The sequence below is a fragment of the Mangifera indica genome, chromosome 16 (genome assembly GCF_011075055.1).
Source record: "Mangifera indica cultivar Alphonso chromosome 16, CATAS_Mindica_2.1, whole genome shotgun sequence".
In the NCBI taxonomy this organism is placed as follows: Eukaryota; Viridiplantae; Streptophyta; class Magnoliopsida; order Sapindales; family Anacardiaceae; genus Mangifera; species Mangifera indica.
This window is the reverse complement of record NC_058152.1, coordinates 8672018-8744106: the sequence shown is the minus strand read 5'-3', so window position 1 is coordinate 8744106 and position 72089 is coordinate 8672018. Positions and strand designations below refer to the sequence as shown.

General features: G+C 32.4%; 1 pseudogene; it reads left to right on the top strand.

The window, feature by feature from the left end:
- The first annotated feature begins 34154 nt into the window (after positions 1 to 34154).
- Positions 34155 to 35795, top strand: LOC123199692 (annotated as a pseudogene).
- Positions 35796 to 72089: the final 36294 nt, after the last annotated feature.

Below are 72089 nucleotides of genomic sequence, written 5' to 3'. Positions count from 1 at the left end.
AACCCATTGACCGGTTTGGGTATTGACTAACCTGTTGACCTCCGATTTGAGTAATCAGGTTTTTCCAACCCGATTTTGACCTGAAATAGCGCGATGAACCCTAATCTTGCTGTCCATCTAATTGGCCATTTTTCAACGATTTTTCGACGACAAGACCATAGGGCTTTTGTAGCCCAGTCAACACAGAGTCTAATCGTTCCAAGTTCCGGTGTCGATGGCGCCAGAATCCATTGAAACGGCGAGCAAGAAAAAATATGCCTTGGGTCTCAGATTTGGGTCTATTTTGATCGATTCCAGCGTTAATTCGAGTTGATTTTCAATTTAAAACATGTAATATTATTCCTAGCATACATCAAACATTTTTCCCAACACCAATTTCATGCAATTTTGGCCGAATTAAATTCATCCCCAAAAACAAATTTTAAACAAATTTCTATATACAGATTCTAATTCGTATAATATACGCAATATCATTCACAGAAAACATAACAAATATGTATCCTAGGCTCTGATACCAATGTTAGAAACAATTAAACATGCCAGGATCCGAATTCTGTGAAATCTGTAAATAGAATTTGCGTACCCGTTTATGTGTTCGATGAAGCGTTTTCGAATTCTACGCGAGGTGTTGACGTTAGTCTATTTCCACGACGCCATTTGCCAACGTACTAATTTCCATTTGGGAGACTAATTTACTATGCATATTAGTCTTGGCAGGAGAGAAGAGTTCTCTGTAAAATGGTGTTCTCTCCTCACATCACCACTTCATCACATTTTTTGGGAGGCAGTTAGGACTTTATATAAAAGTCCAACTGCCAATAATAACTGCTAATAACTGCCCTTTGGCAGTTAATCAAATCGGGTTAGGTCGACCCGTCATGGGTGGACCCAGATCCAATAGAAATAAAATCACAAAACTTGAACTTAATAATAAAATAATGTTTGTAAATAGTATTTTTGGTTATGTTATTTATGTTGATTATATATTTCATTGTAGGATTAATCTAAATAGCGGGATGTGTTTCAATTAGATAGAGGATAGAGGGGAGGGGGGGGGGGGGGAATGGATAGAATGAGGTGATAACATAATAAGATATGTTAGAGGTAACAGGAAATTGATTAAAATTCCAAAACACACGACATTCGAAGGATTAATCCAAATAGTGAGTGAAAAGTGTAACATAGATTGAACAGTATTTAACATTCAAATAAGTATGAAACCAAGACATCTTGACGATGATATCCTTGTTAAAATTTCAAATGATGAAGATATTGAAGTTCTTAATGGTCTGTTTGACCTCTTTAAAGAATGTGTTTTAGTTTTTATAACAATTACACTTAATGATGATAGTTAAGATATTCAACAAGCAGATGAGAGTTTACAAGATGGTAAACTGAGTAGTTATCCACAAGATCATGAGATTGGTTTAGAAAGATTCAAAATATAGGGATCAATCCAAAATAAGAATTTTCTGAGGAAGACTTTGCATACTTAAATGATATTCATGTTTATGTATTATATAGTGCAGAAGAATTTATTTGTGACAATGAAGAAAATTTTCCAAATTAGAGTGAATTTGAAGGGAAGATTATGCATGATATTCCTATCGAAGAACTAGAGTTTGAAGAAAAGATACATGTTAATGAAGATATTGAAGATACAAGTAGTTTCCCGCAAACAAATCCTGATGGTGGGAATGTTTGTATTGATGCATTTCATCGGTTACCCAATTTTCTTAATCAGCCATCTACATTTAGAAACTGAGGAGTGCAAAGAGATGGTGATTCTCCAAAAATTGATACATTATGTTCAAGTAAATAACATGCCATTGATGCAGTAACTCGAGATGCTCTTAAGAAGGGATATCAATTTAAAGTGCACAAGCCAAACACACTCAAATGAGAGATTAAATGTTGTAATCAATAATGTAAATGACATACATAGGCAAAGAGGGTGGGAGAAAATGACAGTTTTGAACTACTTTATATGGATAACTAGCACAGATGTCTTAGAGATCAGATATTACTTCATCATAGGCAAGTGGGGGCTCGAGCTTTAAGGTAAATTTTGAGGACTCGATTTATATTGGTTGATCATTGTGGACATCATTGACCGATATAAAATTAATATATTATATACATAAGCATGACACATTAGAAGAGTTGTTTATGTTGCTGTCAGAGTATTGTTACAATTTAGTTCGTTGTAATCCGAGAACTATGACACATACACCAACAGATGAGTATAAACGATTTAAATATTTTTACATGGCATTGGGTTATAGTATTTGTGCATTCTAACAACATATTCGTCCAGTCATTTGTATTGATGCTACATTTTTAAAAGGTAGATATTTAGGTCAATTATTTACTGTTGTTGTATTGGATGGTAATAATCAAATATACCCATTGGATTGCAAAATGGTTTGGTTTGAGTTGATAAATTTTTTAAAAATAGTTTTCAGTTTGTGTTATAGTTAGGAGATTTTTAAATCAAACCAAACTATAAACTGTATTTTTTAAAAATAAATATATAATTATTTTGATAAAATTTTTTAATAAACAATTAGATGTATAACTTGTTTTTTTTTTTTCAAATTTATTTTGCTATTTTCTTTACATGTATACTATATATATATATATATATATATATATATATATATATATATATATATATATTATATTTATTTTATATGTTAATACTATGTTCTAGAAAAATATAATTCAATTAATTTTATAAAATAATATATATATTTATAAATGAATAATTTTAATAAGTTCAAATCATAATCTAGACCAAACAAAATTGTATTTTTTTAGTTTAGTTTGAAACCTAATATGGTTTGGTTTAGTTTGAAAAATTTTTAAATTGGTTTTTCAAACTGTGCACACCTCTAATTCTACAATTGATCTTATAAAAGATAATAAGCAAACTATTACTATTAATTTGAAATAAAATAATTTTGTTTCGACAAAATGTTGTTTTGTGCCAAAATATTTTTTGTGTATTTTAATTTGGTAAGTATGTCTTTTTGCGTATTATTTTGTAACAAATTGTGTTATTTTGTGACATTTGACAAAGTGTATTATTTTTTTATAAATCACGTCATGACCTATTGTGTGTTAACACGACTTTAATTGTTACATAATTTGGTTTATTTTGGGTCTAATCAGGTTAATAGAAAAATATTTCAGTTTGATTTAGGATTGGAAATTTTTGACACAATTTTATTTCAATCAAGTTAGGGTTTAAGGTCTTCAACCCAAAATCTGAATTAATACGATACAAACACAAACTAATGACACGAATTGTCAAGTCTACACAAAATCAATTAATACTACACCTAATATATGGAGAACCAATTTGTTAGGCCAAATTAATGCAACCTTTTGAATCTGAAACTTAAAATTCATCTAATCTCTTTAAACTTTATGACATTCGTTTCATGGTTATAACATGTTATGTAGTAGTCTGCAACTGCAATAATTCTACTTGATGACATAAAAACACTGGACAAGTAATTAGCGATTGCAATAATTCTACTTGAAAGCATAAAAACACTAAACAAGTAATTAGCGATTGGATAATTCTTATTTAATATTCTACAAGAAAAAGAAGTCTTTTATATTGATGCAACAATTACACTCTAATAAAAAGATAAACCAGTTTAGAATTTTATACAAAATATTCTCATAATGATCACCGAACAAGAAAAATTAACAATCTTTTAAATCGATATACCTTTTACAATTACTTATTTTTCATGGAAATTTGAATTAGAAAAGTAATTGCCTAATTTGAATGCCCTTACACCTCTACAAAGAAATCTTACATATGCTAGAAGAGGAACAAAAGGGGAACATAATTGCCTAATAGCTTTTCAAAAAAATACTATTATCTTTTTCATGGTGTTTTCTCTTTCCTTTCTCTAGAAATAGGTTGCTTTGTCATCTTTCTTGGTCATCTTGTTTCATTCTTCTCATCCTTGGTTGATGGCCTTTTAGGTGCCAATTACTTCAAATAGGGGCTCTCTGGTCTCCGATATGTTGTGTCTTATTTTGTTTAGTGGTATGATCTTGTTTGTGTTCTCGATTTGTTGTTGTTATCCCCTAGGTGGTGGTGCGAGCTATTCCTTCTAGGTTGTTGGTTGTGCTAGGCTCTTTTTGGTGTTGTTGTTGTGTGCTCTACTAGTGAGGGGTCTTGGTGGTTGCTTTTGGTATTTGAGTTTTGTGTGGTTCTGGTGTTATGGCTGGTCTCTTAGAGTGTTTTTGTGTTTTGGGTGTGCATGTTATCAGCCTTTGATTCAAGTGATGGAGTTGTGTGGTCTTAGGGTTGTTTATCCCATCTTTGGTTGGAGACTCAAGGTTTGCAGAGGTTTGGAGTTTTCCTGCATTAGTGGCATGTGTGTTGGGTTTGATTGTGGTGTGTTAGGGATTTATGTTTGGTTTTTTACTACTAGTGTGAAGGCTTGTTGCTTGTTAGGTGGCTCTTACACGGATTAGTTATTGGTTGGGCTTTAAAGGATTATGTTTGGTGTTTTATTTTATAGTTGGGCTTGCATTATTTCTCTACTTGTAAGGTGCGTGGTGGACTCTTGTAGTTATTTAGTCTATTTGTTTTCTTCATGCAAAGTTGACTAGGAGTTGTGCCATGTTTTTTGCTTTGTTTTCCTTTGCTTTGTATGGCTTCTACTTTTTCTTTCTTATTGGTAGGTGTTACAGTTTTTAGCTTGATGATGGGTAAATTGGTGTTTTCTATTTCCTTTTTGGGTTATGTTACTGCTCTAGTGTTGGAAAGTGTTGTGGAAATAAGTGTGCAAAATAACTTCCCTGACTTAATTGATTTAACATTATTGAGTGGAGAATGTAGGAAGCTTTGGGTGGAACATTGGAATTTCCTTCCTATTGTGGAAAGGGTTTGGAAAAAGAGGGTTAATGGGAGCCTATGTTTCAGCTTTATACTAAGCTTAAGTAGGTAAAAATCAAGCTGAAGAAGCTCAACAAAAAAATGTATCGGTACCTTCTGAGTAAAGTTAGAAGTGCTAAAAACTTGCTTGAAAGTGTTCAAAATAAGTTGATTATTACCCTCATGATGAAACCTTAGTGAATAAAAAGAAAGCTAGAGTTGAAGAATTAAGAATTCTTAGTTGGAAAGAAGAATCCTTCTCCAAGCAAAAGATTATAATCTGTTGGCTTAAAGAGGGTGACTAAAACATTAGTTACTTCTACAAATGCATGAAAAGTAGATGTAATAAAAATGTCATTAATAGCATTTGCTACAAAGATTAAAGCATTGAAGTAGAGAAGAGTAAGGTGAGAGATGAATTTGTAGATTATTTTCAAAATCTTTTAAATGGATCTTATTGGATCTGATCCATCCATGATGGGTTGACTCGATTCATTATGCTTGAAATATCACAATAACCTATGTAGTTAAACTTATACATCTACCTTTGGCAGTTATGGGATAAGAATTAGCAACAATTAGTAGTGCGTTTCCATCAAGACAATGCAACAACACACAAACTAAATTATGGAAATCACTATTTATTTGGCACAATAGCAATTTGTCTTTCAATTTTAACCAACCAAATGACCTTCAAATCATGCAAATTATATATCATTGGAAAAAACATTCAAAGAGCTTTCTAACGGTATATAATGTCAACCACAACTCAATCATCAAGGCATTCAAAACTAGCTTCAAAGTTTGCTGGCAAAAATTGGAAATTGTAAAATCACACACTGTGAACAATAACCTGAGGCATACAACACACATTCAAGTCTTCACACTTTGGATTTCAAGGGTAACAAGAAAAATAACCAAGGCATAAAGGAAAGTTCCACTAACCTTGGGGTCTTCCACCACCAATCTTCCACCAAGAATGATTGAATAAAGGAAATGAGATAAAAGCCAACAAACCTTCAAATTTTCATTCAAAAGCAAAAAACCAACCAATTACAAATGAAGACTTTCCCTTTATATAAGAGGCATAGATGACAATGATACACTTTGGTCAACAAAATTAATATAAAAACAACTAAAATCCCTAATGTATGCTAAGCCATCCATCATAAACTAAACCCATACCCAATTTAATGAATACAAGACAAAATAGTACACATTTTCCTTAAATGTAGGAAACTTGTTTCCTAACTAAGGTAACCATCTTCTTTTCTAGTTCAAAACCAACTAAAGGCATACTTTGACCTCTTTGGCCTTCAAAAGGGAGTCTTGGACGTTTGGGCCAATAGTGGACTTCAAAAGTTGCACTTTTGGGTCAATTGGAGCAATTATATAAGTAGGTCTTAAGTACACTTAAGGAGGCTATACCAAAAGGTGGATTTAGACAAAATTGAGGAGGTATTGCATCCTTAGGCTTGTATGTTGCTGGAAATTTATTTATCTTAGCTTCTTGGGTGGCATGGTGACTTGAGGAAGATATAGAGCTAAAAAATGGAGAAAAACCTATGTACGCATCAATTAGGATGTAAAGTTTAAGATCCTAACTGCCGTTTTAATATATAAAAGAAGTTATATAAAAGAAAGAGCGTTGCTTCTTCTCTTCTTCCCTGTAGAAAACAATATAGAATACATAAACCTAAATCTACAAAATCCAAAAAGGTAAGAAGGCAAATTGTGTTATAGATTATTATTTGGAATGCTTGGATCATCAAACATCACCAAAGAACACACGAATTGCAATCTGGGTATGTACTTTCTTTGACCTTGAAATTATTAATTTTTGCTTGCATTGGTATTAGAGCCATGTTATATGGTTTATTATGATGTTTATGATGCAAAAATATTTCTAGAAAATGAATTGGGTTTAGAATGTTATGAACAGTGATTTTTTTGGGAAAAAAATGCATGAACTCCTTAACATTTTCTTGATTAATTTGATGTTATTATGTATAGTTATTGCCTAGAATCATGTTAGGGTGATTTCTAGTTATGATATGTATGCTTTGAGATAACAAATTACATTGGAAATGCATCAAATTGATGAATTTCAATAGCTTATTTTCACCCAAAAATCGTTACTTTCATGTACCAAATTTGTTGGATTTTAGCAACATTGGTACCAAAAAATGCATTGAATAAAATCATTGTGATATGGGCTTCAAAAGCCCCATCATGTCACTATTGATCATCAATCGAAAGATAACTACTTTTGTTAGCAAATTTCTAGGTTCATATGCATCACGGGTTGTAATCAGGTTGAAAAAACTTGATTACTTGACCTGTTAGTCAACGGGTTAGTTAAAACCCATTAGTCAATAGGTCAACCCATCTAGTCAACTGGACGACCTGACTTGGGTCTTAACTTATTGGTTGGTTGGCTATCATGGTCAATGTTTGATTGGTCATGATTAATATTTGATCGATCAACGGTTAATGTTTGATCAACCAATGGTCAACAATTAACCAATCAATAGTCAACATTTGATCAGCACTAGAAAAAGTTTGGCACCAGCTCATAAAAGCGTGTCTTGACACGTGAAAACCTTTCTCCAACGCATGGCAACATGTAAAGCTTTTTTTCAATGTGTGAGAGCATGTACAAGTTTTTGTCGATGGGTGGCACCTTTTACAAGCTCAGATTGATGCATTGACTAGGATCTCATAGGTCCCATGTTGTATAAGAGCTTATGCAATCTACTTCTGTATGAGTCGATCACTTATCAATGTTTTGTAAATGTGTTTTGAATTATATATTGCTATGTAACATGTGAACGTATATTGTTTGTATTGTTAAGCTTGTATAATTTATTATTGTCCATTTGTTGTTCATATATAAGGTGAACATGTTAACTAAGAACTACTATCTGAACTATAAAATTAATCTGGAGTATAACTTCTTCATTCATATTTGGACTATGACTAGGAGAATAATGGAATTGAGAAATAAGACATATCTTTATCCCATAATGAGAGGAATTATAAACTTTTGATGTCGATGCCCAACCATTGGGCTCCCATAATCACTAATCTTATCTAGGACAATAACAAAGTAATGACCTTTTGGGATTGTTTGTATGAGTTACAACTTGTAGAAGAGAAAAACATTGTCATGAACATAAGAAAATCCACAGCTCTCTCCATTTTCCCAAATCAATGGAGTGCAAGGCATGTTGGCCATCACAAACAATGTAAGAACTTTATAATGGATAAAGTCACTTCGAGGATCATTGAAAAAATAGAAGATGATGTATAGGCGACTTCATTGTCATTTTTGGGTTCCAAGCCATCCTCAAGTCTCCATACAGCTTTTGAAGCCAAGAAGAATAAAGTTCTAGCAAATTCCAAGCCAAAGGAAGGATTGCACATTCAATTTTGGCCCAAAACCACTTTTGGGTATAGTCTCATTGCATGCACCCAAGGTCCAAGTGAATAGCTTGCTCCAATTGATCCAAAAGTATGATTTTAGAAGTCTATCAATGGCCCAAACGTGTAAGCATTATTTTGAGAAGCCTAAAGAACCCAAAATTGGTTTTTAGTTACATTAGAACTAAATTAGAATTTAGTTGTTTTAGTTAGGAAATATCATTCCTAAAGTTAAGGAAAAAACAACTAACTTTTGTCTTTAGTTAATTACTATGTATGGGCTTGGTTTAGAATAAATGACTTAGCTTATTTCATGTCATTTTAGTTTACTTTTGTAGGAAATATTGTATCATTGCCATCCATGCTTCCTATAAAGGGGTGTATCTTTATTTGTAATAGGTTGGCTTTTGCTTTTTGAATGAAAACTTGAAGAAAACTTTGTTGGCTTTTTTTTCTCATTTCTTTTATCCAATCATTCTTGGTGGAAGATTGGTGGTGGAAGACCCCAAGATTGGTGGAACTTTCCTTTATGCCTTGATTATTTTTCTTGTTACCCTTGAAATCTAAATTATGAAGACTTGAATATGTGTTGTATGCCTCCGATACTATTCATAATGAGTGATTTTATCATTTTCAGTTTTTACCAGCAAACTTTGAAGCTAGTTTTTAATGCCTTGTTAATTGAGTTGTGGTTGATATTATATACCGTTAGAAAGCTCTTTGAATGTTTTTTCCAATGATATATAATTTGCATGATTTGGAGGTCAGTTGATTGGACAAAATTAAAGACAAATTGTTGTTGTGCCAAATAAATAGTAACTTTTAGAATTGAGTTTATGCGTTGTTGCATTGTCTTGATGGAGATGCACCAAGGTCTTTTGTCCCCATCACTAGTATAGAGTGGAAGAGCAGTTATTAGTTAAAATGCCATGTTTTAACAGTTATAAGGCTTGGATCAAGGATGGTTCAGATAGTAATTCTAGTCACGAATGATCGTAGTCATTGAAATGTTTTGAATTTCATGTACTATATATATTTTATATTAGAATGATTTTGTATGAAACTTCATTTTGAATTATGAATATTGTGAACCATTTGTTGATTCAATAAATTGTCTTGACTATTGATGAGAATTATGAGATTGGTAGAATTTAAAATTCTCATCTAGAATTAAATTGGCACGACTAGATTAATTTTTAAAATATTGAACATTTATGTCATAGAAGATAATTCGAAATATAGTGAACTTTCGATTTTATGTGTTATGTAAAGTATTTTAATTTTAATGCATAATTGCGATAATAAAATGTGTATATATCTTATTTTATTGGTGTTGTGTTGGCATGTCTTTGTAGTTACATAAATAATGACTTTGAAAAATATTATTGTTGACTTGAATAAAGGTGAAAGATTGAATAGGGACGACTATATGATATTAAGAATGAGAATGCATTATATTCTAGATGAATAAGAGGCCTTAGAGGTTGTTAATTAGGTCATAAAAGAGTCTTAGCTAGCTAAGGGGTAGAATCCTAACAATGCCCAACATAAGTGTGGCATGGACTCTTATAACTTCTAGAAAAAGAAATATTCAACTACTAAAGGAATTCTTATCAACTTAATGAATGATGACATTGCTTATCAATATAAGTAATTTAACTACACATGTCATATGGGTGGCATTAATAGAGAAGTTTAGAGGAATCACCATTTCTAAACTTAGATAATTGACTATCAAGTTTTATACATACAAGAAAGTTCCTAACAAGTCGATAAGCAACATTTAAGGGAAATTTCAAGAATGATAACTGGTCTAAAGAAGGCTGTGCATGACCTGATTGATGAACAATAAGTTCAAGTTGTTATACGATCTCTACCTTATAGTTGAAAACACATGAAAGTCAATGTGACTCACTTTGATAACATCAAGACTTTCAATGACATTGCTTGCCACCTTAAATTGGAAGCTGAATGCCTAGAGGTTGTTAGACCAAGTGCTCACACATAAGTTGCTAAGTCTAATTCTAAGAAGTTTTTTGGCTACAAGTAAAAATGGCATAAATCCAATGAAGGGAAAGAGATCGTCCAAGGACTTGTGAATAAAAATACGTGGTTCAAGCGCAAAAGAGACATACACTAGAAAAAAAATAAGACCAATCTGACCTGTTACAAAATAAGGGTTACTTCGCCCATGAATGCATAGAGCTGAAGAAAGCATTATCTTATTTTGTCTCAAATTGTGAGATTTATGATTCTAATACTGTTTTATTAACTGAATCTCATCTTATGTAGACTGTAGACTTAAGAGCCATAGACCATATAGTCGTGATAGAGGAGCTTTCACAGAATTTTGTTAAATATCTAGGGAAAAAAGAGAAGACCAATATAACTTGTTACAATTGTAGAAATAAAGGTCATTTCTCCCATAAATACATGGAGCCAAAGAAAGTATTGTCTTATCCTGTCTCAAATTGTTAGATTTATGTTTCCCATATCATTTTATTAACTGAATCTCATCCTATGTGGACTATAGACTCATGAACCACTAACCATGTAGCTCATGATAGAGGAGCTTTCGTGGAATTTCATTGAATACTGAGGGAAACATGATAGATTTATATGAGCAATAACATAAAAGTATAAGTAAAAGGAACGGACATATGCAAATTAGTTTTGCATAGTGTTCAAACCTTATACCTATATAAAGTCCTATACGCTCCATAAATTCGATGAAATTTTCTCTTCGTGCTTGTTCTATTAAAGCTAGGATACAATTTATTTTTCTTGTAGAACTTGCTTAAAATTTATTATGATACTATATATTATGAATTTTGATTTCTGTTAGAAGGTTTTATGGTACTAGATAACTCATTATGTAATTATGATAATTCTATTAGTTTTTTGTTATTTGTAAATCCTAGTAGTCTGAATGTGGATGCAAATATATAACATGCTAATTAGGGCACATTAGCCAAGATAAAATGAATAAACTGGCCCCGTGAAGGTTTATTAGGACCTATCGCAAAATTAGATCTACTTATTTATTAACATTGTTTAGTAGGAAAAACTATTAGAAAACCTTTTGGCAAAACTGTTAGAGTTGAGCTTCCTTCGTAACATGTAAACTCAGATATTTGTGGTCCTTTAAATGTCAGAGTTAGAAAATGTGCATCTATTTCATCATTTTCATATATAATTATTCACATTTTGGTCATGTCTATCTGATCTCAGGTAAGTCAAAAACAATAAATTGTTTTAGACATTATATAAATGAATTGAGAATCAATTAGACAGAAGAATAAAAACCTTGAAAACTGATCAAGGACATGAATATTTATCTGGCCAAACGACTATTTCCCACCCAAGGTATGCTGCAATGTCAAGTTTCCACCCTTTAACAATGGAAACACCAAATACCCACCTATGACAAGTTAAAATTAACGGTGGTAAGGGTAAAATTGTCATTTTCTTTATAATATTAAAAATAAAATAAAATAAAATCTACTTTTGCCCCCCTAAACTTTAAAAACTAAAATTTTCCCCCAACCTAAGTTTTAAAAAATCACAGTTTCACCTTAAGGTTTTGTTTTGAAATCTTCGGTGACATCTCCGACTCTATTACTGACGGCCTCTCCCTCTCGAAGCATCATTTCCTTCCGACAATCTTTTTCCTCTTATTTGGATGTTCGATCGACGTCGGAGAAATCGTGGAAGACGAAGAACTTCTTCGAGGAAGACAATGTTCTTCGTCTTCCCAATCGTCATCGTCTGGGAAGACGATCGTCTTCCCAGATGAAGACGAGATGACTCGTCATCCTCTAGGAAGACGAGTTGTCTTCATCTGGGAAGACCATGACAACGAAGACGAGATCGATCGATCTCATCTTCGTTGTCTGGGAAGACGATTTCTCTTTCCAAATAATATCTCTCTACATCGGATGGGTTGGGGTGGAGTTGAGAGGGGCCGTCAGTGGAAGAGAAACCGTCGGGAGAGGGAGACGGCTGGCGATGGCACCAGAGAAAGTGAAAGGGTCGAAAACTAAACCTTAGGGGGGGAAATGCGATTTTTTCAAACTTAGCTTAGGGAAAAATGTTAGTTTTTAAACTTTTAGGGGGAAAAATGAGATTAAATTTTCAAGGGTTAGGGTTTCATTAAATTTAACCAGTCATGGGTGGGTATTTGGTGTTTCCATAGTTAAATGGTGGAAACTTGACATTACAACCTACCTTGGGTGGGAAATAGTCGTTTGGCCTATTTATCTACTAAATTTAAGGAATTATGTAGTAAAAAAGGAATTGTATGGCAGCTAGCGATTCTAAGAACTCGTAACAAAATAGTATAGCGGAGAGAAGAAACCGAACTTTGTTAGAAATGGTTTGGTCTATGATAATGCAAGCAAATCTCCCAATTTCATATAAGGGAGATACCCTATTGACTACGACTTATGTATTTAGTTAAGTGCCCACTAAGTCAGTTACTTCCACTCTTTATAAGTTATATACAGATAGAAAACTTGATTTGAATATGATACAACCCTAGAGGTCAGCAACATACATCTATGACATCTCTAGTAAATTTTGAAAATTGGGACCAAGAGGAAATAAATGTATCTTTATAAGATACTCATAACACTCCAAAAGGTATGCATTCATAGGAAGGACTCTAATGGAAGAATGACTAAAATAGAATCTAAAGATGCGACATTCATAGAAGATGACTTTCCTAACAAGGGTGACATTGATAAAAGTCTTCATTTGTATATGATAAAGATTCAAATAAGACCTTTAGGCATAACACAAGCAAGCCCGAGCCCAAGCTCACTTCCTCTACCATTCGACAACCCTAATTCTTTTGGGTCCAAGTGCTTCATTTGGGTATAGTTCAATCAATTGGATCCAAGACGAATATCTAAGCCTAATGGAGTTGTTTATCTTAATTGATGCTTAATTAATTTTGTATTAGTTAATTTGTGCTTTGTGTAATTGAACTTTGTTATAACATGTCAGCCATCATAAGAATTGCAAGCAAGGTCAAAGAAAGCCAAAGGCAAGGAGACAAGTGACAAGCTCAAAATTTACTCAATTCGGCAAGGCAAGGAATGACAATATGAGTGGCAACTTATCCCCTTTCCTTTTTAGGCATAACACATAAACTAATGTTTATCTTGGATAGGATTTCAAGGCTTATTTTAATGTATTTTGAATTCAAAACTTGTTTATTTGTTGTTTTTTTAAGCCTATATAAATGCTTGATTAGCACATGTAAAAGGCTAACTTTTGTTGAATGAAATTATATGCATTGTGTTCTTGAGCACAACGTTCCTTTAGCCAATCTCTTGTGACTAGGATTAGTAGTGGATCATCCTTGGCCGGTGGAGTTGTCCTTTAAGGCTTAGAGTTATCCTGCTCATTATATTGTTTTGTTTGCATGATTGTTTGCTTGCAACTACTTTCTCACTTGATCAAATTATTCATTTGAGAGGATAACTTGATTCTTGCTTGAACTTACATAAACTTTGAATTTAAAGTTTCAAGTGACCTAGAAACATATCAATTGATATCAGAGCTTTGGTTGAAGAGGCGAGTTTTCTTTGAACTTAATCGTTGTTAGAAATTATTTTGGCTGGTTTGTGTGTTGAAATATTTTTGTATGCATTTTTCTTTTACTATATCTTTCTACCTACATATTAGTGTAAACTCAAGCCTTATTGCACACCTTTTCTTAACTCAAAACATTAAACATCACCATACACAAACATTTACCCAAAAATCACCCAAGCATAGACACAATCAAAGCCAAGACTAAACCTTCTATTCATGCAAACTATACCTCAAACACTAACCATATCCTATTTAACCTACGATACAAACACCAAAATGTCCTAAAGGAATGAATCATCTTCCCTACTCCATCTTTGGCAATTTAGATATCAAAAGCTCCAAGGAGAGATCTATGAGCTTAGGGAACAACTAGACCAAATCCTATAACTTGTAAGGGACATACACCCAAACCAAACACCTAATCCATCTAAACACATTCGAACACTATTACCTCCACCTCACCAACTTTTTCATCCCCAAAGACCACATAGATAATCACCCCCACCCATACACTATGAAGAGGAATTACTTGCTTTTAGTGACTCTAGTGATAATGAGGACACTAGGATGCGGAGAAGACCCATGAAAGATGACCATGGATTTAAGATTGACATTCCGGACTTTGAGGGTAACCTTAGCCCCAATGACTTTGTTAATTCGCTCTATTCTATTGAAAAGGTGTTTGAATAAAAAGGTTATTTTGTTGAAAAGAAGTGCAAGCTGGCTATATTGAAGTTTAAGGTAAGGATTATGCCTCACTATAGTGGGAGAATATTAAGAAACAAAGAAATAGGGAAGGGAAAAGAAATGTTAAAACATGGGAGAAATTAAAAAAGTTACTTAAAAACGGTTCTTGCCTGAAAACCATAAGTAAAGTTGTACTTAAAACGTAACACCCTCAAATAAGAAGATAGTAGTGTAGAAGAGTATATTAGGGAGTTTGAAAAACTCTTGATGAAAAGTGAAGTATCCAAATTAAAAGAGCAAACTATTATTTGATTTCTTGAAGGCCTATGACAAAGCATAGCTAATATGGTGGAGTTACAACCCTATTATTCCTTTGAAGATGTATGCAAACTTGCCATTAAGATTGAGAAGCAAAGAAAGGCCATGAAGATTTTGACCACCAAAATCTACACTGAAGGAACTTCATTTTCCAAGGGGTCCTCTTTCTATACTAAACTTGAAACTTCATTTAGAGACAAAGACAAAGAAAGACGATTGATCAACACAAGGACAAATCCAATCCAACAAGAACCAACCAAAATAACAAGAAATGCTTCAAGTGTCATAGATATGGACACTTCTAAGCCAATTGCCCTAACCAAAGGGTGACGACTCTTAAAGAGATCCAAGTAATTAGGGAAACTTATCAATACATGAAGAATGAAAAGTATGAGAGTGATGAAGACTTGGTCAAAGATGAAGAGGAGGAAGAAGTGATTAAGGAGGTGGATAGTAAGAGTTGTGCTAATGTGATGTCTACTACACTTATAGAGAAACTTTAATTGCCTTCATCACCATACCCTCACCCATTCAAAGTTCAATGGCTAAGTAATGGTACTAGTCTTCAAGTATCAAGACAAGTACTTATACCTTTCTCTATTAGTAAGAATTACATTAATGAGGTTTTGTGTGATATAATTCCCATGGATGCTTGTCATTTGTTGTTGGGGAGACTTTGACAATATGATAGGGATATTAAACATGATAGCAGAAGAAATACTTACTCATGTCAATTCAATAGAAAACTTATTACCTTAGTACCCCTTAGTCTAAATCAACTCTACTAGTCACCAAAAGAAGTAGTAATTAAGAAAGAAAACTTGGTTTTGAGTGGTAGCCAAATTAGGAGGACCATACTTGAGCAAAATCCAATTTATGCATTACTTGTAATAGAAGAGAGGACAATGAAGAAGTTCTATGAAAACATCAAAATTCAAATTGAGAAAGCAAATGAAGCATACAAGAGGAGAGCTAACAAGCATAAGAAGCCTTCTACATATCAACTAGGGGACTTAGTTTGGTTGCACTTGAGAAAAGAAAGGTTTCCACCCAAGAAAAAGAGTGAACTAGCCCTAAGAGTCAATAGTCCTTTTGAAATCATTGCAATGGTTGAAGATAATGCATACAAGGTGGTGATTCTAAATGAATTTGAATGAGTCTTGACAACCTTCAATATGAGAGACTTGGCACTATACTTGGAGGATGAGAACCTTTCAAATTTGAGGAAAAATCCTTCTTAACCTGAGAAAGATGATGAAAATTTGGCCCAAGACCTTGCAATCAAGCTCTAACGCTTTTAAGGGCAATAAGTAAACCTAAGCCCAAGCTCACTTCCTCCAGCATTTGACCATCCTAGTTCTTTTGGCTTTATTTGGGTGCAATTCAATTAGTTGGATCCAAGACTAATATCCAAGCCCAATGGAGTTGTTTATCTTAATTGATGCTTAATTAATTATGTATTAGTTAATTTGTGCTTTGTGTAATTGAACTCTATTAGTAGCATGTTAGTCATCATAAGAATTGCAAGCAAGGTCAAAGGAAGCCAAAGGTAAGGAGACAAGGAAAAAAGTGACAAGCTCAAGATTTACTTAATTCAACAAGGCAAGGAATGACAATGTGTGTGACAACTTATCCTCTTTCCCCTTTGGGCATAACACATAAACTAATGTTTATCTTGGATATGATTGCAAGGATCATTAGTTTAATGTATTTTGAATTCAAAACTTGCTTATATTATTGTTTTTGAAGCCTATATAATGCTTGATTAACATATGCAAAAGGCTAGCTTCTACTAATTGAAATTATATGTATTGTGTTCTTGAGCACAACTTTCCTTTAACCAATCTCTTGTGATCGGAATTTGTGGTAGATAATCATTGGCCAGTGGAGTTGTCGTTTAAGCCTTGGAGTTATCTTGATCATTATATTGTTTTGTTTGCATGATTATTTGTTTGCAACTATTTACTCACTTAGCCAAATTATTCACTTGAGAAGATAGCTTGATTTTTGCTTGAACTCACCTAAACTTTGAATGTAAAGTTTCAAGTGACCTTGAAATAGATTAGTATAAGATAGAAGAGGAATGTGAAGAAGGTACATCTCAAAGACCATCAGGTATGTCATAAAAGATAATGCCTTTACTTGTTCTAGATAGAGGAAGCAATGAGATTGAACTTCAACCTATTCTAGATAGTGGGAGCAGTGATCTTCAATTACGTAGGAGAGAACATCCTAGAATCCCTAAACGATGTTTTGGAATTGAAAACAAAGTTTTCATAACCATTTATCTTAAATATGAAGAGCCTAAAAATATCAAAGAAGTTTTATCATCTCTTAATAAGGAAAAATGGCAAGAACATTGAAGGAAGAAATAAAATCCATGGAAATTAACCAAGTTTAGAGTTTGGTAAACTTGTCACCATGTTAGAAATCCATCAGGAATAAATGGATTCTCAAAATTAAATGTAAGGTGGATGACTCAATAGACAGATACAAAACTCATCTTATGGCAAAAGGCTATAGCCAACAAAAAGGTATAAATTACAAAAGAACTTTTTTGCCTATTGTGGGATTTACTTCAATCTGTGTTATTTTAGTTGCAGTAGCACATTTTAATCTAAAATTGCATCAAATGGATGTCAAGACAACTTTCCTTAATAATGAACTTGACAAAGAGATCTACATAGGCCAACTTATAGGTTTCATGGTAAAAGGTCAAAAGTACAAAGTATACAAGCTCCAAAGATCAATTCATGACTTAAAACAGTCATCAAGACAATGGTACCTGAATTTCCATAAGGTTTTATTGTCTTATAATTTTAAGATGTTAGAACAAAACTACCGTACCTATGTGAAAAGGTCTGATGACAAGTTTACAATTCTATCACTTTATATGGATGATGTAATGATAGTTGGGAGTGATTGGGAGTATGTGATGATCATTAAAAATTGGTTTTCCATAAATTTTGACATAAAGTATATGGGTGAAGGAAATTGTATCTTAGGTATTTAAATCAAAAGGGATCATTTTAAGAAACTTTTAGCTTTGTCACAAGAGCGTTATATCCAAAAAATTCTAAAAACGATTCAACATGGTGAACTATAAACTCATAGATAATCTTGTGTCAAAAAGAGATTTGTTAAGCCAAGACATGTTTCCAAAGACTCAAAACAAAAGAAATGAAATGTTTTTAGTACCTTATTCAAATACGATTAGAAGTCTCATGTACTCTATGATGTATACTTACCTTGATATTTGTTTCATTATTAGGTTGATTAGTCAATATCAATTAAACCTTGGAAGAGAACACTGGATGACTATCAAAAGGATATTCAGATATCTAAAAGACACTATAGATTATTGTTTATGCTATCAAAGATTAGATTTACGTATTATTGGCTTTTTGGATGCTAACTTGGGTAGTGATTTAAACTAGTACAAATCAACTTCTGATTATGCTTTCTTACTACAAAAGGGCAACATATCTTGAAGCAGCTGAAAAAAAGACATGCATAGTCTTTTCCACAATGAAAGCCAGATTTGTACCTTGTTCTATAACTATGCAAGAAGCTATTTGGTTAAGAAGATTTTTTGAAAATTTGGGTGTATAGGATGGAGCAGTTCGTTTGATTGTCATACATTGTAATAATCAAGCTGTGATAACTTTCACAAAAGATCCCAAATTCCATAATAAAACCAAACATATGGATACTAGATATAACTTTATCAAAGACATCATTTCGAAGAAGGAAGTGATTGTACGATATATTTCTACACATAATATGGTTGCAATCCTTTAACTAAATTGATTCTAAGAGAAGTATATCTTGTATATGTTAAATCTCTTGGTTTGTGAAGAATATGATAGATAAATTATTGAGTATATATTGTACTTATAGCACAACATTGAAAAACTGAAAATTTAAATTTTTTGTTTTTTCTTTTTATTCACATGTCTGAATTCTTGGTGTTTCTCTATATATACATTATTTTAAAAGCTTAACAAGATCATAATGTCATATAAGTTTGAGATTGACTTACAAGAACAATGGCTTTTAACACAGAAAGATGATGTAAAGATGAGACATATTTTTTGAGATTGATGGTGTTGAGAGAACGCATATAAAAGAGAAAAGTTACTTAAGAAATGAATTATTATTATTAAACATGTCACCTTGATGATTAGTTAAGATGAGATCATGAATCGATAAATTTAGTTGTGACTAGCTTAGATTACCTATATCCAAATAACTTGTGAAGGTCAGATGTGAGTTCTTAATATATGGTAATACTTGCAAGATTGGATGGATTATTAAGAACTCAGGTTAGACGTTGGATACAATGATTGAACTAAAATCTATACAGTGTTGGTAATGACATTTGAGAAAATACACATTATAACACATGATTCATATCAAGTATGCATAAGTAAGATGACAATGTGAAGTAGTGAGAGGATAAATCTCTGTTTTCTTACTGTGTGAGAATTATGAGGATTACACTATATTAGTACCTTTAGACTCTTTGTTGTTATTTGATGTTTACTCATAATGTTGCTATCTTAGATTGACACCTATAGCCACACACGATTTGGTCTATAAAACATGACTAGAAAAGCAATTGAGTTTAAATTAAGAATTTCGCATAGAAGAGAAAAACTTACATATAATATGTATCCATTGGCCGATTGATCATGTCACTTATACGGGAGAATGAACTTGTTCATAAATATATAGAAAAATAACATACTAACAAATGAGGGATTAAAGGGAGCTAATGTGATCGATTAAGTCTGGGGTGCTATGAGACTAAAATTTTGTCTTTTTATTTGGGTTGAAACAACTATGTTATTTCTAACAGATGTATAGTAAATTAGCTCCCAAGTGTAGGTTAGCTCGTAAGATTACATGACACATTTGTCGATATTAATTACTTTATTATGTGATATTTTTGTATAAGAGTTCTAGTTCAAATCATCCATCATATATGAGTGGGAGATATTAGATCCAGTCCACCCATAATAGGTTAACCTGATTCATTATGCTTGAAATGTCATAATAAGCCCTGCAATTAAAATTATGCATCTGCCCTTGGTAGTTATAGGATAAGAGCTAGCAACAACTAGGATTTAAAGTTTAAGATCTCGACTACCTCTATAATATATAAAAGAAGTTACGTAAAGAAAAAAACGTTGCTTCTTCTCTTCTCCCCTACAAAAAAACAATACAAAATACACAAACCTAAGTTTACAAAATCCAGAAAAGCAAGAAGGTAAAATATGTTGTGGATGGATCATCAAACATCATCAAAGAGCATAGGAATTACAATTCGGGTATACATTTTCTTTGATCCTAAAATTATTAATTTTCACTTACAAATCCAATTAAAAGATTGATGAAAAAGACTTAGCTTCGGTGATCAATTACAAAATTATGGATAAGCTTGCTAAACAAATAATAAGGGAGGTGTCGGATGAGGAAGAGAAGGATGCCATGTTTAGTATGGATAATAAGAAGGCTCTAGGGTTGGATGGTTTTGGGGTTTATTTTTTCAAGAAAGCTTGGAGTATTGTGGGTAAATAGGTGATAGAAGTAATTCAAGACTTCTTCAAATCTGGATCTTTTCTAAAACAACTAAATTGCTATATTATTGTTTTTATTCTTAATCCTTCATTTTATAAAGATTATAGGTCAATTTCTTGTTGTAACACCATCTATAAGTGTATTACCAAGATCTTGGCTAATAGATTTAACGGCATTCTTCCTAATTTCTTTAGTAAATCCCAAACGACATTTGTCAAGGAAAGAAAGATTGGGAACAATATTTAGCTTTATCAAGAACTTATGCATAATTACCATAAAGAGGGGTATAAAACCAAATGGTATGGCATAAAAGTGGACCTTCTTAAAACCTAACTAGAATTTTATTTAATGATTCTAAAAATAATTGGTCTCTATTTTTCATTTATTAATTAGATCAAGGAACTTATTTCAACTCCTTCCTTTTCAATTTGTATCAATGGTAAGCTTGAAGGTTTTTTTACAAGTTTTAGAGTGCTTAGACAAGAAGACCCCATGTCTCTTTATTTTTTTGTTATTACTATGAAGATGTTCTTTAGAATTCTTTGGAAGACATCTTTGAAGAAGAACTTTGAGTTCCATTAGAGATGTAAGAAGAATGTCATAACACATCTTTGTTTTGTTAACAATCTTCTTATTTTTTGCAAAGCTAAAATCAAGTCTATCTTGATTATTAAAAAGGCTCTTGAGGTCTTTCATAAATGGTCTGAATTGAAAGCCAATAATTCTAAGAGTTGTATTTTTCTTTCCAGGGTTAGGAAGGAGGAAAGGAAGATTATTTTAGAGACTCTTAATATGGAAGAAGGCAAGATTCCTTTTACTTATCCTAGTGTGCCAATGATTTCTTCCAAGCTTTCAAGTAAAGATTGTAAGCCTTTAGTAGACAAAATTCTTGGGAGAATTTATTCTTGGAAAAGTAAGTTTTTATCTTATATAGCGCATCTCCTCCTTATTAAGTTGATTTTGTTTAGTCTACAAATTTATTAGGCATCTGATACATATCTAGTTCCCTCTCCAAATTCGGGTCACAAGCAAGCCACAAGCTTCCTAGCAAGCCAAAGATCCATGAAGTTTAGAGTTCAAGCCTTAAACAAGCCCAATCTCTCTTTTTGGGTATAGCCTCCTTGAATGGGTTCAAGACCCAAGTGAATAAGCTACTTCTTTAGACCAAATAAAGTCCTAGTGAAACCTCTTTAAGAGTCCAAGCCATCCAAAAGCAATAAGGAAGCCTATTGAGCCCCAAAACAATGCAATTTAGTTACTTTTGAACCAAATGAAATTAGTTGCCAAAGTTAGGGACATAGTCCCTAGATTTAAGGGAAAAGGCAACCACTTCTGTCTCCATGCAAATTAATTAGGCATGACTCAATTAGGGAGTGAATGACTTAGCTTAATTTGAAGAGTTTAGTTTATCTAAATGAGATTTTTTTTTTCTTGTTAAAATTATGCAAGCATTGCTGCTAAGGCCATTTTATATAAAGGCTAGGCATTCCAATGTAAAAGGACTCTTAGGAACTTTGTCATTTTTACTGTAAAAGCTTGAAACATTTATTCCTCTCAATTCCTTTATCCATTCTCTTGTGTTTAGGGAATAGTGGTGGAGTTCCAAAGTTGGTGGATTTATCCTTTATGCCTTATTATACTTATGTTCCAATTTGGTGTCATTTTAGTGTGTATGTGTGTGTGTATTTTTTACCTTGTCATGGCAGAAAGTTGCATAAAAAATTATAGAATTGTCACTGTTATTTCTTCCTTTTTTGATTGCCTTGCCCTGCCTTGATCAATATTTGTACTACATTTGATATTATGATAGTTTAATGTGTTATAAATATTTGTGTATGAAGCTTGACTACATTGGAATTGCACTTGAGGCCTAATTTGAAGAAATTATAAAATAGTGCAATTTAGAGTGAACAATGTTTTCTAGTTCACCCTCTTTAGATTTCTCGCTCATACATGGTGTTATGCATTAATTGGGTATCAGAGCCTTGGTTGTTTGTATGAGCTAATTGTGATTTTCTTCATTTAGGAATTATTATTTTTGATCAAAAGTTACTATTCATCAATAGGTATTATTCATAAAACATAAACTTTGCCTAAAACCAAACCATTTTCTAGCCCAAACATATACTAAAACCTACCTTAACCAAAATTCTCACATAAACACTTCAAACACATTCCCAACCCAGTTATCCCTACAATACTAAATACCAACACCTTAAAACCTCAAGCCTAACCCACTTATCCATACTCAAACATGTCCTAAAAGAAAGATTCATCAACCTCATCCTTACCCCCTCACCCTTGGCAAATTGGCCAAATAAGACTTCAAGGGGAAATCCTAAAACTTAAAAACCAAATAAACCAAGTCTTACAACTTTAGGACCAAATGAGCTAAGTCATGTAATTGCTTAGGGATATGAACTTGAATTAAAACGGCCCACCTGCCTTAACCTGACCTTCAACCTATACTAACAAAGCTTATAAGATAACACCATCTTTCTAGACGTTATAAAGAGGAATTGGTTATTCATAATGATTCAAGTGAAGAAGAACAAGTTAGGTCCCAAAAAAAGATAAAGATGATGATATGGGACTCAAGCTAGATATTGTAGAGTTACACTAACCTGAAAGGGTTTATAGATTAATTACACTCAATTAAAAGGATGTTTGAATACAATGGTTATTCAGATGAGAAGAAGTAAAAGACGGCTATTTTGAAATTCAAAGACTATACTTTTTTATTATGATGGGAAGACTTAAAGAAGCAAAAAGAGAAGGAAGGAAAAGAGAGAGTAAGGTTTGAGAAAAACTTAAGAAGCTCATGAATAGAAGGTTTCTACCCAAGAACTATAAACAAGACTTGTACCTAAAGTTGCTTACTCTCAAATAAGGTGATAACAGTGTCGAAAGCTATAACAGAAAGTTTGAAAAATTACTAATAAGAAATAAGTTATTAGAAGTGAAGAAGCAAACCATTACAAGGTACCATAGGGGCCTTAGATAAAATATAACAAACATGGTAGAACTTCAACCTTATTGTTCATTTAAAGATATGTACAAGTTAGCCATCAAAGTTGAGAAGCAAAAGAAAGCCATAAAGCATACGATCTCCAAGACTTTATCCAAAGGATCTACATTCCATAAAAGGTCTCCATCTTACACTAAGGCTAAGCCTTCTCAAAAAGATAAGGGCAAGGAAAAAGTAGTAGAAGTAAGTAAAAAAAAGCCTAAACCGAGTAATACAAGCCTCACTAACAAGAAGTGTTTCAAGTGTCATGGTTATGGATACTTCCAAGCCGATTATCCAAATAAAAGAGTTTTAACTTTGAAGGAGATACAAGCTATTGATGACTCACTTCAAGAAGAAGAAGAAGAAAAAGAAAAAGAAAATGAAGCCCTTATCCATGAGTTGGTCATATCCAATGATGAAGAAGAAGTTATTAAAGGCACAGATGAAGGAGAAATTTTGGTGATTAGAAGAAATTCGCATGTGAAGAACCTTTCTTATGAAAAACAAAGGTCGAACATTTTCTAATCAAGGTACACCATCAATAGGAAGGTATGCTTTAACCACATTAGTAGAGAAGCTCAAGTTGCCTTTCATACCACATCTTTAACCCTACAAACTACAATGGTTGAGCAATGGGACTAGTCTCCAAGTAAACAAACAAGTCCTTATTTCTTTTTCAATTGGGAAACATTAAAATGATGAGGTACTTTGTGATATCATTCCTATGGATGCATGCCATTTACTACTATAGAGGCTATGACAATTTGATAGAAAGGTGAAGAATGATGGCAAGAAGAATACTTATTCTTTCTGGTTCAAGAATAAAACCATCACTTTAGCCCCCCTTAGTCCACAATAACTCTAAATAACTTTCAAAGGGAAAAAAGTCAAGAAGGAGAATTTATTTTTGAGTGGTCAACAAGTGGAAAAGGCTCTCATTCACCATCAATCAGTTTATGCCTTATTAATGTTTGAAAGGAAAAGTAACCAAAATGAGAATAAACCAAGTCCATTGGTGCAACCTTTACTTGTCAAATTTGAGGATGTATTTTCCAATGAGCTTCCATTTAGTCTTCCTCCACAGAAGGGAATTGAACACTAAATTAATTTGATTCAAGGAACACCACTTCCAAACAAGCCTACCTATAGATGCAACCTTATGGAGACTAAGGAGCTACAAAGACAAGTTGATGAATTAATTGAAAAAGGTTATGTAAGACCTAGCATAAGTCTTTGCTTGGTACCATCACTACTTGTTCCAAAAAAAGATGACACCTATAAGTATGTGTTGATAATATAGCCATAAATAATATCACTATCAAGTATGGTGCTTATGTGTTCTCAAAGATTAATTTAAGGAGTGTTTACCATCAAATTAGAATGAAAAAAAAAGATAAGTGGAAGATAATCTTCAAGACCAAAATAGGCATATATGAGTGTATGTTCATGCCTTTGGCCTCTCCAATGCTCCAAGCACTTTCATGAGGCTCATGAATGAGGTACTTAAATATTTTCTTGACAAATTTATGGTTGTTTATTTTGACGATATACTTGTATATAGTAGAAATCATGATGATCATGTTATGCATTTGAGAACTATTTTTGATGTTTTGAGAAAGAACAAGTTATATGCAAAAAGGGAGAAGTGTGAATTCTTTATAGAAAAAATTATGATCTTTGGGTATGTGGTATTTTAAAAAGAAGTGCAAGTGGATCAATCCAAGTTGAAGCTATCAAGTCCTAGCCTTAACCTAAGACCATCACCGAGTTAAGAAGCTTTCATGGGTTAACATCTTTTTATAGGAGATTTTTGCCCAATTTTAATACCATAATGACTCATATTACTGAAAGTATGAAGAAGAGCAACTTTGAATGGCCCACGACAACAAGTAAGGCTTTGGAAGAGATCAAGAAAAGGCTATGTGAAGTTCTCATACTTGTTTTACCTGACTTTGACAAGTTATTTGAGGTAAAGTGTGATGCAAGTGAAGTTGATATTAAAACTGTCTTTACTCAAGCCAAGAGGCCAATTGCTTATTTTAGTGAGAAGCTAAATGAGTCCAAAAAGAGGTACTCAATATATGATAAAGAGTTCTATGCAATTATCAGGGCTCTTGACCATTAGAGTCATTACTTGAGGTCCAAACAATTTATTCTCTATTTTGACCATCAAGCCTTGAAGTTCCTTAATGGCTAACATAAAATTAGCTAAAGACATGTTCAATGGGTGGAATTCCTTTAATCCTCCTCTTTTGTTTCATCTTACAAGCAAGGATCCTCCTATGTGGTTGCTAATGCCCTCTCAAGGAGAATTTACTTGCTTATCATCCTTGATGCAAGAGTTCTTGGGTTTTAACTCATGAAATAGTGTTATCAAGATGATGAAGAGCTTAGGGAGATCATGCAATGGTGTTCTAAGGGAATATATGAAGATTATTCAATCCAAAATGGTTTTCTCTTCAACAACTATATGTTCCAAAATGGTCTTTTAGTGAGTTTTTAATTAGAGAGACTCATAGGGGAGGTCTAGCAGGCCATTTTGGAATTAACAAGACCTTGGACATGCTTAAAGAGCACTTTTATTAGCCTAAGATGGTAGGAGACTTCCAAGCTATCATTTCAAGATGTGGCATTCGTCAAAGGTAGTTACATTTCAAGTCAGGTCCTTACATGCCTTTACCTATTTATAATCAACCTTAGGAGGATTTAAGCATAGGTTTTATTGTTTCTCTACCTAAGACTCAAAGGGGAAAAGATTCCATCATGGTGGTAGTGGATAGGTTCTTAAAGATGGCTCATTTTATTCCATGCACTAAGACCAAAGGGCAAGCAAAATGGCTAAGTTATTCTTCAAAAAGGTGGCATGATTCTATGGAATTCCAAAAGCTATTTTTTGGATAAAGATACTAGGTTCTTAAGTCACTTTTGGAAAACTTTATGGAGCAAATTAGGGAGTAAGCTAATGTTTAGCACTTTTCATCATCCCCAAATCGATAGCCACACTGAGGTGACTAATAGAACTTTGGGAGCACTCTTGAGAGCATTGGTTAGCAAACATTTGAAGGATTAGGACTTGAAGCTTGCTCAAGTTGAATACTCATACAATAAAGCTCCAAGTGCATCAATTGGCCACTCTCCATTTGAGGTAGTGTATTACATCAATCCTTTAACTTTTTTGGATCTAACATCTTTGCCTCTTGATGTTGAAGTCTACAAGAAAGCTAGTGAGAAAACTGCCATGAAAAAGGTCTATGAAGCCATCAAAATGCAAATTGCAAAGGCCAATAAAGCTTACACAAAGAAGATCAACAAGTATATGAAGCCTTCACTCATCCAACCGAGTAACTTAGTTTGGGTGTAGATGAGGAAAAAGAGATTTCGAACCAAGACAAAGAGTAAGCTAGCTTTTAGGGTTGATGGTCCATTTGAAACGTTTAAGAAGATTAATGACAATGTATATAAGGTGAACATTCCATATGAGATAGGAAGAGTTTCGATTACCTTTAATGTGGGTGACCTTTCACCCTATTTAGAGGATGGGCATATTGAAGATTTAAGGACAAATCCTTCTCAACCTAGAGAGGATGATGCATATCCAGTTCCCTCTCCAAATTCGGGTCAAAAGCAAACCACAAGCCTCTTAGCAAGCCAAGGATCCATGAAGGTTGGAGTTCAAGCCTTAAACAAGCCCAATCTCTGTTTTGGATATAGCCTCCTTGAATGGGTTCAAGACCCAAGTGAATAAGCTACGTCCTTAGCCTAAAGATAGTCCAACTAAAACCTCCCCAAGAGTCTAACCCATCCAAGAGCAACAAGGAAGTTCATTGAGCCCAAAACAATACAATTTAGTTACTCTTGAACTAAGTGGGAATTGGTTTCCAAAGTTAGGGGACATAGTCCCTAGATTTAAGGAAAAAACAACCACTTTTGTCTCCATGCAAATTAATGAGGCATGACTCAATTAAGGAATGAATGGTTTAGCTTAATTTGAGGAGTTTAGTTTATCTAAATGAGATTTTTTTTTTTTGTTAAAATTATGCAAGCATTACCTCCAAGCCCATTTTATATAAAGGCTAGGCATTTCAATGTAAAAGGACTTTTAGAACTTTGTCATTTTTAGTGTAAAAATTTGAAGCTTTTATTCCTCTCAATTCCTTCATCTATTCTCTTGTGTTTAGGGAATGGTGGTGGAGTTCCAAGGTTGGTGGATTTATCTTTTATGCCTTGGTTATGTGTGTGTTCCAATTTGCTGCCATTTTATAGTGTGTGTGTGTGTGTGTGTGTAGGTGTGTGTGTGTGTGTAGGTGTGTGTGTGTGTGTGTGTGTGTGTGTGTGTGTGTGTGTGTGTGTGTATTGTTTTTCCTTGTCTTGGCAAAGAGTTGCATACAAAATTACAAAATTTCCCTTGTCATTTCTTCTATTTTTAATTACCTTACCTTGATCAATATTTGTACAACACTTGATAATATGATAGTTTAATGTGTTATAACTATTTGTGTATGAAGCTTGGTTGTATTGGAATTGCATTTGAGGTCTAATTTGAGAAAATTATAAAGTAGTGCAATTTGGAGTGAACAGTGTTTTCTAACTTACCCTCTTTAGATTTCTTGCTCATGCATGGTGTTATGCATCAACATCCTTTTTCCTTATTCCTTCTCAAGTGATCAAGGAAATTGAAGCCATTTTAAAATCCTTTTTTGGGATGGTGTAGGGCTCAATAGGAAAAAGGCTAGAGTTGCTTGGAAAGAGATCTATTTGCCTAAAAAGGAAGGAGGCCTTGGTCTTTATGGCTACAAAGATTGGAATAAAGTCGCAATTGCTAAACATATTTGGGATATTTGTCATCCAGAGAGTAACTTTGTTTGGGTTGATTAGATCAAAACTAATAGACTTAATAGAAAGAGCATTTGAAGATTAAGGAAGCAAGCTCTCATCCTTGGAATTGGAGGAAAATTAGGAAGTTAAGAGAGTTCATGAAAAGTAGAATAAAGATGATTATTGGTGATGACAACTCTACAATGCTTTAGAAAGACAACTGACACCTTTTGGGACCACTTGTGGAGATATATAAGAGTAGGATAACCCACGATCTTGGCCTTGACTTAAATTGCAAGGTAAACATGATTATTGAAGATAACAATTGGTGTAGGCCGAGGTTGTAGAGGACAAGATATGCACATTACTCAAGAGAGGTGAAAGAACTATTGAACTTTCAACAAACAAGTGAGAAGGATAAGCTTTATTGGATTCCAAACAATAAGGGGAAATTCATGGTTAGTTCAGCTCGAGAAGATTTGAGAGCTAGAGGCAGAGAAGTCCAATAGAGTTGGTTGATTTGGAACAAAATCAACTTTCCCAAGCACTTAATCATTTTGTGGGTGGCAATAAAGCAAAAACTCCCTACAATGGAAAGACTTGCAAAGTTTGGTATGGTCTCTTTGACAACATCTGTTCTTTGTATTGATAGGATCAAAGATGTAAATCATTTGTCTTTTAATTGCCCATTCAGTTGCTTTGTTTGGAATGGTGTGCTTGCAAGAAATGGTAGAAGTTAAAGAAATAGGCCTTGGAAAGATTTTCTTGAGGAAAAAGCGATGGTTTGGAGGAAAAATAATTCATATAAAGTATGAAGAGAAAGAAACAGGCGTTGCTTCACTAATTCTTCCATGTCAAAGGAAATGATCATCAAGAAAATCATAAGAGAGTGCAACCACAAGTGTACTGAGTTCCAAAGCATGAAGAAATCAAAGAGGAATGAGAGGACTGCCATATGGTGGGGACTATCAAGGTGCATTTTTAAACAAAATCCAAGATGAAAGTCTTGGAGATGGTTGAAGTTGTTCAACTCCTTTCCTCTAACTTGTGGGTTCTTCTACAGGTGTTTATATTTTGTAATCAACCTAAGGAAAAAGAGTTTAAAGTTAAGATGGTTATTATGAGCAGGCATGTAAAGAAAGGTATTTTTGGGTTAGGAGAGAAAGGGTTGTGTTTTTGGGTTTTTTGTTGCAAGCTAAGGGGTTTGTCCTAGAAGCGGTTTATTTTCGTTGTTCCTCTCCCACTTTTATTAAGCTAACTTGCTTGTTCTCAAACCCTTGTGGTCCGTTTGCTTTGTTAATAATACTAACTTACTTAGCAAAAATAACAAGAGAGAGGGAGAAGAAAAAAATGCAACTTAACAACAAAGCATCATTAGATTATAATTCTTTTGTAATATATTTTTATTAATACTAATATTAAAGACGTAAACATTCTGATTATTACATTGATTCACGATAAAAATCTTGTATCTCATATTTTATTCTTCTTCTTCTTTCTATTTATTTTTCAGTACATTATAACAAACATAAGAAAGTTTTTTAACTATCTAATTGCTACTAGTATTACTTATTTTGAGCAAGACTAATAATTATGTACATTATTTAATGAGGAGAAATTGCATTAACATAACCGAAACGTACAAATGCATGGAAAACACTAATATCTCTTGTAATTTGGTATTAATGCATTAATATTCAATTAAAAATAAGTTACCTAACCCTATTTATCCCAACTTTATCCAAATTCAACCTGCCACAACAGGCATTAGTTAATTAAGATTAACTGATTTATCAATTAGTGAAATTTGCTTAATGGATTTATGCATATTGACTATCCATTAAAGAATTATTAATTAGTTCCAGATTAACACTAGTCTTTCTTCTAATTTGGTATTGCCACACAGGCCTAACCCCTAGTGAAATACCTGCAGCACCTAAATTCGCTTTCCATTGATTTTTTACATTTTTTTATTTGCTATCGACTCATTTACTTTGACTTTATTAGTTAATCAGTTATATTATATTGAGGCCTAAGTCACCTTTGGTTAATAAATTAAACAACCCACCTCAAATTAAACTTAAGACATTATTTTTAAAGTCGTAGGTTTAATAGTTGTAGGGTTATTTTCATTTGTTAATGCATAAATTATAGCACAAATTTACAATTTTTGAATTAATACATTTTAAATGGATGTGGTTCAACATGATTTGAAAATGACGCACCATATAAACAATCTTGTTAATCAAATAAATCGGTCCAAGTTATTAAAATTGATAAAATTATGTTTATACATCTTTTAAATATATAATTAAATATATGAACAAGTTATTATATGATTTAATAATTTTAAATTAAAAATAAAATAATATATAAATTAAATAATAATACATCATTTATATATTCAATTATATATTTAAAATATAAGGCTAAAGGACAAATTTTCATTCATTAACTTTCAAAAACTCAAATATCCACCTATTTACTATTATGAATAGGGGTAAAATTGTTATTTCATAAAAAATAAAAATAATTTATTTCCCCTTAAGTTTATAAATCTAATTTCCTCTCATGAAAGTTTTAAAAATCACCTTTTCCCCCTAGGATTTTGAAACTATCACCAAAGACGACGAAATTCATTGTCTCCTGTTGTGTTCTTTCTCCCTTCCAACTTCTCTCTTCCTCCTGGTCTAAAACCCTAAATCTTGGTTGGAGATCGTTGACGTCAGACATTACTTTCAGACGATCCATTGCGCGACGAATCTTCAATGACGTCGCTTCCAATTGTCATCTTCGTGGCATTTTCATGACCACGTCTTCCTCATGGAGGTTAGAGGGAGCGTTGATAGACGGATGGTCGGTCAGAGAATATCGTCAAAGAAGAAATGAAACCCTAGGGGGGAAATGACAATTTTTCAAACCTTAAGTGGGGGAAAAACGTAATAGTATTTATTTTTTAAATTTTTTTAGTTAAATGATAATTTCACCCTTATTCATAACAGTAAATAGATGGGTATTTAGGTTTTTAAAAGTTAATGGGTGGGAATTTGTCATTTCATTAAACCTTGGCTGGGAAATTTTCCTTTGGCCCTAAAATATATTCTTATTCCATTACTCTTATTTAATACCCTATGCAAATTCAAACTTTAATTACTCTAGCTCAAAACTCAATCAAACCCTAATTAATAATGAAGGCTTTGTTAAAAGCTTTGATTTATTTTGTAATTTCACACGAGCATTTTTTATTTAAATTATGTAATAATAAGTTAAAAAAACTATGACTTATAAATAGATTATAATCTTATTTGTTAACTATGTGAGATTTAATATAATATTTTTATTTACTTGTAAAAAGACAAAAAATATATCATAAAAATGATCAAAGATGATAAAACCAGGAACAGGGTTATCATGAAGTTTTGAAATAACATTAAAAAATTTCTCCTCTTTCAGAAACCAATAATAAAAGTTTGAGGAATCTTCATCATAACTTTGACATTCTAACCAATTACTATCCTTATAAAAGAAACACACAAATATTAAACTTCAATGAAAATATTAATCTAATATTGAATGTTCCAGAGGTTCCGTGCAAATAGCAAATTTTTAGTGAATTTATTAATTTTATTTTCATGACCAGGATCTTAATTAATTTAATAATCATCATTAACATTTATTTATTATAATGATTAAGTAGGGCATTGAATAGTTCACATGGCAGACAGGAAAGTGTTCAAAGGCCAAAATTTCTTCATATTAATTATTTTTTTTTTCTTTGTCTTGGCCTTTGTTTTGTCTTCTTCTCTTCTCTCACTTGAGTCGTAGATTTTCCAATTTGTTCATGCCAAAATTATCAATTGTTTTGAGGGGCATTTAAGTTTGCTTTTATTGCTTATTCTTTTGATAGAGAAATACACACTAAAATAAACGAAACCAATGATATCAAAGTTTTTTTATTTTTTTACTTCCAAATTTGTTTTCTTCCCTCCCAGTAAAATTATGTGGATATAATTATATAATAATATATTATTTAAATATTCAATTAAGTGTTTATAAATAAAAGAGTGTATGTAATATTGTTTTTCCCCATATTTTGGGTTTAAAGGAATCCTACAAAGATAAAAAATTCTTAAATAGCTATAAACTCTTTTATTTCAAAAATGTTAATATCTATATTTCTAACTTTAGATATACATTAAAAATACAAAATTTAGAGAAATCAAGATGCTTGTATCCAAGAACGAGTAAACTGGTTTTCATCTAAGTTTAATTTTGGAACTCCAAGGATTATATACATGTAATTATATGAATATAAATATTTAGGTAATTATGTACATGTAATTTTGTGAATTAAATATTTAGGCAGTCAAAAGTAATAGCTAAGAGTCCATTCAAATTAACTATTAATTATTTACATCTGGAAATAAATTCGGATTCAAATTTATATAAAAATTTGGATAAATAAGTGATGTCTATTTGAATAAAATTCCATTATGACTTGATCAAAAAAATTCATCAAAATCACATAAAATTTGTTCAAACCTTTCTTATAAGTGGTAGGCCATCCACCAAATTCTAATTAAACAAAAGTAGTTTTGTATTTTACCCAAAATTCAAAAGTAAAAAATGAATTTTGGTCAATACATATCATAAACTAGCCACTTTATTAGAAATTTGGAGTACTATTATATTTTGGTAATTTAGAACTCTTCTTACTTTTTACAAAATTTTGCCATATGATTTGATAATTCTAGACAACAGTTAGATTTATATAGTATATATATAATGTTTAAATTTTCAATTATTATGAAATTCATAAATGAAGTAATTAAACATTTTGTCAATAACCTTAGAAGTGTCATGAAAAAACATAAAAAATCTTAAATTGAAATGGAAAAGAGATATAACTCCAATTCCTTTGAAAATGATAAGATTTTTTGTGCAAGAGAAAGAGGTTGAGTCATATCATCTTGACTTAGTTCTGATTTTTTTTTTTTTAAGAATACTATTTCTCTTATCTATATCGAATAGAACTCTTTCATGTAAAACTTATTTGATTTAAAAGGGGAGAATCATATGAATTTATGAATTTATGTGCTAATAATACATTATTATTTCGATAATATAATACTACTATTAGAAAATTGTTAAGCTCATCTTGAACCTTGTGATTCAAACTTCACAACATCATTAATAATTTATTTCTGACGACATGTTATTAATTTGATTCTATTATTCTTCTCTTGAAAGTTTAAAAAATAAAACTCAAATAGTTTAAATTTAAATAGTTATATGTCTGCATACAGTTTTTTTCTTTTTATACATTTGTTAAAAGTTCAGTGACCAAGAGTGAAAAACAATTCTAAAATATGAAAAAAAAAATTCAACGTTTTTTTTTTTCTTGAGAAATGCCTATATCCTTCATTCTTTTTATATGTGTAAAAGATAAAAATTTAAGTATATTTTATCATAATATAAATTTGTAATTTTAACTATGTCAGAAGTCAGTACAATTTTCTTTAGTTTTGGTATGTGGATTAAGAGTTAATATAATTTTTTACATGTATATCTGAGAGTGAATACAATTTATTTTATTTGTATATACAATTTTAAATACATAATTAAATATTCATATAATATATACTTTAACTTTAATTAAAAAAAAATTCTTAGGCAAGTAGTGTTTGATGCTCATCTTTCTTTTTCTCTGATTTGGTGAGTCAATTTGACTTGATTGATAAATTTAAGAAGAAGATGAAGGGACCGTTCACACAATTATTCTATATTATTAGTTGCAGTTCTTACATTTTTCATGGATAAGGCCCCATTTTCCCTCTCTTTCTATTGTTTCTACATTGTTGTTCTCTTCCGATTCCTCTCTCTTCTCACTCTCTTTCCCATGTGTTTCCCTGTCATTCTGAACTCCTTCACCTTCTCTCTTTATTCCTCCCATTTCAGTCCCATGTAATTAACTTTCTCCAATACTTTCACTTTGTGTCATTCTTTCACCTTTCCTCAATGGAGGAAGCTCAACAAATGGCCATTCCCCACTTGTTTAGATGCCCAATAAGTCTCGACTTGATCACAGATCCGGTGACTCTTTGTACAGGCCAAACTTACGACCGATCCAGCATCGAAAAATGGTTGGCGGCTGGTAATCTTACTTGTCCTTTAACAATGCAGAAACTTCACGATCCTTCCTTTGTTCCTAATCACACTCTCCGCCATTTAATCCATCAATGGCTTCTAATGGGTGGTCGCCATTTTGATCCTGATTACTTGACAAAAGCTGATATTTTCTCTCCGCTGAAACACAATCTTGAATCTCAGGAAACCACCATGAAAACCAAGCTTAAAACTATTGAAACTGTCAATCTTCTTCTCGTCAAAGAACCCTCTTGTTTGCTCCAACTTGGCTTCTTGCCTTTACTTCTCAATCAGCTTTTCGGACAAGCTGAATCTGGACTCTCCCAGGACTATACAAAGTTTTTCCAGGAATCACTTTTGTGTGTTTCCAGGCTGCTTCTTCCCGGGCAATTTAAGTGCTTAAACATTCTGATTGAAAACTCCAAATTGGAGAATTTTATCTCTTTGTTTGAGAGAGGCAATGGCAAGATCAAGAAAAGTTTGTGTCATTTAATAGATTTAATTTCATCATCTCCGGAAACAAAAAGCCTTTGTTCTCAGCTCGGAAACAGCCACAGGATTTTGGCTGTTATTATGTTGCTAATTCTCCAGGATTCTGAATTGTCCGACCCTGGAATCCAAGCCTTGTCAGGACTATGCTCCCTGGAATCGAACCGCGAAAGTATAACTCGATCAGGAGCCATAAACGGGCTCATAATGTACATTCTGAAAGCCGAGAGAAGGCGAAAGAGCTTGGCGGCAATGGCGATGTCCAGAGTTGAACAACTTTTGGCGTTGGAGAGTGCGAAAGAGTGAGTTTTGAAGCATCCGAATGGCGTTGGCGCTCTGGTGAAGATGGTTTTCAGAGTATCGGATCATGAAGGAAGTGAAAGTGCTGTGAATTCATTGATGATTTTGTGTTGTGATTCGTTGGAGGTTAGAGAAGAAGCCATTGGAGGTGGGGTTTTGAGTCAATTGTTGCTTCTTTTACAGAGCCAGTGCGGTAATAGGACCAAGACCAAGGCAAGAATGTTGCTCAAAATGCTTAGATCCAAGTGGGCCGAAGAGCGAAAGCATTGATCTAAACTCTCCTGAACGTTTATAGATCTTTGAAATATGCAAATATTAATGAATTCATGTTTTATGAGCCATCGATCGCAAACTTATATTAAGAGCATCTTTTCTAGTTTTGTGGGTTTTAAAGTTCCATGGAAATTCAATACTGTAACAAGAGAAATCATTGCTGTCTAAGATAAGTTTGAGGATGATACTGTTGAATCTCTCTGACAATTAAATGATCAATAAATATTGAGAAAATTTAATAAATTTTGTTTGGTCGATAATATTACTGAACTAAAATCATGGTATTGCTTTTAAAACATACGTTAATGTGTTTGTCATATATTTAATTTTGATGAAATCATTAAATGAGTTTTACCTGGTGTGTTTTAAACACAAAGTCACCCACGAACTTATCTCAAAATTTGAAACAGAATATTGTAAATATTATAATAGTAAAAAATTTTCCATCTCCTTTTTTTTTTTCATTTGAAAAAAAAGATTTTTAATTTATAAAATCCTTATTCCCTAATTTGAATCAATAAAAAAACTGATATTGTATTATCAAATATCAGATTTACACTACTCAAAAACATTCATTTTAATTTAATAATTCCTTTTAATAGATTTGTAAAAAACTATTTAATGTTTTTTTTTTGTTAATGTGTTATAAGTACTACTTATTTGAACTTAAACTATTTGGTGTATCATATTCATAGACTTATTAGGGTATGTTTGATTCAGATAATTTTTTTATTAAAAACGAAAAATTATCATTAAGATGAATTATCTAAAAGATTATTGAGTATAAATTTATTATTATTTTTGGTAAAATTGGTGTGTATAAATAATTATTGTGTTTGATTGGAAGTAATAAAAAAATACTAATATATTATTTTCTTTATTATATCAAAGATTAATAGTTATAAAAAAATTTCATATTACTTATTATTTTAACTAAAAATCGAGAATATTTTTGTCCTAAAAATTTAATAAAAATCAAATAGTAACAAAATTAAAATTATCTTATTAATTTTTTAATACCTAAAGTAAAAATGGTAATAAGATTACTTTTATAAAAGATGACCCTAACCAAATGTCTTTTTAATGGTCTTTAGTTTTATGACAGTCACATTCATCATATAATCTGGAAATTGAATTTTTTAAATATTTGACAAGTAGCTATTAATCTCATTATCAATTGCATAATTTTGAAGTTAAAGTTATATACTTATTTGGATTCTTGATTACGATATTACGCTTTTTTTATCCCAATAATATAAAGAGACAATAAACAAATTGTTAGTGTTAAATTGAAATAGAACAATTTTATTTATACAAAATATTGTTTCATGTCAAATTGATTTTTTTTTTGTATATTATTTTATAACAAATCATGTTATTCGTAATAAATCATATTGTTAGATGTTGTATTTTGATACAACTTTACTTATTATATATTTTGGGTTAAGTTAGATCAATCCAAAAATATTTTAATTCGATTTAGGGTCAAAAAATTTCGATATGATCCTAATTCAAGTTAGATTAGGGTTTAGAGTTTTTGATATGACACCTGAATTGATACAATACGAATACAATCCGATGACATGAACTGTTGGTCTATGTGTTTGGTCAAGTAAAATTTGTGAGCTTATTTAATATATTGAATAAGATTATGTATACAAATTTATATGTACAAACTAATTAAGATGATAACTTATGATTGGGTAATATGATTGTGTAACACCCTCTCTAGAAGCATTGCCCTCTAAAGGAGGATGTCACCAATTAGACTATTTATGCATATATTTATTTCAAAAAAACATAATAAATATCATAAAATCTTTAAATAAAAACATTATTTATTAATTTTTGAAAACTATGAAAATACCCTTTGAAACACATAAATCAGAAGCATACAAAAAATGTCCATGTATAGAAACAAACTGAAAATCATGAATGAGTGTAGTAAAATGCATAAAACAAATAGAAGCACATAAATTGAAAATTATCCAAAAAAATGACAAAAAAAGTCTTCCACGACTCTATGCCTGTAGACCACAAATTGTCTCACAATCGTTATGATCACTTGCACCTATATACATAAAAGTAAGAGAGTGAGTGATAAGACCATAAATTGCAAAACCGAACTAAATCGATGAATTAGACCGGTCAAACCTTGAACCGATCACTTAAACGGTTTTTGCTATAGAAATAACCGCTTTCTATATTATTTTAGGTTGGATCGCAGGTGAACCAATGATTTGTTTCAAGTTCATGGTCTGCTACAGCTCAAAATCATCTGTTTTTTTTTTTAAATGAATTGAAAAAAATATTAGAGGCACATATTTTTCCAGCCCTTTCAACACATGTAATTGTTGTTATGTCCTATAATAAACTATAATATCTTTGGTCCAATAGTCTCGTCCATTATCAAGATATTATTCACTTTTGACACATAGTCAATTATAGTTTTGTTTTTGGGTTTTGCAATCCAAAACATATTTTAACAGTTTAAGAATCTCACAGACTATTTAGCTAGTCAAATTGTCTCATTTTCAAACAATGTGAGATGTACCAACAGACCCAACACCTTTATCATGTTTTACCAATAAGAGATTTGTCTGAGAGTATCACACATATCTCTTATTATGAGACTCAACATCCTTGTTGAGGTTCACCTTACTTTGCTCAAGAGGACATATGAAGCCGCTCTGATACCATTGTAACATCTCTGATCTAATAGTGCAACTTACTATTAAGATATTATTCACTTTGGATACACAATCTTATAACAATTTTAATAAAAAACATATAATTTATAAAATTGTGAAAATTTCTAGAATTAAACTAGATATGCTAATTTATTTATAAAAAAATGTTCAAATAAAAATAATTCAAAAAAGCTCTAAAAACTAAATTTCTTTATTAGTCACAAAGTTTACAAAATAAATTTTAAGTTTAACACTTAATTCTACAACAATTTTAATAAATTATATTTAATCGGTAAAATTACGAAAATTTTTAGAATAGAACTAAACATATTAATTTATATAAAAAAAAATTTAAATTGAAAATTATTAAAAAAACTAAATTCTTTTACCGATCATGAACCTTACCAAAAGTTTTAGGTTTAACACCTTAAAATTCTAGTTAATTTTATAAAATTTTTACAACTTATAAAATCATAAAAAAATTCATAAAAGGGTTAATAGTACTTTGTAGCATCTTAAATAATTTTTTTGGAAAATTTTAAAATACTCTAAACTAGCAATTTAAATTCACAAAGTTAGTATATAAACAAATTATTAAAAAATTACAAGCTTTTATAAAATTTAATTAATATATAAAATAAAATAGAACTGAAATATATTAAAATTTTTTATTAACAAATAGATACATTTAACGGTAACATAAATTTTAAAAATAAAAATCCAAAAATATATTTTTCTATTTATTTTACAAACTAATATTCTACCATCAAGGAAAAATAATGTATAATGCAAATTATGACACGTTTTACTCTATAATAGCACAACTGAATTGTAATTCTTTAAAAAAAAAAAATGATCTCAAAATCATAAATCACATATATACTTAAATAAATAAAAATATTGATGCTTACCTTAGCATAAGACACTTTTCCAATAGCACTATTTCACTATTCCAAATCTTCTTTCACCAATTTTATTCCTTAAAGTTAATACCCACAATCTCTCTTTGCTCTTTAAGAATGCTTGAATTAGTTAAAAGAAAATATCTATTTTTTCTATTTTTTCTATGTAAGCTTTAACAAAAAAAAAAAAAAAATCACGCTTAATCTCCAATTCCACAACAAATATTGGTAAGTTTGATTCTTATCATTATCCCTAACTAATGAAATATCTTAAAAAATTCAAGTTTACCTTATCTTCTTAAAATTTAAATCCTATTCCAAAAATAAAATTCAAGTCTATTCAAAATAATAATAATAAATGTCAGATATTATAATTCTTTTCTTCTAAAAAATTTCGTCCTTGAAATTAGCACATACCTTAAGCTCCAAAGAGTTGAGGGTACATCTTTATTTTAGTCTCCTTTTCCATGTGTCCTCTTTCTATTTAGTGATTATTCCAATACACCTTTACCAATATAATAATTATAGTCCTTAAAATTTGGTGCTTTCTATCAATAATTTCCAATGTTTATCCTTTATTCAACAAATATACTTAGATTTGGTTGGTAAACTAGCATATGGAGAGGGTCATGTAAATATTTCCTCAACACCAAAATATAAAACACATTGTGACACCTTGAGAGATTTGGTGGCAAGACCACAGAATATGCAACCACACTAATCCTTTCCAAATTTCAAATGACCCTACAAACTTAGGGCTTAGCTTGCCTCTCTAGCTAAATCAAAAAACTCCTTTCTAAAGTGATATTCTTAGAAAAACAAAATCTACAATTTGAAATTCTAATTCTCACCTATGATGGTCAACATAAATCTTTTGTCTATCTATAATCAACTTGATTTTATCAAAAGTAATTTGAACAAGCCTTGATCCTAAAACTTAAGTCTAACATACAATACTAGAGTGAAAATAGTTATTGCAAGTATACTTTATTAACAATAAGTGGTCTTCTAAAAATCACCCAACTATATCATTCTTTATGTTTCACCACACAAATTATTCTTTAAATCACCATATCTTCTATTACTCTCTGGATGAAAGTTACAAGGAGACTCATAACCTTCAGTCCAAATTTATCTTCTCAAATTATCAGTATTAGACACCCAAATCTGTTTTTTAAACATTAAAATATTGTTAGCAAGAAAATTGAATTTCAGTTTATTACATTTCTTTACTTCATCAACAATTTCTAATAATAATTTATGTTCCTTTTAAGCCACTTAAAACCTTTCAATTAACATCAGTTTCACTTTTATATGCACCAATAAATCATTTATCTAATCAATATTACCCTGATATCACACTTCATCAAATAAACCAAAATATGCTTTTGAGTAGGAATTAACTGTGTTATACCTCCTTATGACTTTTTATTAAAAATATTAGCTACCATAATTACCTTCCCCATATGATAATTAAATATGACAATAATTCTTTTCAAGTTTTAACTAACTCTGTATATCTCAAATTACTTTTTTCTTGGTAAACCAAAACCTCAAACTTTTACTATTAGTATAATTGTTGCGAGTTCTTCATGGCAGATATCATGATAACCAATTTCAAATCATGGTCAGATAATTTTGTTCATAATTTTAAATTACCCGAAAGAGTAGACGACCAGCTTTATCACATTGCATGTACACACATCTCAAATATGTCATAGATGTATTCTAATGATGATGAAACCAGAAGTGTTAAAAGTCTCCTGACATTTGACAACGACTATCAATGACATTTGATGATAGTTGACGATGACGAGGACAAATTACATATAGATGACGTTTGCTGACGTTGCACAGGTTAAAGCCTGCTGTGATTGACGTTTCTTCTTCAAGTCCGGCTATTCCTACAGGTTTGCTTTAGTGTGAACAAATCTTCTAGTCCGGCTATTTCTGCACGTTTCTTTGTCAAGTCCATCTATTTTTGACTCAGAATGCACATTCCCAGGAATTCTGCATTCTAAATTTAAAATAATATTTAATTTATTGCAGGTTCCCAATTTGTCACGACTGGTTTCCAAATAATATTATTAACTATTTTCAATGCAATGTTATTTGATGTCTTCAATGTGTTTAGAAAGGCTAGCGGTTTCGTAACTTTTGTTTTTAATGTTTAATAACATTACATGCTAACATATAATATTTAGTGACATTATTTGAGATCAAGGTTTTTAAAATCGGATCAAAATAAAAGTTATTTTGAGTACTGATTTCGATTAGACTGGTCAAACTGTTTGAATCAACTGGATCGATTGAAATTCTAGTTTTATATAATATCTTAAAAAAATTATATCTAATTATATGTGTTTTACATACTAAATTTTATATTATGCATACTTTTATAATTAACAAAATATATGTGTTATTAAACATAAATTTAATAAGTGATAACCATTAACTTTGCATCAAAATAAAATATATGTATTAAAAAATTCAATTCAATAAACATATGTATTATTGAACACCCAAACAAAACACAAATAAAATACATGCATTAAATAAAATTCACAAGCACTAAAATTGAAAGCTTGTTAAGGTAAAATTTAAAATATTACATATTGACTTGTTGACCAAATTATAAGAGGGAATTGCTGTAAAATCATCTTCACAATTATCCAAAAAAATTGTTGTACACAGTTTGACCAAAATTTAAAAAAACTGCAGTATGTTTCAGAGTTTAAACTTCAAACAAACTTCACAATAAACAAAAATTTTACAGCAGCAATGAGATTTAAAGCCTTACAAACAACCAACTACCGTCGTTGTCATCTTGTGAGCCTGCGATTGAAACCAACACCTCTCGGCGGCATCGTTGTCTTCATCGTTAGCAAAAGATGAATCAACAACGCTGAAGCTAGAGAAAGTCATCACCTGTAGCAACTCTTCTTCTGCATGCACAACAAGGAAAGGAAGAAGAAAAAATAAAAGGTTTCATAGTTTTTATATGAAACCTTGAACTGAAAATCGCTTCAATCGATTGGACCGTAGTTCAGATGTGAACCAGCGGTTTGACTACGGTCTAATCCGATTTTAAATCTAAAGTAGTTCGGTCTTTTTTAGTATTTGTCTACAGTACTGATTCACGGTCTATCCGATTGGGCTGACCGATCCGGTCCAGTTTTTCAATCCTTGTTTGGGATACATGGATTATATATTTAGTAATATTGTTTACTATATGTGTAGAGTTTTATTTTTGTTTTGATTTGTATTGTAATAGTTTTGTTGCATAATTAATTTATAATAGTATTTTAATATGTGTTTTGTAGAGTTTGAATTTAAGAATATGTATAAATTTAATTTCAGTGTGTAGACAAAACTTTAAATGGTTTTAAGCATTGATGAGCCATTGAGCTCTAATTCGACAACAATAAAGCAATTGTTTAAGCAAAAGAGTCACGGTCTCATCAGAGGGCTAAACACATACTTAAATGATATCATTTAATCTGAGATATTATTTAACGATGTGACATATAGATAAAAAAGATTGATACAGATGAAAATTTGACTGACCCATTAACAAAGCTTCTATTACAATAGAAGCATGACAGACACATAACAGGATTAGGCATTAGATACATAACTGATTGCTTATAACGCAAGTGGGAGATTGTTATGGTAGATGTCCTATAGCCAATTGATTTGACATTTATAATTGTAATTTATCTCATTAATTAATTAAAAAATTTATTGTTATTCAATTAATATACTTATCTATTATATAGCTGTGCGAATAACATGCCTTTAAAATGGTATAATTATGACGAAGAGATTAGAGGATTGCTCATGGGAACCCAATGTACATATTAAATAGTCATTCTAAAAATTTCCATAATTTTGACATTACAATAACCAAGGGTAAATATAATAGTGATGTGATTATCATATTGTTGAGTGACCTTATTGAAGGACGATGACAATTTTCACGTGTTGAAACTGTTTGTTGATGGCTTGGTGTAACATATGGGTGTATGTTGTAGACGTGTTTATTAGATTAACCTCACTAAATGATACTTATATGGATGGTTACTCTAGTGTTTATGGAATAAATCTTTTAAACACTACAGGGTGCATGTGATTTTTTACTTAAGATTGCTAGATTGTCTTGTGTAAGGATCTGTATGGTTTGACATTATCCAACATATCATTGTAATAAGAGGTATCATAAAGATAGTAAACGATCATATCATGAGATATATAGAGGCTATGGTTGATCAATAATGTATTCGTCACTCTTGAGCATAGGATAAGATATCTTATATGCAAGTACTGAAAGACATTCATGACTACTTGAATCTATGGTTAAAGTGGAATGAGATTGTAGCCTAATCTGTGTAAGTCATTAATGTGTATTAGCTCATATCGAGGAACTATTGGGATAAACACACTTTTATGTCTTAGCCTCGAGAGATATCGTTGACACTTCATTATTCGAGTAGCTATGACACTTTGATAGAGACTAATCTTAGTCTATGTCTAAATTTGACCTGAATTCAAACACTATCGATTCGATAAAGCACTTATAGGTCACATGCATTAGGGGTTGATACAAACCAAAGGCAAGGATCATGTGACGATAATCCTGAGATAATAAAAAGAGAGAACGTGGCATTGTGCAAATGAATTACATGGTTTCAGCTGAACCTACTTAAGAGTCCAACCAAGCAAGGCCAAATGAGGGATATGAGTCAATTAGCATAGTAACTCATGGGTAAGGTGTTTTAGTAAAACAAAGATTCTTCAAAGTCTTTGTTTAATAGAAAGTTTATGTTTCGTTAAAATCCTAATTTAATTAGGATTCCTATGCATTAAAACTTTTAATAAATTCAAAGTTCTTGTTTGATAGAAAGTGTTGAGTTGGAATTCTAATTTAATTAGAATTCCTATGCATTAAAACTTTCAATAAATTCAAAGTCCTTGTTCAATAAAAAGTTTAGCTTGAGTTGAAATCCTAATTTAATTAAGATTCTTATGCATTAAAATTTTCAATAAATTAAGAGTCTTAATTTAATAAAAACTCTTAGACACCTTATCACCTAAGTAGTTAGAATCCTAACTAACTTTGGATTCATGCACACCTTATAACTAAAGGTGTTTAGTTTGAGTAAAATTTTACACAACAATCCTAAACTTGTACATCCTAAACATACATCTCCATGCATAAAATCTTGTTGACATAAGTTTCTATTGTCATGATCTAATTTCCAAGATCCAATTGATAAAAACCTTAGTAGCCTTTTTTTAGGATTGCTTACCATCTTGCTCCGTGTGGATACCAAGACATCGCTTCAAAAGGGTTTTATAGCTATCTTTACATAATCATGTAAAGTCTTAGAGGAGCCAACAATGCAAGTATGATTTCCGAACACCTGTGTTTATTATGTTCATGAATTGATGCATTAAAATAGGTATCTTAGATAGGTTTCAAGATCTTTGATAATATTTAAACTTTTAATTCCACTATACTACTAGTTAACGACACCCTAAAACCCTACACAGGGGTGTGTCTTACTAACACAAGTATGTGCCTTCCTGATATTTAATGCACTTTTCATTTTCAAACTTATCTTAACCGTACTACTTTTTAGGGGTATTTTAGTCATTCCACCCTACACATGGTCGTGCTAAAACCATAATAGGTAACCTTTATACCTTAGTTGGCTGTTGAACGATTAAGAATGTCTGACAATGGTTGGCACACTGGAAAAGCGTAGGTTGAATTTTAAGCTTTATGCACACGGACGTGTGTTCTATACATATGGTCATGTGTTAAGTCCAACATGCATAAAATGCCCAATTTCACAACCTTATTTGGTCTTTATGAAATCCTCTTTTCACCTTAGTAGTTTGTCACAGTTCAAACACAATTTTAAGCATAATGCGTCATCACTAAATCACATACATCAATCCATAATTCACATGAAAAGATGTTCATAACAAAATCACATGAAAGTGCCAGTAGTTTATTGTTTCTACTATAAACACTCATCACTCTATTTCCATCATCCTTCTATATATCCAATATCATCAGAAACCTCTTATACTCTAATTATAGAGTGGTAGTGTAAAAAGAATTATGAGCCTATAAAAGAATTTTCTACCTTAACACGTTTATTGGTGAAATTCACATTCTGCCTTGAAACTTGAGAATACCATCCTCAACCTAAAAATTTGTCTCGAGGCCATTATATCCTTTATAAACCCTCTATTTACACCAATCATCCTCTAACTGTGTTGACTTGACCTCCTCCACCAATATGGACTTGATCTCCAATTTAGCTAAAGCCCTAGTTATAAACTCAATCTACTCTCAATCAAGTCCATTTGAATCCTTATTTGAACTGTCAACTATGATATGAACACTTTCCTACTAAGGAAATTTGTTACTACATTTGTCATGCTCAGATGATACTTGATATTATAATTATAGTCTTTCGCTAACTCAAACCATCTCATATGTCTCATATTCAGTTTTTTCTATGTGAAGAAATACCTAAGACTCTTATAATCAGTATAAATATTACATTTGATCCCATATAAGTAGTACCTTTAAATCTTAAGAGCAAACACTACAACTGCCAACTTCAAATCATAAAAGAGGCATTTAGTCTCGAAATCCTTCAACTGTCTCAAGGCATATGCTATCACCTTACCTTATTGTATCAAAACTGCTCCCAATCCACTATGAGATGTGCCTGTGTATAAATCATACTCAGCCACATCCTTTGGTAGTGCTAATACTAAAGCAGAAGTCAATCTCTTTTTCAATTCTTGGAAACTCTCATCGTAGGCATCTAACCATTGAAACTAAGTTTCCTTTTTTGTAAGAGCAGTGAGAGGTTTTGCTAGCTTATTAAACCGCTTCACAAATCTTCTATAGTACCCAGCCAAATATAAAAAACTCTAAACCTTTTTTACAATCTTTTGCTAGTCTAACACTACCTTAATCTTGTTTGGATTAATTGGTATACCCTTTGCAAAAATCACATGCCTTAAGAAATTCACTCTATCAAGCCAAAACTCATGCTCTGAGAACTTTGCATACAATTGTTTTCCCCTTACCCTTTGTAAAGTAAACCTCAGGTGTTGTTCATGGTCTTTATTACTTCTGGAATATACTAGACTATCATCAATAAACCCAACTATAAATTTATCCAAGTATTCATGAAACACATTATTCATCATATCCATGAACACTACAAGGGTGTTTATCAATCCGAATGATATCATAACAAACTTAAAGTGGTCATACCTCATCTTAAAAGTGGTCTTTCATATACCCTGCTTAGCCAACCTTACTGATGGTGACATGATCTCAAATCTATCTTTGAGAGCATAACAAATCATCTCAACTGATCAAACAAGTAGTTTATTTTAGGTAGTAGGTACTTATTCTTTATTGTCACTTTATTCAACTCTCGGTTCGATGTACATTCTTATGGTTTTCTTTTCAATAAACAAGATAGGTACTCTTTAGAGAGAATGACTCGATCTAATGAACCTATTTTTAAGTAACTTCTGAAGCTATTTCTTTAATTCTTGTAGCTTAGCTAGAACCATTCTGTAAGGTACCTTTAAAATAGGTGTTGTGTCTAATACCAACTCTATATTAAACTTTATCTCTCATTTAGGAGCTAATCTCGATAACTCTTTCAGGAAGATATCTAGAAACTCATGACAACGAGCATCTCATTAATGCTCAAACTCGACTCCACCTTACCAACCATGCGAGCAATAAAACCTATACAACCCTTGCTTAACATTTTCCTCGCCTTTATGTCACTGATCATTATTCTTCTACTACACCTGTCACCGAACTCAATATTAACATAATCATATGAACATATGGAAGCATAAAAAATCTCAACAAAAGAAATCAAAATCGCAGGTCTTACTTACTTGGAGTTTCTTCTCTAATACTCAAGATGATTGATGACCTTCTTTCTCTCTACTTTTTCTCTCACCACGTTACCGAAAAATAGACGTTGGAGCTGCTACAAGGGTGTTGGATAGTCAAACTTGAATTCTTTCTCTCTCTTTTAGGTGAATATAAGTTTGGATAGGGATTGCGATCGCTGAAACAATCCCTATCCAAACACAGTCATTATGGCTTTTAAAACTAAAACCGCGTAACATCATACACGACGTTTATCTAGAATACATGGTCATGCATCACTTAATTTAAAATTTACACAAAAATCACCTTATCTAGTTGACTTGACAATAATACACAAGCATGGCCTTCATAGACATGACTGTGTGCCCCTCAAAATTCATATTTTGACTATTAAATTCACATTAAACCTTTTACACATCATTCATACTCATGCACAAAGACTATTTTGCCCTTAAAACATACCTATGGATGTTACAAATTGTTTACTTTTTATCTTATTTTAAAATAACCCAATCATGTACCACCATGACACCACCTAAATTTCTACGAATACATTTGTATAATTTATTTGTACATATAATATTATTCTAATATACTACCAGTAAAATAGATAAAATAGATTATAGATTAGGTTCAGAAAGTATTAAAAAAATCTTTAAATATAAAAAATATTAAAAAATTTAAATACTTTCTTGAAAATTAGGGTTATTAATAAAATAGCTATATTTTTAAAGGTATACAAAATTAGCCAAAGACTAATGACTTAACCAATATGGTCAGTTTAATACAAATGGGCAAAAGTTCAACTTGATTTTCGTAAACTTTCCAACCACAAAACCGACTGTAAACCTACCATATTCGCTTTTCAAACCTTACAAGGTAAGTTTTTCATCCATTTCTTTTATTTTCTCAATTTTATTCCTTTGCCATTGCACTTTGTCATCCTCGTCATTGTCATCATCTTGCTTTGTTATAGCCAATTAAGTTTCCAATCACTAAACTTCTAAGCTCACCTTTGAGTCATCATCATGTAATGAACCATCTAAATATAGATAAGGATCATACCAAGGATTGAATCTTACCTTTATTAGTGGATGAAAATTTCGTTTCCAAAGATATAACCATTCCATAATATTCCTCTTAAGTTCATTGGCAACCACATAACTATTTTTAGGATTATTATGAAGTTACCTTGATTAACAATGAGACAATCTTTATCAATAATGTTTTTTATTTCAAAATTCTGGTGAAGGGAATGAATATTTTCTTGAACAAATGGTCTTTCACTTATCTCTTTGATTTTTCTATCATTCCCAGGTTGCTCTTCTTTCTTTGCCTCAATTTCTTCAACTTGATCAACAACTTATAATTTTCTACATTGATGAGAATATGTTTTTGACATGAAGTTTTCTCTAATTTTTCAACTTCTTTGTCAACTCAAGGTTTGAATTCATCCTCTTTCAATTGTATGTAAATCAAAACACTCTCTTCTTATTTTGGAGTGTTTCCTTCAACCTTGTTATGATGATGATTCGTTTTTTTCCCCCATATGAAAGAGTAAGTATTGTCTCGATCCTTATATGTAGCATCCATATCATACTGCCATAAACGTCCAAGAGTACATGACATGCATCAATCTCTACTATATCACATAAAATTTCATCATTGAAGGTTTTGCCTAAAGAAAATGGCATCATACATTTGGAACACCCTTCTTTAGGTACATACCTCTTATAAGAATAAACCAGAAGAGATTTGCATGGTTGAACTATGTAAAAACTTTAATATATGATCATAATTATAAAACGTGCAAAAAGGTGATGTAATAAAAGTAATTGCGTTATTAATCAAATTCATGAAAAAACGTTCATGAAATCTCTATCATAAAATGACCATATAAATTGTGAGTAAACCAATGTGTCTGAAAGTAATAATGATAATAATATAAATGTTGAACTTATGTTTGGTAAAACTCGAATGACATAAATGCCCTTCTCCTCATGTAACTACTCACTAGACCATTGGATCCTATAACATCCCTCCCTAGAAGTACTACCCACCGAAGGAGAAATGTTACGAATTAATATCCAGAGCGTTTATTTTTTTTCTTATTAAAATACTTTAAAATAAACACATCATTAAAAGTGTTTAGAAAGTATTCCAAGAAAACTGAAAATCTGGAAGCGAACAAAAGATGTATATACTCGTATGAAAACTTATCTGAAAACATCTGAAAATAGGGAGTAATCATATATAACTATGCCATAATCTTAAAAAGTTAAAAGTCGACAAGAACATGTCATTGTATGCATGTAATATAAACCAGAGATAACCTGCTCCAGCCGGATCTATCTACGCTAACCTGACCTTACCTCGCAGCTATCTCGATCACCTGTACATGCAATCATGAAAGAAAAGGAAGTGAGTGATAAGAACACTCAATAAGGGGAAAGAATTGAGTAAACTATTTCTTTTCCTGTTCTAACTCACTCTCAGGACTCAACCTCACTCTCGGGACTCAACCTCACTCATAACCCCTATAAGAAATCGAGGGGATAATCTAGTTCATGTTTTACTATTTGGGTCATACTTTATCCCATTTGGTATTTATTTGATACTTTCTGGAAGTTGACTATAAGGATTTGACACTTTTCTAAGCTCGAGCTCTCTTTCACTACACCATTTTTGAATCTGAATTGAGCTCTACTACGAGTATGCTCTACTACGAGCAGACCCTACTGGGGGTCTATGTCCTACTACGAACGTGTCCTACTGCAGATGTGTCCTACTGCGGACGTGTCCTACTGCGGACGTGCCCTACTGTAGGCAGTGTAGTGTAAAGTACCCCCTCATAGTTTATAACATGCACGCGAGTCGAATATCTTACTAATTTTGCTTCCATCTAAATTTATTCATAACTCACCAGACATTACTCTTGGAATGACCCCTAAATCTTGAGCCCCAAATTCCTTTTCTTTCTTTTCTTCTTCTTTTCTTTTTTCTCTCCTTTCTTTCCTTTCCTTTCCTTTCTTTTCTTTCTTTTCCTTTCCAAAACTGTGAAATATTGTTCACAACCCTGTTCATTTGACAGGGCAACCCTCTTTTTCATACCATTTCACAATTCAAACGATTTCTAATTCATACAAGATATATATCATTGAAAAGAGTATTCAAATAGCTTTCCAACAACCTATAATAACACTTATAATTCATTAGATAAGATAGTCAAAACATGAGATGAAATCAGTGGCAAAAATTGCCTCCTCTGTTTATTTGGTAAAACAGTCCTTGTGGTTCATACAATATTTAACAGTCCAAATGATCCCCAATTCATACAGACTATATATCACTGAAAAGAGAATTCAAATATCCTTCCAACAAGATATAATAGCACTCATAAATCCTTAGATAAGATAGTCAAAACGTGAGATGAATTCAGTGGCAAAAACTGCCTCCTCTGTTTATTTGGTAAAATAGTCCTTTTGGTTTATACAATATTTAATAGCCCAGTTGCTCTCTAATTCATACAATCTATATATCATTATAAAGAGGATTCAAAGAGCTTTTCAACAAGATATAATAGCACTCATAAATCCTTAGATAAGACAGTCAAAACGTGAGATAAAATCAGTGGCAAAAACTGTAAATATTATGTAACTTTCTACCATGAACAAAATCACACACATAGACATCCCAAATGGCAAAACAACATTTCTCAAATTCAAAACCATCATTTATAACATAGATCCAAGAAACCAAAAGCCTAAAACATGCAACATATCAAGGATGATACCCCTTACCTTATTTCAAGCCAATCTTTGCAAGTTAGCTTCATTTTCCTTGTCTTGTTTCCTTTATCACCAAAATCACCTTAAATCAACACCAAAATATACTAACATATTCATATAACATGCATTCAATATATATAAACATAGGAAAAGGGGAAAGAAAGAGATCATTTGGTTACCAAGGCTTCTAAAGTGCTTCCTTTTATTTTCTTTCCTTACTTGTCTTCCAAAACTCCTTCAAATCCTTCATTTTTCTTCAAAAAACAAAGAAAAAGCATGAAGAAGGCTGCCTTTCTTTGGAATGGATGGAGAAGGTGATAAACAAAGGTAAGTGTTACCTTTTTTGACTTTTTCTTTCTTTAGATAATATATATATATATATATATATATATATATATATATATATATATATATATATATATATATATATATATATATATATCTACATATATATCTTTGTGTTTTATTTTTTTTTCTTTTTGTAATTGCTTTGTGTGTATATATATATATATAAACACATATATATTTGAACATATATATTTAAAACTGGAAATATCTCAAAGCAAGGCTAAAAGACATAAATGCCTCTAAAACGCACCTGAGGGTATTACAACTCTTCCTCCCTCACAAGAATTTCGTCTTCGAAATTCACAAAAATAACTTTGGATACTTCTCTTTCATGGTCTGCTCCATTTCCCAGGTGACCTTCTCTACCTTTTGGTTTCTCCATAAACCTTTACTAGAGGAATCTATCGATTCCTTAGTTGCTTAATTTTCCTATCAAGCATCTGAATTGGTCTTTCTTCATAACTAAGGTTTTCTAATAACTTAATATCATCTGTATTCACAACCTGGGAATGATCACCAAGGCATTTCCTTAACGATGAGACATGAAATACAACATGAATTTGGTCCATACTCGCTGGTAAGGCTAATCTGTAAGCCACTTTACCAACTCTCTCAATTATCTCATATGGACCAATAAATCTGGGAGCTAGCTTTCCCTTCTTTCCGAATCTCATCAAATGCTTGAATGGAACAACCTTTACAAATACAAATTCACCTACATTAAATTCCAAGTCTAGGCATCGATGATCCGCATAGCTTTTCTATCGATCCTAGGCCTGTTTTATTCTCTGCCTGATTAGCTGGACATCTTCAATCATTTTCTGGGTCAACTCGAGCCTAAGGGATCTGGATAACACATCTTTCTCTCCTATCTCATCCTAGTGAAGAGGAGAACGACACCTCCTACCATATAAGGCCTCATAAGGTGTCATCTAAATAGTCACCTAGTAGCTATTATTATAAGCAAACTCCACCAAGGGTAACATTTCTACCCATGTAGCTTTATAATCTAGGCAACAAGCTCTCAACATGTCCTCTAAGATTAACTCTCTCCGTCTGTCCATCTGTCTGAGGATGATAGGCTGTACTAAATGCCAAATTAGTATCCAAAGATCTTTGGAGACTCTTCTAAAAGGTTGATACAAATCTTGTATCATGATCAGATACTATGGTCTTGGGTACCCCATGTAATCTAATAATCTCCCTAGATGATCGATGGTAGTAGTATCTTTGATGGGCAAAAAATGAGCTAACTTGGTCAATGTATCCACAATCACCCAGATAACATTATATCCATTATGAACTCTTGGGAGTCTTCTGATGAAGTCTATGAAGATATGCTCCTATTTCCATTCTGGAATAGGCAGAGGCTGAAGTAACCCTGAAGGTCTCTGATGGTCATCCTTAATTTGCTGACAGGTGAGACATCTGGTAACAAACTCACCTATATCCTTTTTCATGTCTGACCACCAAAAATGTCTTTTTAAATCCTGATACATTTTTACACCCCTAGGGTAGACAGTGTAAAGAGAACTATGAGCCTCTATAAGAATTTTATGTCTCAATTTAGTTATCTGGGGAACATATACTCGATCTCTAAATTTGAGAATTCCATTCGATACTTGAAAATCTGTCTTAAGACCATCTTGAACCTTTTGAATTTTCTGTTGAGACCATTCATCTTGTGTCTGAGCTTCTCGAATCTCATCTATGAGAGTGGGCTGAATCTCTAATCTGGCGAGGGTCTCAATGACAAGCTCAATTTGCTTTTGGTCTATATCTCTCTAAATTTCTCTCTAGACCATCAATTGTGATATCATCATATTTCTACTAAGGGCATCTGTAACCACATTAGCCTTGCCTGGATAGTATTTAATATCACAGTCATAGTCTTTTACTAACTCGAGCCATCGCCTTTGTCTCATATTTAGCTCTTTCTGAGTGAAGAAATATTTGAGGCTCTTATGATCAGTATAAATATTACATCTTACCCCATACAAATAGTGTCTCCAAATTTTTAAAGCAAAAATCACTATTGCTAACTCCAAATCATGAGTAGGGTATCGGGTTTCAAATTCTTTCAACTGTCTTGAGGCATATGCTATCATCTTGCCTTGTTGCATCAATACTGCTCCTGAACCACCGTGTGAGGCATCAGTGTATAAATCGCACTCAACTCCTTCTTTTGGAAGTGCTAACACATAGGCAGTAGTTAATTTTTTTTCAATTCTTGAAGCTTGTCTCACAAGCATCTGACCACTAAAATAACATTGTTTTCTTTATGAGGGTTGTAAGAGGTCGGGCTAATCTGGCAAATCCCTCCACAAACCTTCGATAATACCCTGCCAAACCCAAGAAACTATGAACCTCCTTGACTGTCTTTGGTCTTTGTCATTTAACTATTGTCTCGATCTTACTGGGATCTATGGATATACCCTCTACTGAAATCATATGCCCCAAAAAAATAACTCTATCTAGCTAAAATTCACATTTTGAGAATTTGACATACAGTTGTTTCTCTCTCAACCTTTGGAGGGTAAACCTCAAGTGTTGCTCATGCTCCTCTCGACTACAAGAATACACAAAGATATTATCAATGAACATTACAATAAATTTATCTAGGCAGTTGTGGAATACCCTATTCATCAAATCCATAAATACTGTAGGGGTATTTGTCAATCCGAATGACATCACTACAAACTCAAAATGGCCATACCTCATTCGGAAAGTTGTCTTGGGTATATCCTTCTCTATCACTCTCACCTAGTGATAACCAGATCTCAAATCTATCTTGGAGAAGACCACGGATCCTTTCAACTGATCAAATAAGTCATTAATCCTAGGTAACGGGTACTTATTCTTAATTGTGACTTTATTTAGCTCTCTATAATCGATGCACATCCTCATAGACTCGTCTTTCTTTTTCACAAATAGGATGGGAGCTCCCCAAGAAGAATGGCTCGGTCTGATAAAACCATGATCTAATAACTCTTGAAGTTGCTTCTTCAATTCTTGTAACTCGGTAGGGGCTATTTAATAGGGTGCTCTTGAAATAGGTGTTATGCTAGGTGTCAACTCTATATTAAACTCAATCTCTCGCTTGAGAGCTAATCTTGGTAGCTCACTTGGAAACACATCTAAAAACTCACGTACCACTGGCGTTTCATCAATAATTAGACCTGACTCAACCTTGCTCACTACATGAGCCAAATATCTTGTACACCTCTTTTTCAACATTTCACTAGCTTTTAACATACTGATAATCAAACTCCAAATATGACCCTCATTGAAATCAAATTGATCTCATAATCTAGGTTAAATCTCACTTTCTTCTTTTTACAATCAATCTCAGCTCCGTATCTCTCTAAAAAGTCCATCCTTAAAATCATGTCAAAATCTGGCATTTCGAACATAATCAGGTCCACCAGTAACTATCGACCTTGAATCATAATACTCTGTCCTAGCAGCATCATCTCACTAATAACTGACCCCCCATCAAACAACTTGACCATAATCCTCTGGGCTATTCTAACAAGTTGCAATTTTAACCTCTCAAGCAAACTCTTAGCTACAAAACAATGAGTAGCCCCACAATCAACTAAAACATAAATAAGAGTATCAAGATAGAGAATCTGACCCATGACTGTTGATGGGTTAGCCTCTATTGGGCCCTGGGTGAGTTTATAAACTTTGGCTGTAGCACCTCTAATAGGCTACTACTGCTCTACTCTCATGGGCCAGCTGTACAAAATGAGCAATATGTCCAGGCTGACGACATCTGAAACAAACTGTCTGGCCTGTCAGACATTTTTCTTTATGTTATTTCCTATATTTCTGGCAAACTAGTATCTCAGGTCCCCTTTGTTTCTTTCCACTCTTCTAGTTCTTTTTCATGCCTCTAAACTAGAGAGGTCGTTTACCCTTCCTGTCTCACTCTAAAGAAGGGCTTCTTTGTATTGAAATTGAACCACTACGTACCAGGGGAATTGGCATGACAGTAGGAGGTGTAACTTTTTGCTTTGTAGTCTGACCAAACCTCTTCTTCACAAAAACCTCTGCCTTCAAAGCTCTATCGAGGGCCTCTGCATAAGTCCTGGGTGGCTGTGCCTTTGTCATAACATCTCGGGCTATTTCTAGATCTAGCCCGTACATGAACTTTTGTATACACTCTATTTTTGTACTAGCTATCTCAAGGGCATACTGGGACAATTGATTAAACTTCATGGAATATTCTTTTACAGAATCTGTCCCCTGCACTAAATTAATGAACTCTTGGGTCCTAATATAAGTAACATCAGCGCCCTTGTACTATGCCTCAAATCGATGTCTGAACTCAACCATGTCATCTCTGAGACATTGATCGTCTCCCTGACTAAGTTCTACCATATTCTTGCCCTTGACTTGAAAAGATAGGTGGCATATCTAACTCTCTCTTGGTCGGTCATGTCAAACAGGGCCATTGCATTCTCTACAAATTCCAACCATTCTTCAGTTGCTATTGGGTCCTTTGGACCATCAAATTTTTGAGGTTGGTGCATGCTAAGGAGGTTAAAAATAGGATGCAACTGAGTCCTCACTAGGGCTACTGTAGATGCTGAAGTAACCTCTCTCATATCATGTCCCTGAGTTGGTGGCATATGCGTTGTCTCACTTCCTTGTGTAGGAGCACCTCTGTGCTCTCTCATCATCTCTTTGAAAATCCCTCGCACATCATGTGCATTGAGTGCCCCCTAGAGTACCTAGGGGGCTACTCCTTCACTCTAGCTCCTCTGAGAGGGATCTACTAGTGTTTGACTCATAGGTCCTGAAAATGAACACATTAGTTTCATAAAACTCAGCAGGTATAAGTAAAAACTTATCTTACAGTGATCGGCTACGAGGCTGGTTAGCATGGCTGGAGAGTATTCCATCTCTATGTTACTTTGATTACTCCATTTTGTTTTAGAAAACATCTTTTGGGTTCCTAAAATCATGCTCTGATACCAACTGTAACATCCCTCCCTAGAAGTACTACCCACCGAAGGAGAAATGTTACGAATTAATATCCGAAGAGAATTGAAAATCTGGAAGTAAACAAAAGATGTATATACTCATATGAAAACTCATCTAAAAGCATCTGAAAATAGGGAGTAATCATATACAACTGTGCCATAATCTCAAAAAGTCAAAAGTCAACAAGAACATGTCACTGTATGCATGTAATATAAACCAGAGATACCTTACTCCAGTCGGATCTACCTACGCTGACCTAACCTTGCCTCGCAGCTACCGCGATCACTTGTACATGCAATCATGAAAGAAAGGGAAGTGAGTGATAAGAACACTCAGTAAGGGGAAAGAATTAAGTAAACTCTTTCCTTTCTTGTTCTAATTCACTCTCGAGACTCAACCTCACTCATAACCCTTATAAGAAATCGAAGGGATAATCTAGTTCATGCTTTACTATTTGGGTCATACTTTGTCCAATCTAGTGTTTATTTGATACTTTCTGGAAGCTGACTATAGGGATTTGGCACTTTTCTAAGCTCGAGCTCTCTTTTTTTCTTTCACTACACCATTTTTTAATATGAATTGAACTCTACTACGAGTATGCTTTACTACGACCAGACCTTACTGAGGGTCTATGTCCTACTACGGATGTGTCCTACTGCAGACGTGCCCTACTGCGGGTGGTGTAGTGTAAAGTGCCCCCTCATAGTTTATAGCATGCATGCGGGTCTTATATCTTACTAATTTTGCTTCCATATAAATTTATTCATAACTCATCAGACATTACTCTTGGATGACCCTTGAATCTTGAGCCCCAAATTCCTTTTCTTGCTTTTATTCTTCTTTTCTTTTTTCTCTCATTTCTTTCCTTTCCTTTCCTTTCTTTTCTTTTCCAAAATTGTGAAATACTATTCATAACCCTATTCATTTGATAGGGCAGCCCTCGTTTTCATACAATTTCACAGTCCAAACGGTTTCTAATTCATACAAGTTATATATCGTTGAAAAGAGTATTCAAATAGCTTTCCAAAAAGCTATAATAGCACTTATAGTTCATTAGATAAGGCAGTCAAAACATGAGATGAAATCAGTGGCAAAAACTGTCTCCTCTATTTATTTGGTAAAACAGTCCTTATGGTTCATACAATATTTAATAGTCCAAATGATCCCCAATTCATACAAGCTATATATCACTAAAAAGAGAATTCCAAGAACTTTCCAAAAAGATATAATAGCACTCATAAATCCTTAGATAAGATAGTCAAAATGTGAGATGAAGTTAGTGGCAAAAACTGCCTCCTCTGTTTATTTGGTAAAGCAGTCCTTTTGGTTCATACAATATTTAACAGTTTCAATGCTCTCTAATGCATACAAGCTATATATAATTGGAAAGAGGATTCAAAGAGCTTTCCAACAAGATATAATAGAACTCATACATCCTTAGATAAGATAGTCAAAACATGAGATGAACTCAGTGGTAAAAACTGTAAATATTATGCAATTTCTACCATGAACAAAATCACACACATAGACATCCCAAATGGCAAAACAACATTTCTCAACTTCAAAATCATCATTTATAACATAGATCCAAGAAACCAAAAGCCTAAAACATGCAACATATCAAGGATGATACCCCTTACCTTATTTCAAGCCAATCTTTGCAAGTTGGCTTCATTTTCCTTGTCTTGTTTCCTTTATCACCAAAATTATCTTAAATCAACACCAAAACATACTAACATATTCATATAACATGCATTCAATATATATAAACATAGGAAAAGGGGAAAGAAAAAGATCATTTGGTTACCAAGGCTTCTAAAATGCTTCATTTTATTTTCTTTCCTTACTTGTCTTCCAAAACTCCTTCAAATCCTTCATTTTTCTTCAAAAAACAAAGAAAAAATATGAAGAAGGCTGCCTTTCTTTGGAATGGACAGAGAAGGTGATAAACAAAGGTAGGAGTTGCCTTTATTGACTTTTTCTTTCTTTAGATAATTATATATATATATATATATATATATATATATATATATATATATATATATATATATATATATATATATATATATATATATATATATATATATATATATATATATATATATATATATATATCTACATATATATCTTTGTGTTTTATTTTTTTTTTCTTTTTGTAATTGCTTTGTGTGTATATATATATAAAAACACATATACATTTGAACATATATATTTAAAACTGAAAATGTCTCAAAGCAAGGCTAAAAGACATAAATGCCTCTAAAATGCACCTGAGGGCATTACAGATCCCCACTTGCCCATTTCTTAACTTTACCTACAAAACATACAAATAAAAATGTGTGAGTAAAACTAAGTAAGTGGAAACCTTTCAGTATCCCTGGATATTAAAATTATCTGGTAGTAAAACTCGTATTCTGTTTGTAAGCTAAATGTTATCAGACTATGGTACCTCGGTGCCCTAACATAGATCATCTGCAAAATTGCAAAGACCTAAGCTGCATATCTGATACCCTAGTGACAACTACTAATATGCCTCACGCACATGTCAAACAACCTATTAGGCTATCTAACTGGGACACCTTGATCACATAGGGAAATTTGTGCTAGGAGTTTCTTCCCTTACCATAAAAGCTAATAAGAACTATTGACTAACCATTTGAAGAGTACCTCAAGTACATATGTGGTGCATTCCACTGATCACTTGAGAAATATCTAAAAGCCATGTTCTTATATGCATACCTAATTTGAATTAGATGGCTATGCACCTTGGCGTTGAGTGCATGATGTGTCTCATAGATATCCAGTCTTATTGCTCTCACAAATATCCTCACTTATGTACATAGTTGATGACTATCTAATTGTATGATACTAGCTATAAGGTTACTGACTTTTCGACTTGGATTTAACTTGATCTGAGTTTATGTCATCATCCATATAGTCGGACACCTAATCTATGTCTTTCTTGAATTCTCTATTGGCTCATTACTCTTCCTATATAACTCTCCCCTTTTATGCATATAGCTTAAGGGTATAATCATCTTTTTACTTTGTCTAGGCATACACGGTCGTGTGCTTTTCAACCTATATCCCCGTGCCCCTTGAACCATATACATGAAGTATGACACTCAACACAGGATTATGTATAGAGCAAATGCATATGGGGAGTTGACCTAAACACATTTTTATGTACTTGAATCCACGAGTACGAACTATGTCTTCTGGTGCACATTGTTCATTTTTGAAAAGCCATACACTGGCATGTGTCCCATACCGCATGACTATGTATTTCTCCCATAGAACGAGTGAAAAATCCTTGGGTTTTCAAAATTCTAGAATGACACACGGATGTGTATGAGGCCATACATGATTGTATGTCACAATTTAAAATTTGCATCTTATGGTTTTTACACCTTTTCGATTATGATATTGATGATACACGCATAGACAATACACCACAATAGTTTTTAAACATCATAAACATATTATTTTCACTATCTTTTTAACCCTAATACACATACATGAAATCTCATGGCATCAAATCTAAAAAAACAAAGTTCTTTACAAGCCAAGACATATATTCATCATACAATTCAGAAAATAAGCATGCTTATAACTTGTTCTATTGAAATCACATTTAAATCACCATAGATTATGTATTTAACATAAAAGGACTTTGTAAAAATCGTGATCCAACAAGGAAAGCCATTCCACTTACCTAGATTTTGGTGAAAATGTCTTTCTAGCATGACTATGGTGATTTAATGATCCATGGCGACTTCTCTAATGGTCATAGACTTCTCTCTCACACTCTCTTACTTTTTGAGCAGTTGGGAAGTAAAAGAATATGTATGAGTTAGGGTTGATACCATTTTATTTTTATCTTCAAGATGCGATACACGGACGTGTATGGATCATACACGAATGGATTATACAAGATCGTGTGTCTAGTTACATAACTAAGGTAATTTTCTATTTTGCCATGATTAAAATATAATCCCTTTATTGACTTTCTACTGACCATACATGGTCGTGTACATCTCTGTACATAGACGTGTACTACTAGAATCCAAAGAAATCATTGAATTTAAAACTAAGAAAAGATTGTAATGCTCTTGGACTTTCCTGTGGGTGTTACAATCTTCCCTCTTAAAATGAATTTCGTCCTCTAAATTCATTCGAATAGATATGAGAACCTCTATTGCATATCTTGCTCAACCTCTCATATGACCTTTTTAACTCAATAATTCCTTTAAAGAACTTTTACCAAAGGAATCTACTTATGCCTGAGCTTCTTAACTTGTCCATTTAAAATCTAAACTGGTCGTTCCTTGTAGACCAAATTATCCTTGAGCTCGATATCCTCAACACTGAGTACAATGACATATAGAAAATGTTATGAATGTGATCATTTATATACTTGCATAACTTGATATATAGAACATTTGTGAATGTGATCCATACTTGCTAGTAATGCAAATAACAGACAACTTTACCTACGTGCCCTAACACTTTAAAGGGTCTCATAAAACTTGATGCTAACTTACCTTTCTTATCAAATCTCATAACATGCCTGTAGGTGGCTACTCTAACGAACACCTTATTACCTACCTGAAACTCAAGATCATGTCTCTTTTAATCTATGTAACTCTTTTGATGATCTTAAGCTTGCCTTATCCTCTCTCTAATCATTTTCACGTCCTCAATCATCCTCTAGGTCAGCTCGGGTCCTAATGACTAAGCTAAAGCATCTATCTCTCATGTCTCATCCCAATGCAATGATGATCTACATTTCTTGCCATACAAAGCTTCAAAAGGAGTCATCTTAATGGTTGCCTAATAATTATTAGGGCCAAAGGACTATTTCCCACCCAAAGTATACTATTATCTCAAAGTTCTCGACGAAGCTCTCCAACGTCGGATCTAATTTAATCGACATTCCAAAGAAGGGAAAAGAGGCCGTTAGAACATGGTGGTGCATCGAGAAAGCTTTATCATCGATAATGGCATCAAATTAGGCATAGAGGATTGAAAACTAAACCCTAGGGGGGGAATACTATTTTTTAAAACTTGGCCCAAAGGGAAATGATTAGTTTTTAGGGGTTAGAAGGAAAACTAGATTAAATTTTAATTTACTTTTAATATTATAGATAAAATAATGATTTTATCTTTTAAACCGTTAATTTTAACAACTCATAGGTGGGTAAATGGGATTTTCAAAGTTAACGGAGGAAAACTTGAGAAAATAGCATACCTTAGGTAGGAAATAGTCATTTGGCCTAACTATTATTGTAAGCAAACTTCATCAATGGCAATACATCTATCTAACTCATTTCTCTAGCCAAGCAACAAACCCTTAACATGTCTTCGATTACCTGATTGACTCTCTCAGTTTGTCATCGATTTGGGGGTGATATACTATGTTAAATGCCAATCTTGTACCCAAGAACTTTTGTATACTCTGTCAAAATGCTAAGACAAATCTAGTGTCTCAGTTTGATACTATCGTTCTAGGTACTTCATAAAGTCTGATAATCTCTCTCACATAGATTTAACCTAGCTAATTTGTACTCATGGTGTCTTTGATTGCTATGAAATATGTTAACTTGATCAACTGATCAACTATGGCCCATAATGCAACCACGACAATCCAACCATGATATCCATTAGTATGTGTTCCTACTTCCACTCAGGGATATTAAGAGGTTACAAAAGTCTAAATGACCTCTAATGTTCAGCCTTAACTTGTTAACAAACAAGACACTTAGCCATAAAATTTGTAATGTCTTTCTTCATTCTTAGACACGAAAACATCTTGCTCAGATCCGGATACATCTTTACACTCTTAGGGTAGGTTGTGTAAAGGGAACTGTGCACCTCTACAAAGACCTTATCTTTCAAACTTTGCTTTCAAGGAATATTTATCCTCCCTAAAAACCTCAAGATGTCTTCTACCATACTAAACTTAGTTTTAACATTTTTAGTTATCTTTTGCCTGATTTGTAGACATCCCTTATCTAAAGTTTGTGTTACACAGATCTCATCCAAAAGGGTTAATTGGATCTAGAGCCCTGTCAACTGCCTAATGATAATATCAATCTGCTCTCTTACCAATTCTTGTTGTAACTCACGATGAGTGGTAATTTGTGATAGGAACATTTTCCTGCTAAAGGCATTTGTAACGATATTAGCTTTATCCAGATGGTACTTAATGTCGTAATCATAGTCCTTTACCAATTCTAACCACTGTATTTGTCTCATGTTTAGTTCCTTTTGAAAGAAGAAATATCTTAGGCTCTTATGATTTATGTAGATATTACTCTTTACCCTATATAGATAGTGTTGTCATATCTTAAGTGCAAACACCACTATTACTAACTTAAGGTCATGAGTGAGGTATTTGGCCTCATACTCTTTTAGCTGATAGGGAACGTAAGTTATTACCTTCCCTTTTTGCACCAATTTTGCTCCTAATCCTTGATGTGAGGCACCTATATATAACTCATAGTCCTCACTTACTCTAGCAAGGCAAAGGTAGGCGCTAAGTTAATCTTTTCTTCGATTCTTGGAAACTTTACTCACGGGCTTCTAACCATTTGAAAGGAATCTTTCTACATGTCAACTCTATAAGGAGTCAAGCTAACTTAGCAAATTCGTCAACAAAATATCTATAATGGTCTACCAATCCTAGAAAACTTTTTACTTTCTTAGTTACCTTAGGCCTTTGTCACTCTAGCATTATCTTAATTTTATTGAGGTCTACTAATATGCCATTTACTGAAACCACATGACCCAAAAATGCTACTTTATCTAGCTAGAACTAACATTTAGAGAACTTTGCAAACAACTGCTTCTCTCTTAGTCTTTGGAGTACAAATCTCAAGTACTGCTCATGCTCTTCTTGAGTTCTAGAGTCAACTAAGATGTCATTGATAAACACCATAAAGAACTTATCCAAACAATCTTGGAACACTTCATTCATGAGGTCCATAAATACTATTAAGGCATTAGTCAATTCGAATGGTATGACCACAAACTTATAATGCCCATATCTGGTTCTAAAGGCAGTTTTAGGTATATGCTACTTTATAACTCTGACTTAGTAATACTTTGACCTTAGATCTATCTTAGAAAATACTAAAGCACCATTGAGCTGGTCAAATAAATCATCAATTCTCATGAGTGGGTACCTATTCTTCATTCTAGCCTTATTCAACTCTTTATAGTCAATACATATCTTCATCGATCCATCTTTCTTCTTTACAAAAAGGATTGGTGCACCCTGTGGTAAATGGCTTAGTCTGATTATCCCAATATCAAGTAATTCCTATAATTGTTTCTTTAATTCCTACAATTTGGCTAGCGTTAGTCTATAATGGGGCTTTAGAAATTAGTGTTGTTCTCGAGCTAACTCAATAGTAAACTTTACATCTCTTTCTGATACTAATCTTGAAAGGCTGTCAGGGAATACATCTGAAAACTCTTACACCACTGAAGTATCTTTTATGCCTGAAATGATCTTGATTGATTTCTAAACCATGTATGATAGGTGCTAAATGTTTAATATTTTTTTATTCCTTTATATTTAGTTTTGTGATATATTTTGTGATTAAATGAGTTGATTAATTTATTTTGTGAATTAGGAGTGGATTAGAGGCATCAGATTGAAACTGAAACATAATGTGTAGTTTTCAAACTTTGGTAGATTCAACCTCTAGAGGTTCAGTAGAGGTTTTGATGTCTTTAAAGTTTTAGAATAATATGCACAAAATATGTCATACACCTTTTACTCAATATTTTCTTAGTCTTAGTGTAGCTAAATGTTGAGGATTTGACCCTCTCTGAATGTGAACTACTTACCATTATCATACTGAATCTAATTTTCTTTTTCCTACAATCAATTTCAACTCTGTATCTGCTCAGGAAATCCATGCCCAATGTCATATTGAAGTCTGGCATGTCTATGTTTATTAGGTCTATGGCTATTGCATAGCCTCTCAAGAAGACTGTCTCTCTTACTAATATTAAACCATTATAAACCTGATCCTCATTTGGTATCTCTATTCTAATGTAGGGAACAATTGAAGACTTCAGTCTTAATCTCTTAACTATGCTTTTAGTAACAAATTAATGTGTGGCACCAAAGTCAATTAAAGCACATAAAGGATAAGTATGAAATAGTAATTGACCCATCACAGTTGCAAGCTTAAGATCTACTTGTGTTTGAGTAGCTATGAATACACAGGCCTATTCTCCCCTAACTGTCTTCTTTGGTGGGGTTAGCGCTGCTACATAACTGTGTACTTCCTAACAAAGTGTCTTGGCTACTTATATATGTAGCAGTTTTTGTCTGGCTAAACACTCATTAGTGTACCTTCTACTATATCTAGGACATGTAAGGGAGTCATCATGTTTGGGCTATTCCTCTATCTTTTTTCATCTTTTTCTTACCCCTTTAGTTCTTCTTATTTTTAAGCTGAAAAGGTCTCTTGACTTTGTTGTCTTTGTTAGGATTATCTTTATTGCTTCCCCCTCAGTTGCCACTAATAATCAATTGACTCTACCTCTACACTTGGGCTAGTGATGTAGACTCCTCTAACAACTCTCTATCTTTAGCCATATGTTGCCTTATGGCCTCAAATCTCAAGGCTCGACTAAAGGCCTCTTAAAACGTCATAGGAAGATTATCTATTATTATCACATCCTTGGCTATATCTAGTCTTAGATCTCTTATAAATATATTCAGCTTGCCTCTCCCTAAATTAGCCATGCCAAGAGTGTACTTGGCCAATAAGTTCAGCTTGGTCAAAAACTCCTTGACTAACATGTTCTTCTACCTCAGATGAAAGAACTCCTAGGCCTTCACTTATATGACATCAATTGACATAAACTCTGACTCAAAGACCTGTCTAAAATCTACCTATGACATCTCTAAAACTTGATAGGTCCTACACAATGTTTGCCACTAGACCTTAACATTGTCTTTTGATAGGAGACTGATATATTGGATCTTATTAGCAACTGTCATCGAGTAGATCCTTATGACATCCTCTATTGCCTTTAGCCACTTCTCAGCTAGTAGTTCTCTTAACACTACACTACTAAAATTTAGGGGCTGATTATGACTAGATAAGTTATAAATAGGATATTTATATCTTCTGCTATTGCCTCTAATCTCAACTCGAGGTACTTTTGTATTTCTTCTACTTTGTTGGGAGGTGTCTCTATATCTGACTATTACTCTAGCATCAGTAGGGCTTGAGTTGGATGCCCTACACTAGCTTACACCTCTTTGTTCTGTCTTAAAACCTCTTCCACAATCTGGCATATGATAACACTAGCAACGGAGGGCACAACTGGCACACCAAATGTTTATCCTTGAGCCTCCACTTGGCTCTTCTCTTGCCTAAGGACATTTAAGGCATCTTTGATCAATCTCCTAGATCTCCTTATCCTAAAATTACAATAACCATTAAGCATATACTATTTTTAATCTAAAAGCAGATATATAATACTTACAATGGTAGGCATGCGGGGTCGGTCAATATTGCACGAGGAGTTACTTTTTTATTTAACTCTATATGCATTTTTCAAACACAAAACTTTTCACCTTTTTGAGAATATGCCAGAAGAGACCATAAATGTGACATCTCTCTCTAGGTACATACCCTGATAGGAATATACTAGAAAAGACTTTAATGTATGATTATAATTATAAAGTGTGCAAAAAGTAACTGTTTTATTAATCAAATTCATGAAATAAAAGTATTTGAAATCTTTGTCATAAAATGACCATATGAATAGTGCGTGCACCAATGTGTCTAAAAGTAATAATGATAATAATAAAAATGCTAAATGCATGTTTAGTAAAACTAGAATGACATAAATACCCCTTTCTTCGTATTGCTGCTTGCTGGATTATTGGATCCCTACCTGCCCCACTGCTTACCTCCATTTGCAAAACATACAAAAGAAAACGTGTGAGTAAAACTAAGTAGAGACCTTTCAGCATCCCTAGATTTTAAAATTATCTAGTAGTAAAACTCGTGTTCTGTTTGTAAGCTAAATGTTATCACACTACAACATCTTAATGCCCTAACATGGATCATTTATAAAAATTGTAGAGACCCAAGCTAGAATCAATATATATGATACCCTAGTAAAAGTTGCTAAAGTGTCTCACACATATGCCAAATAGCTTATTGGGATATCTAACTAGGAGACTCTAATCACATAGGAAATCTCTGATAGTAGCTCATTCCTTTACCACATAAGCTGATCAAAACTACTGACTAACCATCTGAAGATTGCCCCTACCCCAGGTACATATATGGTGCATCTTACTAATCATGTGAGAAATATCTGAAAACCACATCCTTTCATGCACATTCAAATTGAACTAGATGGCTATACACCTTGGCATCGAATGCATGATGCATCTCATAAGTATTTAGCCCTATTGTTCTCACAAACATCATCATTTATGCACATAGTTGGTGACTATCTAATTGTGTAACACTATCTTTAAGGTTGTTGACTTTTTAACTCAAATTTGACTCAATCTGAGTTTATGTCGTCGTCCATAACGTGTGCCTCCTGAACCATATACATAGATAAGTTAAACTTTGCACATGGTTATGTATAAAGTAGATGCACACGGGGAGTTGACTTAGACACACTCTTATGTACTTGAATCCACATGTACGAACCACGTGCCCTCTACCCTACATCATCCACTTTTGGAAAACCATACATAGGCGTATGTCCTATACCACATAACCATGCATTTCTCCTCTTAAAACGAGCATAGAATCCTTGGTTTTCAAAATTTTGGAGTGATACATGGGTGTGTATAAAGTTATACATGGTCGTGTGTCACAATTTGAAATTCACACCCTCTGGTTTCTATGCTTTTTCAATTATGATCTCAATGATACACATACAGACAGTACACTATAGTAGTCTCTAAACATCCTAAACATATTAATTTCACTATTTTTTTAAAGCTAACACACATACATGAAATCTCATGGTATCAAATATAAAAAAACACATATCTTACAAGCCAAGACATATATTCATCATACAATTCTGAAACTAAGCATGGTTATAACTTGTTCTATTCATAATCACATCCAAATAATCTATATTGTGCATTTAACAGAAAAAGACTTTGTAATGATCTTGATCCAATAAGGAGAACCATTCCACTTACTTGGATTCTAGTGAAAATATCTCTCTAACACGACTATGGTGATTCTAGTGATTGATGATAACTTCTCTAGCAGTCACAGACTCCTCTCTCACACTTTCTTACTTTTTGAGCAATAGGAAAGTAAAAAACTATGTGTGAGTTAAGGTTGATCCCATTTTATTTTTATCTCTAAGAAACGATACATGGGCATGCATAGATCGTACACGGTCATGTATCTAGTTGCATAACTAAGACAACTTCTTGTTTTACCACGATCACAATCTGATCCCCTTATTAACTTTTTGTTGAACATGCACAATCATGTATACCTCTATATATGGGCTTGTACTATTGAAATCCAAAGACATTATCAAATCTAAAACTAAGAAAAGGACTAAAATGCCCTTAGACTTACTTCTGGTGTTACAACATTGTTCCGTTATTCATATACTTAGATCATTCTAAATCAAACCTATACTGTATGAAACGAGATGAGATTTGGTTTCTAGCTTGAAATACTCCGCCAACCTATGAGATACAAAGTTTTTGCAACTACAATTATCAATCTCAAGCTTACACATCTTATTATTAAATTATGCACTCACTTTGAAAGGTTCTCTTGTGTTGTAAGTTATTGAGTTATGTAGGAGTGTAAAACAAACTTTTTTCCTTATCTTCTTTATCCCCAACTATCTAAAGATAAGGTTCTGATACCACCTAATGCAAGACAAAAATTGTTGGAGTTGTGATTTGGTTCACAAGGATGATTAAAGGTTGATGTCGTTTAATTGATGAAGGGATAACAAGAACAATGCTTTAGAAAGTAATCTGATAAATTGATTCATGTACAAAGCTCATGAGTTTATATTGGCTAATGACTCTCCTAATTAAAATATAAATCCCAATTTTACTAAAATAGAAAACTTATTAAATTAAAACACTAGTTTAACGAGAATTAGGAATATTAATTAATTCCAAATTCTAGCAAACTAAAACTCTAGGAAATAAATTTAATAGACTCTTAATAAAAATTGAGTTTTCGTAAACAAATAATCCTAAAAGCTTTTTATTTCTTAAATTAAAATAGGACTCTAATATTAATTAAAGACTCACTTACCTATTTTGGACTAAGAATTTTAATTTAAACCAAACTCCACAAGGAAACTTGATTTAGATCAAACTTCACTCAAGTAGGATTCATTATTTGACATTTATTAGGCTTCCCACATGGCTCCACATCATCATATCATGTCACCAAATAAGTTGCCATGTCACATGGTACATCATCATAGGCTTCCATTTCATGTGTCACATTATCTACTTGTGTTTGACTTGTTCCTTCCAAGTTTTTTATGCTTTCTACCTTACCACCTTCTTTCCATAGTTTTCCATTAATCTCTTTTTCATTTGCCTCTTCCACTTAACCTCCCTCTTGCCTTGAATCATCTTTTCATATCTTTTCTCCTTATGTTTAAGCCTTGTTTTCCTTTCACATATTGAATGCCTTCGTCCCTCATCACATAGCCTTTCATGAATTATTATAACTCATTTTGCTCTTTCATATCATTTTGAAGAACATCTTTACTTAAATTTGATGACATGATACTTATCTCTATTGATATTTGAAAGTTTCAACCTTGATGAATTTTGTATGGTGTTGATATTAGCTTTGATGACTTGGTGTTAATTTTGGAACAATGTACAAATGCCTTCTTAACATTGTTGAAATGATTATGAAATTTAGTTGAAATGTTGGTTGATGCTATATTGGTTCATACTATCTTGAACATTTTCATTAATGTTTGTGATGAAATGGCTGTGAATATGCTTTTTGATTAATGCTAAAAGAGGGAGAGATTGGTGTTAAAGGGAAATTATATCAATTTTTTTTTTTTAAATTTGTTTAACTTGCTTAAGAACTGGGTAAAACTTGTACAAATGTGTTAGAGTTAGAAAAAGCTTAGATTCATTAAAAGGGAGTTTTTGAACTTATTTGATTGCATTTTTCAAACTTAGTTTTCGTCATCAATAAAAAAAGGATAACTTCTTAGATCCCTAAGTGTTTTGATAATGATAAAAACCAAGTTAGAATGACTAACATTGTCAAAGAAATGCATTAAAACATTATTAAATGGACAAAACATAAAAAAAGTAGGTGTAGACATGATGAACGATCGTGCATGCTTGATACAACTCTATTCATAGAACGAAATTGACTTGTCCATGAAGATGAATAGAACCATGAATATCCCTATTCACACCTTTGTGATTTTATCTTTCTTCAGATAGGTCATGAACTATAGGGTTTTTAGGGCACCGTTAACTGAAAGAGTAGCGAAATTTAGAATTTAAAAAAAATAAAACAATTTTGAAAACTCTAACTAGGATACCCGTTTTAGACAAAATTCATAAACATGCAAAAACACTTATAGGGTATTCTAGATTTATACCTATATTGATGATCTGTAACCTCTCCTAACCATTGGGTGTGTTACAAAAAAACGATAAGAGTTCCCCTATTTTAGAGGGTCCGGGGAATATTTTCTCTTTTTAATTATGCCTTGTAACACTCCTAATTAGCAATTCACATAAACCAGTCCTACCAACCAACTGGATTTTTATCAACTTAATCACAATTAATCAAATAAGTACAATAAAAATTATCACCCACAAAACTTTATAATCGATTTTTATAACTAGCCATATATATATATATATATATATATATATATATATATATATATATATATATATATATATATATAGCTATACACAATCACATATATCCATATAAGAAACAAAATGTATACATATCCACCAATATCTACATCAAGTATATGTATATATATGCATATATTCACATATACATCAAAACATATAAATCAACAAGATTATGGTGCCTTTCTCCCTTAGCCTTATGTCTTACTAGTGCTCCCTAGGAACCTTTGCTGCATTTCTTTACCTGTAAAATATTAAATTAAACGGAGTGAGCGATTATGGCTCAGTAAGAAAATCATACTCAATACTTAAAGTATTTTATACCAGTACTAATATTTTCCATACTCAGCGTGTCTGAGCTATTTACAACAAAATAATTGACACAGAACACATATTTAACACGTATCATAATTCTTTTCTTTCACACATTTATTCATTTCCTTACTATACAGATATGATTCACTCGTTATGATTTATGCATGGATGAGTGCCATGACATTTCTATTTTCTGATCGTACATCTTTCTCAACTCTTTATCAGCCACACAGACTTGCATGCATAATTCTAATACAAATGACTTTCATAAATTATGTACTAATTTTTTTTTCTCTCTTTCTCATTGACTGATCTAGACTACATATGACAATACTTACAGTCACCATACAAAGTACAATTTTCTCTTACACGCATATTTTTTTTTCTTTGCTGTCCACACAGTACAGCTAATATTTTTCTTTGCTATCTACACAGTATAGCTAATATTTTTCTTTGCTATCCACACAGTACAACTAATATTTTTCTTTGGCTGTCCACACAGTTACAACTAATATTTTTTCTTTGTTGTCCACATAGTATAGCTGGTTGTCCACACAGTACAACCGATTATTTTCTTTGCTGTCCACACAGTACAGCTCGCGTGTAAGGATTTTAAATATGTTTTCTGCTTTCCTGAATCATATGAGTCATTATAAAACCAAAAATACTTATTTTCCATTTTCTGAAAACATGCATGACTTAGAAAATGTTTTTCCTCTTTCTTCATTTTTTTCTAAATCATGCATATATTATGATTCCTCATGTATGCATATATAATCATAATATGAAATATACCCATTCATTGTTTTCCCTTATTCTTTTCATTCCTTATCAAATATCATATTCTCTTCTCATACATTTATATATATCTCATACATTTAATTAATTTCAAAATATACAATGTAGGCTTAATATAAGGGTTATTACACATATTATGCACATAATTAAGCAAAATTAACCTATATCACATAAATGACATTTTTGCCCTTATAGCCAAAATTTACCTTTTTACCCTTATGGCCAAAAATTACATCATGAATCCTAATGAATTTCTTTATCCTTTTAAGCATAAATCACTTTAATTCTAATATCTTACACACTTATATAAGTAAAGGTTATTTAAATAACCTAACTCAAATTTACTTCAAGTATGTAAAGTATGAAATTCTTACATTTTCTTTGCTAATTTGGTGATTTAAGCTTATTCACCTTTTTTCTTCTTTCTGACAACCTTAATCAACCAAAAATATAATCATCCATCAAAACTCTAAATTTCACATCACTTAAAAATTAAATTTCTTACCTTAGAACTGACCAAAATTGACAAATCTATACTTTTTATAACTCGAGTCTTTGGAAATTAGATGGTTTAGTTAGGTTTTTTAGTGAATTTTGGTTAAGGGAAAAAGCTTAGTTAAAAATTATGGAGTTCTCGACTAAAATGAAGAAGGAAATGAATAGGCATAAGTTTATAAGCCTTTTGGACCATTTTGCCCTTAATCTTTTCCATAAATTACTATTTTATCCTTAGTCAATTACCAAAAAACTTTAGCACCACCATATAATTTCAAGTGTGCCATTCAATTTTAATTTCCACTTTGTCCCTTAAATTTTTATAAAATGACCATTTTACCCTCTTTGA